Below are 72,089 nucleotides of genomic sequence, written 5' to 3' on the forward strand. Positions count from 1 at the left end.
TGTCAGGAATGGTCAAATTCATTTTTGAAAGGTATTCTTTCATTGGAAAGTTTGAGTTGAATGGGGTGCTAAATGAACGTACGTTAAGGCTTAAATCGCCTAAAAGTGCAAAAGAACTAATGCAGTTTGGCTTTATTTGTTAATCTGCCTGTGATTATAAAGCCCATGGCAAGAGTTTGAAAGTTAAATCAGGTTCTTTCGAACTGTTGCTTGTCGGGCAAATCAGACAGCATTCCTTTGTGGGGCAAAGCACTGTATACAGCCATATAGGTTAGAAAAAAATGTTAAGAAAACATTGAAAGAACTATATTCCCAAGTATCCTTTCAGCCCTAAAACACAGCCATGCCATCAAAAACTGTCTACATTGTATGGGAATAAAACCCTAACCCTAGCTTCGGGTTTTGCTAGTTAGGGTTACGGTTCACATATTTCTCAAAGACACTTTTCTCAATATTCCACTCATTTGACTGGAAGTTTGGCTTCTCTGAATCAAGATATCAGTCTGAAAAGACAATACAGCACTGCCAAAACCAAAAGAGTGTGTCAGGAATGGTCAAATTCATTTTTGAAAGGTATTCTTTCATTGGAAAGTTTGAGTTGAATGGGGTGCTAAATGAATGTACGTTGAGGCTTAAATCGCCTAAAAGTGCAAAAGAACTAATGCTGTTTGGCTTTATTTGTTAATCTGCCTGTGATTGCAAAACCCATGGCAAGAGTTTGAAAGTTAAATCAGGTTCTTTCGAATTGTTGCTTGTCGGGCAATTCAGACACCATTCCTTTGTGGGGCAAAGCACTGTATAAAGCCATATAGGTCAGAATAAAATGTTTAGAAAACACTGAAAAAACTATATTCCCAAGTATCCTTTCAGCCCTAAAACACAGCCATGCCATCAAAAACTGTCTACATTGTATGGGAATAAAACCCTAACCCTAGCTTCAGGTTTTGCTAGTTAGGGTTACGGCTCACATATTTCTCAAAGACACTTATCTCAATAGTCCACTCATTTGACTGGAAGATTGGCTTCTCTGAATCAAGATATCAGTCTGAAAAGACAATACAGCACTGCCAAAACCAAAAGAGTGTGTCAGGAATGGTCAAATTCATTTTTTAAAGCTATTCTTTCATTGGAAAGTTTAGGTTGAATGGGGTGCTAAATGAATGTACGTTAAGGCTTAAATCGCCTAAAAGTGCAAAAGAACTAATGCAGTTTGGCTTTATTTGTTAATCTGCCTGTGATTATAAAGCCCATGGCAAGAGTTTGAAAGTTAAATCAGGTTCTTTCGAACTGTTGCTTGTCGGGCAATTCAGACAGCATTCCTTTGTGGGGCAAAGCACTGTATACAGCGATATAGGTTAGAAAAAAATGTTTAGAAAACATTGAAAGAACTATATTCCCAAGTATCCTTTCAGCCCTAAAACAAAGCCATGCCATCAAAAACTGTCTACATTGTATGGGAATAAAACCCTAACCCTAGCTTCAGGTTTTGCTAGTTAGGGTTACGTTTCACATATTTCTAGAAGTCAATTTTCTCAATATTCCACTCATTTGACTGGAAGACTTGCTTCTCTGAATCAAGATATCAGTCTGAAAAGACAATACAACAGTGCCAAAACCAAAAGAGTGTGTCAGGAATGGTCAAATTAATTTTTGAAAGGTATTCTTTCATTGGAAAGTTTGAGTTGAATGGGGTGCTAAATGAATGTACGTTAAGGCTTAAATCGCCTAAAAGTGCAAAAGAACTAATGCAGTTTGGCTTTATTTGTTAATCTGCCTGTGATTATCAAGCCCATGGCAAGAGTTTGAAAGTTAAATCAGGTTCTTTCGAACTGTTGCTTGTCGGGCAATTCAGACAGCATTCCTTTGTGGGGCAAAGCACTGTATACAGCCATATAGGTTAGAAAAAAATGTTTAGAAAACATTGAAAGAACTATATTCCCAAGTATCCTTTCAGCCCTAAAACACAGCCATGCCATCAAAAACTGTCTACATTGTATGGGAATAAAACCCTAACCCTAGCTTCGGGTTTTGCTAGTTAGGGTTACGGTTCACATATTTCTAGAAGTCAATTTTCTCAATATACCACTCATTTGACTGGAAGATTTGCTTCTCTGAATCAAGATATCAGTCTGAAAAGACAATACAACACTGCCAAAACCAAAAGAGTGTGTCAGGAATGGTCAAATTCATTTTTGAAAGGTATTCTTTCATTGGAAAGTTTGAGTTGAATGGGGTGCTAAATGAATGTACGTTAAGGCTTAAATCGCCTAAAAGTGCAAAAGAACTAATGCAGTTTGGCTTTATTTGTTAATCTGCCTGTGATTATAAAGCCCATGGCAAGAGTTTGAAAGTTAAATCAGGTTCTTTCGAACTGTTGCTTGTCGGGCAATTCAGACAGCATTCCTTTGTGGGGCAAAGCACTGTATACAGCCATATAGGTTAGAAAAAAATGTTTAGAAAACATTGAAAGAACTATATTCCCAAGTATCCTTTCAGCCCTAAAACAAAGCCATGCCATCAAAAACTGTCTACATTGTATGGGAATAAAACCCTAACCCTAGCTTCAGGTTTTGCTAGTTAGGGTTACGTTTCACATATTTCTAGAAGTCAATTTTCTCAATATTCCACTCATTTGACTGGAAGACTTGCTTCTCTGAATCAAGATATCAGTCTGAAAAGACAATACAACAGTGCCAAAACCAAAAGAGTGTGTCAGGAATGGTCAAATTAATTTTTGAAAGGTATTCTTTCATTGGAAAGTTTGAGTTGAATGGGGTGCTAAATGAATGTACGTTAAGGCTTAAATCGCCTTAAAGTGCAAAAGAACTAATGCAGTTTGGCTTTATTTGTTAATCTGCCTGTGATTATCAAGCCCATGGCAAGAGTTTGAAAGTTAAATCAGGTTCTTTCGAACTGTTGCTTGTCGGGCAATTCAGACAGCATTCCTTTGTGGGGCAAAGCACTGTATACAGCCATATAGGTTAGAAAAAAATGTTTAGAAAACATTGAAAGAACTATATTCCCAAGTATCCTTTCAGCCCTAAAACACAGCCATGCCATCAAAAACTGTCTACATTGTATGGGAATAAAACCCTAACCCTAGCTTCGGGTTTTGCTAGTTAGGGTTACGGTTCACATATTTCTCAAAGACACTTTTCTCAATATTCCACTCATTTGACTGGAAGATTGGCTTCTCTGAATCAAGATATCAGTCTGAAAAGACAATACAGCACTGCCAAAACCAAAAGAGTGTGTCAGGAATGGTCAAATTAATTTTTGAAAGGCATTCTTTCATTGGAAAGTTTGAGTTGAATGGGGTGCTAAATGAATGTACGTTAAGGCTTAAATCGCCTAAAAGTGCAAAAGAACTAATGCAGTTTGGCTTTATTTGTTAATCTGCCTGTGATTATAAAGCCCATGGCAAGAGTTTGAAAGTTAAATCAGGTTCTTTCGAACTGTTGCTTGTCGGGCAAATCAGACAGCATTCCTTTGTGGGGCAAAGCACTGTATACAGCCATATAGGTTAGAAAAAAATGTTAAGAAAACATTGAAAGAACTATATTCCCAAGTATCCTTTCAGCCCTAAAAGACAGGCATGCCATCAAAAACTGTCTACATTGTATGGGAATAAAACCCTAACCCTAGCTTCGGGTTTTGCTACTTAGGGTTACGGTTCACATATTTCTCAAAGACACTTTTCTCAATATTTCACTCATTTGACTGGAAGATTGGCTTCTCTGAATCAAGATATCAGTCTGAAAAGACAATACAGCACTGCCAAAACCAAAAGAGTGTGTCAGGAATGGTCAAATTCATTTTTGAAAGGTATTCTTTCATTGGAAAGTTTGAGTTGAATGGGGTGCTAAATGAATGTACGTTAAGGCTTAAATCGCCTAAAAGTGCAAAACAACTAATGCAGTTTGGCTTTATTTGTTAATCTGCCTGTGATTATAAAGCCCATGGCAAGAGTTTGAAAGTTAAATCAGGTTCTTTCGAACTGTTGCTTGTCGGGCAATTCAGACAGCATTCCTTTGTGGGGCAAAGCACTGTACTGTATACAGCCATATAGGTCAGAAAAAAATGTTCAGAAAACATTGAAAGAACTATATTCCCAAGTATCCTTTCAGCCCGAAAACAAAGCCATGCCATCAAAAACTGTCTACATTGTATGGGAATAAAACCCTAACCCTAGCTTCGGGTTTTGCTAGTTAGGGTTACGGTTCACATATTTCTCAAAGACACTTTTCTCAATATTCCACTCATTTGACTGGAAGATTGGCTTCTCTGAATCAAGATATCAGTCTGAAAAGACAATACAGCACTGCCAAAACCAAAAGAGTGTGTCAGGAATGGTCAAATTCATTTTTGAAAGGTATTCTTTCATTGGAAAGTTTGAGTTGAATGGGGTGCTAAATGAATGTACGTTAAGGCTTAAATCGCCTAAAAGTGCAAAAGAACTAATGCTGTTTGGCTTTATTTGTTAATCTGCCTGTGATTGCAAAGCCCATGGCAAGAGTTCGAAAGTTAAATCAGGTTCTTTCGAATTGTTGCCTGTCGGGCAATTCAGACAGCATTCCTTTGTGGGGCAAAGCACTGTATACAGCCATATAGGTCAGAAAAAAATGTTTAGAAAACATTGAAAGAACTATATTCCCAAGTATCCTTTCAGCCCTAAAACACAGCCATGCCATCAAAAACTGTCTACATTTTATGGGAATAAAACCCTAACCCTAGCTTCAGGTATTGCTAGTTAGGGTTATGGTTCACATATTTCTCAAAGACACTTTTCTCAATATTCCACTCATTTGACTGGAAGATTGGCTTCTCTGAATCAAGATATCAGTCTAAAAAGACAATACAGCACTGCCAAAACCAAAAGAGTGTGTCAGGAATGGTCAAATTCATTTTTGAAAGGTATTCTTTCATTGGAAAGTTTGAGTTGAATGGGGTGCTAAATGAATGTACGTTAAGGCTTAAATCGCCTAAAAGTGCAAAAGAACTAATGCTGTTTGGCTTTATTTGTTAATCTGCCTGTGATTGCAAAGCCCATGGCAAGAGTTTGAAAGTTAAATCAGGTTCTTTCGAATTGTTGCTTGTCGGGCAATTCAGACAGCATTCCTTTGTGGGGCAAAGCACTGTATACAGCCATATAGGTCAGAAAAAAATGTTTAGAAAACATTGAAAGAACTATATTCCCAAGTATCCTTTCAGCCCTAAAACACAGCCATGCCATCAAAAACTGTCTACATTGTATGGTAATAAAACCCTAACCCTAGCTTCAGGTTTTGCTAGTTAGGGTTACGGCTCACATATTTCTCAAAGACACTTTTCTCAATATTCCACTCATTTGACTGGAAGATTGGCTTCTCTGAATCAAGATATCAGTCTGAAAAGACAATATAGCACTGCCAAAACCAAAAGAGTGTGTCAGGAATGGTCAAATTCATTTTTTAAAGGTATTCTTTCATTGGAAAGTTTAGGTTGAATGGGGTGCTAAATGAATGTACGTTAAGGCTTAAATCGCCTAAAAGTGCAAAAGAACTAATGCAGTTTGGCTTTATTTGTTAATCTGCCTGTGATTATAAAGCCCATGGCAAGAGTTTGAAAGTTAAATCAGGTTCTTTCGAACTGTTGCTTGTCGGGCAATTCAGACAGCATTCCTTTGTGGGGCAAAGCACTGTATACAGCCATATAGGTTAGAAAAAAATGTTTAGAAAACATTGAAAGAACTATATTCCCAAGTATCCTTTCAGCCCTAAAAGACAGCCATGCCATCAAAAACTGTCTACATTGTATGGGAATAAAACCCTAACCCTAGCTTCGGGTTTTGCTAGTTAGGGTTACGGTTCACATATTTCTCAAAGACACTTTTCTCAATATTCCACTCATTTGACTGGAAGATTGGCTTCTCTGAATCAAGATATCAGTCTGAAAAGACAATACAGCACTGCCAAAACCAAAAGAGTGTGTCAGGAATGGTCAAATTCATTTTTGAAAGGTATTCTTTCATTGGAAAGTTTGAGTTGAATGGGGTGCTAAATGAATGTACGTTAAGGCTTAAATCGCCTAAAAGTGCAAAAGAACTAATGCTGTTTGGCTTTATTTGTTAATCTGCCTGTGATTGCAAAGCCCATGGCAAGAGTTTGAAAGTTAAATCATTTTCTTTCGAATTGTTGCTTGTCGGGCAATTCAGACAGCATTCCTTTGTGGGGCAAAGCACTGTATACAGCCATATAGGTCAGAAAAAAATGTTTAGAAAACATTGAAAGAACTATATTCCCAAGTATCCTTTCAGCCCTAAAACACAGCCATGCCATCAAAAACTGTCTACATTGTATGGTAATAAAACCCTAACCCTAGCTTCAGGTTTTGCTAGTTAGGGTTACGGCTCACATATTTCTCAAAGACACTTTTCTCAATATTCCACTCATTTGACTGGAAGATTGGCTTCTCTGAATCAAGATATCAGTCTGAAAAGACAATATAGCACTGCCAAAACCAAAAGAGTGTGTCAGGAATGGTCAAATTCATTTTTTAAAGGTATTCTTTCATTGGAAAGTTTAGGTTGAATGGGGTGCTAAATGAATGTACGTTAAGGCTTAAATCGCCTAAAAGTGCAAAAGAACTAATGCAGTTTGGCTTTATTTGTTAATCTGCCTGTGATTATAAAGCCCATGGCAAGAGTTTGAAAGTTAAATCAGGTTCTTTCGAACTGTTGCTTGTCGGGCAATTCAGACAGCATTCCTTTGTGGGGCAAAGCACTGTACTGTATACAGCCATATAGGTCAGAAAAAAATGTTTAGAAAACATTGAAAGAACTATATTCCCAAGTATCCTTTCAGCCCGAAAACAAAGCCATGCCATCAAAAACTGTCTACATTGTATGGGAATAAAACCCTAACCCTAGCTTCGGGTTTTGCTAGTTAGGGTTACGGTTCACATATTTCTCCAAGACACTTTTCTCAATATTCCACTCATTTGACTGGAAGATTGGCTTCTCTGAATCAAGATATCAGTCTGAAAAGACAATACAGCACTGCCAAAACCAAAAGAGTGTGTCAGGAATGGTCAAATTCATTTTTGAAAGGTATTCTTTCATTGGAAAGTTTGAGTTGAATGGGGTGCTAAATGAATGTACGTTAAGGCTTAAATCGCCTAAAAGTGCAAAAGAACTAATGCTGTTTGGCTTTATTTGTTAATCTGCCTGTGATTATAAAGCCCATGGCAAGAGTTTGAAAGTTAAATCAGGTTCTTTCGAACTGTTGCTTGTCGGGCAATTCAGACAGCATTCCTTTGTGGGGCAAAGCACTGTATACAGCCATATAGGTCAGAAAAAAATGTTTAGAAAACATTGAAAGAACTATATTCCCAAGTATCCTTTCAGCCCTAAAACAAAGCCATGCCATCAAACACTGTCTACATTGTATGGGAATAAAACTCTAACCCTAGCTTCGGGTTTTGCTAGTTAGGGTTACGGTTCACATATTTCTCAAAGACACTTTTCTCAATATTCCACTCATTTGACTGGAAGATTGGCTTCTCTGAATCAAGATATCAGTCTGAAAAGACAATACAGCACTGCCAAAACCAAAAGAGTGTGTCAGGAATGGTCAAATTCATTTTTGAAAGGTATTCTTTCATTGGAAAGTTTGAGTTGAATGGGGTGCTAAATGAATGTACGTTAAGGCTTAAATCGCCTAAAAGTGCAAAAGAACTAATGCAGTTTGGCTTTATTTGTTAATCTGCCTGTGATTATAAAGCCCATGGCAAGAGTTTGAAAGTTAAATCAGGTTCTTTCGAACTGTTGCTTGTCGGGCAATTCAGACAGCATTCCTTTGTGGAGCAAAGCACTGTATACAGCCATATAGGTTAGAAAAAAATGTTAAGAAAACATTGAAAGAACTATATTCCCAAGTATCCTTTCAGCCCTAAAACACAGCCATGCCATCAAAAACTGTCTACATTGTATGGGAATAAAACCCTAACCCTAGCTTCAGGTTTTGCTAGTTAGGGTTACGGCTCACATATTTCTCAAAGACACTTATCTCAATATTCCACTCATTTGACTGGAAGATTGGCTTCTCTGAATCAAGATATCAGTCTGAAAAGACAATACAGCACTGCCAAAACCAAAAGAGTGTGTCAGGAATGGTCAAATTCATTTTTTAAAGGTATTCTTTCATTGGAAAGTTTAGGTTGAATGGGGTGCTAAATGAATGTACGTTAAGGCTTAAATCGCCTAAAAGTGCAAAAGAACTAATGCAGTTTGGCTTTATTTGTTAATCTGCCTGTGATTATAAAGCCCATGGCAAGAGTTTGAAAGTTAAATCAGGTTCTTTCGAACTGTTGCTTATCGGGCAATTCAGACAGCATTCCTTTGTGGGGCAAAGCACTGTATACAGCCATATAGGTCAGAAAAAAATGTTTAGAAAACATTGAAAGAACTATATTCCCAAGTATCCTTTCAGCCCTAAAACACAGCCATGCCATCAAAAACTGTCTACATTGTATAGGAATAAAACCCTAACCCTAGCTTCGGGTTTTGCTAGTTAGGGTTACGGTTCACATATTTCTAGAAGTCAATTTTCTCAATATTCCACTCATTTGACTGGAAGACTTGCTTCTCTGAATCAAGATATCAGTCTGAAAAGACAATACAACAGTGCCAAAACCAAAAGAGTGTGTCAGGAATGGTCAAATTCATTTTTGAAAGGTATTCTTTCATTGGAAAGTTTGAGTTGAATGGGGTGCTAAATGAATGTACGTTAAGGCTTAAATCGCCTAAAAGTGCAAAAGAACTAATGCAGTTTGGCTTTATTTGTTAATCTGCCTGTGATTATAAAGCCCATGGCAAGAGTTTGAATGTTAAATCAGGTTCTTTCGAACTGTTGCTTGTCGGGCAATTCAGACAGCATTCCTTTGTGGGGCAAAGCACTGTATACAGCCATATAGGTCAGAAAAAAATGTTTAGAAAACATTGAAAGAACTATATTCCCAAGTATCCTTTCAGCCCTAAAACACAGCCATGCCATCAAAAACTGTCTACATTGTATGGGAATAAAACCCTAACCCTAGCTTTGGGTTTTGCTAGTTAGGGTTACGGTTCACATATTTCTCAAAGACACTTTTCTCAATATTCCACTCATTTGACTGGAAGTTTGGCTTCTCTGAATCAAGATATCAGTATGAAAAGACAATACAGCACTGCCAAAACCAAAAGAGTGTGTCAGGAATGGTCAAATTCATTTTTGAAAGGTATTCTTTCATTGGAAAGTTTGAGTTGAATGGGGTGCTAAATGAATGTACGTTGAGGCTTAAATCGCCTAAAAGTGCAAAAGAACTAATGCTGTTTGGCTTTATTTGTTAATCTGCCTGTGATTGCAAAACCCATGGCAAGAGTTTGAAAGTTAAATCAGGTTCTTTCGAATTGTTGCTTGTCGGGCAATTCAGACACCATTCCTTTGTGGGGCAAAGCACTGTATAAAGCCATATAGGTCAGAAAAAAATGTTTAGAAAGCACTGAAAAAACTATATTCCCAAGTATCCTTTCAGCCCTAAAACACAGCCATGCCATCAAAAACTGTCTACATTGTATGGGAATAAAACCCTAACCCTAGCTTCAGGTTTTGCTAGTTAGGGTTACGGCTCACATATTTCTCAAAGACACTTATCTCAATATTCCACTCATTTGACTGGAAGATTGGCTTCTCTGAATCAAGATATCAGTCTGAAAAGACAATACAGCACTGCCAAAACCAAAAGAGTGTGTCAGGAATGGTCAAATTCATTTTTTAAAGGTATTCTTTCATTGGAAAGTTTAGGTTGAATGGGGTGCTAAATGAATGTACGTTAAGGCTTAAATCGCCTAAAAGTGCAAAAGAACTAATGCAGTTTGGCTTTATTTGTTAATCTGCCTGTGATTATAAAGCCCATGGCAAGAGTTTGAAAGTTAAATCAGGTTCTTTCGAACTGTTGCTTATCGGGCAATTCAGACAGCATTCCTTTGTGGGGCAAAGCACTGTATACAGCCATATAGGTCAGAAAAAAATGTTTAGAAAACATTGAAAGAACTATATTCCCAAGTATCCTTTCAGCCCTAAAACACAGCCATGCCATCAAAAACTGTCTACATTGTATAGGAATAAAACCCTAACCCTAGCTTCGGGTTTTGCTAGTTAGGGTTACGGTTCACATATTTCTAGAAGTCAATTTTCTCAATATTCCACTCATTTGACTGGAAGACTTGCTTCTCTGAATCAAGATATCAGTCTGAAAAGACAATATAGCACTGCCAAAACCAAAAGAGTGTGTCAGGAATGGTCAAATTAATTTTTGAAAGGTATTCTTTCATTGGAAAGTTTGAGTTGAATGGGGTGCTAAATGAATGTACGTTGAGGCTTAAATCGCCTAAAAGTGCAAAAGAACTAATGCAGTTTGGCTTTATTTGTTAATCTGCCTGTGATTATAAAGCCCATGGCAAGAGTTTGAAAGTTAAATCAGGTTCTTTCGAACTGTTGCTTGTCGGGCAATTCAGACAGCATTCCTTTGTGGGGCAAAGCACTGTATACAGCCATATAGGTTAGAAAAAAATGTTAAGAAAACATTGAAAGAACTATATTCCCAAGTATCCTTTCAGCCCTAAAACACAGCCATGCCATCAAAAACTGTCTACATTGTATGGGAATAAAACCCTAACCCTAGCTTCGGGTTTTGCTAGTTAGGGTTACGGTTCACATATTTCTCAAAGACACTTTTCTCAATATTCAACTCATTTGACTGGAAGTTTGGCTTCTCTGAATCAAGATATCAGTCTGAAAAGACAATACAGCACTGCCAAAACCAAAAGAGTGTGTCAGGAATGGTCAAATTCATTTTTGAAAGGTATTCTTTCATTGGAAAGTTTAGGTTGAATGGGGTGCTAAATGAATGTACGTTAAGGCTTAAATCGCCTAAAAGTGCAAAAGAACTAATGCAGTTTGGCTTTATTTGTTAATCTGCCTGTGATTATAAAGCCCATGGCAAGAGTTTGAAAGTTAAATCAGGTTCTTTCGAACTGTTGCTTATCGGGCAATTCAGACAGCATTCCTTTGTGGGGCAAAGCACTGTATACAGCCATATAGGTCAGAAAAAAATGTTTAGAAAACATTGAAAGAACTATATTCCCAAGTATCCTTTCAGCCCTAAAACACAGCCATGCCATCAAAAACTGTCTACATTGTATAGGAATAAAACCCTAACCCTAGCTTCGGGTTTTGCTAGTTAGGGTTACGGTTCACATATTTCTAGAAGTCAATTTTCTCAATATTCCACTCATTTGACTGGAAGACTTGCTTCTCTGAATCAAGATATCAGTCTGAAAAGACAATATAGCACTGCCAAAACCAAAAGAGTGTGTCAGGAATGGTCAAATTCATTTTTGAAAGGTATTCTTTCATTGGAAAGTTTGAGTTGAATGGGGTGCTAAATGAATGTACGTTAAGGCTTAAATCGCCTAAAAGTGCAAAAGAACTAATGCAGTTTGGCTTTATTTGTTAATCTGCCTGTGATTATAAAGCCCATGGCAAGAGTTTGAATGTTAAATCAGGTTCTTTCGAACTGTTGCTTGTCGGGCAATTCAGACAGCATTCCTTTGTGGGGCAAAGCACTGTATACAGCCATATAGGTCAGAAAAAAATGTTTAGAAAACATTGAAAGAACTATATTCCCAAGTATCCTTTCAGCCCTAAAACACAGCCATGCCATCAAAAACTGTCTACATTGTATGGGAATAAAACCCTAACCCTAGCTTTGGGTTTTGCTAGTTAGGGTTACGGTTCACATATTTCTCAAAGACACTTTTCTCAATATTCCACTCATTTGACTGGAAGTTTGGCTTCTCTGAATCAAGATATCAGTATGAAAAGACAATACAGCACTGCCAAAACCAAAAGAGTGTGTCAGGAATGGTCAAATTCATTTTTGAAAGGTATTCTTTCATTGGAAAGTTTGAGTTGAATGGGGTGCTAAATGAATGTACGTTGAGGCTTAAATCGCCTAAAAGTGCAAAAGAACTAATGCTGTTTGGCTTTATTTGTTAATCTGCCTGTGATTGCAAAACCCATGGCAAGAGTTTGAAAGTTAAATCAGGTTCTTTCGAATTGTTGCTTGTCGGGCAATTCAGACACCATTCCTTTGTGGGGCAAAGCACTGTATAAAGCCATATAGGTCAGAAAAAAATGTTTAGAAAGCACTGAAAAAACTATATTCCCAAGTATCCTTTCAGCCCTAAAACACAGCCATGCCATCAAAAACTGTCTACATTGTATGGGAATAAAACCCTAACCCTAGCTTCAGGTTTTGCTAGTTAGGGTTACGGCTCACATATTTCTCAAAGACACTTATCTCAATATTCCACTCATTTGACTGGAAGATTGGCTTCTCTGAATCAAGATATCAGTCTGAAAAGACAATACAGCACTGCCAAAACCAAAAGAGTGTGTCAGGAATGGTCAAATTCATTTTTTAAAGGTATTCTTTCATTGGAAAGTTTAGGTTGAATGGGGTGCTAAATGAATGTACGTTAAGGCTTAAATCGCCTAAAAGTGCAAAAGAACTAATGCAGTTTGGCTTTATTTGTTAATCTGCCTGTGATTATAAAGCCCATGGCAAGAGTTTGAAAGTTAAATCAGGTTCTTTCGAACTGTTGCTTATCGGGCAATTCAGACAGCATTCCTTTGTGGGGCAAAGCACTGTATACAGCCATATAGGTCAGAAAAAAATGTTTAGAAAACATTGAAAGAACTATATTCCCAAGTATCCTTTCAGCCCTAAAACACAGCCATGCCATCAAAAACTGTCTACATTGTATAGGAATAAAACCCTAACCCTAGCTTCGGGTTTTGCTAGTTAGGGTTACGGTTCACATATTTCTAGAAGTCAATTTTCTCAATATTCCACTCATTTGACTGGAAGACTTGCTTCTCTGAATCAAGATATCAGTCTGAAAAGACAATACAACAGTGCCAAAACCAAAAGAGTGTGTCAGGAATGGTCAAATTAATTTTTGAAAGGTATTCTTTCATTGGAAAGTTTGAGTTGAATGGGTTCTAAATGAATGTACGTTAAGGCTTAAATCGCCTAAAAGTGCAAAAGAACTAATGCAGTTTGGCTTTATTTGTTAATCTGCCTGTGATTATCAAGCCCATGGCAAGAGTTTGAAAGTTAAATCAGGTTCTTTCGAACTGTTGCTTGTCGGGCAATTCAGACAGCATTCCTTTGTGGGGCAAAGCACTGTATACAGCCATATAGGTTAGAAAAAAATGTTTAGAAAACATTGAAAGAACTATATTCCCAAGTATCCTTTCAGCCCTAAAACACAGCCATGCCATCAAAAACTGTCTACATTGTATGGGAATAAAACCCTAACCCTAGCTTCGGGTTTTGCTAGTTAGGGTTACGGTTCACATATTTCTCAAAGACACTTTTCTCAATATTCCACTCATTTGACTGGAAGATTGGCTTCTCTGAATCAAGATATCAGTCTGAAAAGACAATAAAGCACTGCCAAAACCAAAAGAGTGTGTCAGGAATGGTCAAATTCATTTTTGAAAGGTATTCTTTCATTGGAAAGTTTGAGTTGAATGGGGTGCTAAATGAATGTACGTTAAGGCTTAAATCGCCTAAAAGTGCAAAAGAACTAATGCAGTTTGGCTTTATTTGTTAATCTGCCTGTGATTATAAAGCCCATGGCAAGAGTTTGAAAGTTAAATCAGGTTCTTTCGAACTGTTGCTTGTCGGGCAAATCAGACAGCATTCCTTTGTGGGGCAAAGCACTGTATACAGCCATATAGGTTAGAAAAAAATGTTAAGAAAACATTGAAAGAACTATATTCCCAAGTATCCTTTCAGCCCTAAAACACAGCCATGCCATCAAAAACTGTCTACATTGTATGGGAATAAAACCCTAACCCTAGCTTCGGGTTTTGCTAGTTAGGGTTACGGTTCACATATTTCTCAAAGACACTTTTCTCAATATTCCACTTATTTGACTGGAAGTTTGGCTTCTCTGAATCAAGATATCAGTCTGAAAAGACAATACAACAGTGCCAAAACCAAAAGAGTGTGTCAGGAATGGTCAAATTAATTTTTGAAAGGTATTCTTTCATTGGAAAGTTTGAGTTGAATGGGGTGCTAAATGAATGTACGTTAAGGCTTAAATCGCCTAAAAGTGCAAAAGAACTAATGCTGTTTGGCTTTATTTGTTAATCTGCCTGTGATTGCAAAGCCCATGGCAAGAGTTCGAAAGTTAAATCAGGTTCTTTCGAATTGTTGCTTGTCGGGCAATTCAGACAGCATTCCTTTGTTGGGCAAAGCACTGTATACAGCCATATAGGTCAGAAAAAAATGTTTAGAAAACATTGAAAGAACTATATTCCCAAGTATCCTTTCAGCCCTAAAACACAGCCATGCCATCAAAAACTGTCTACATTGTATGGGAATAAAACCCTAACCCTAGCTTCAGGTTTTGCAAGTTAGGGTTACGGTTCACATATTTCTCAAAGACACTTTTCTCAATATTCCACTCATTGGACTGGAAGATTGGCTTCTCTGAATCAAGATATCAGTCTAAAAAGACAATACAGCACTGCCAAAACCAAAAGAGTGTGTCAGGAATGGTCAAATTCATTTTTGAAAGGTATTCTTTCATTGGAAAGTTTGAGTTGAATGGGGTGCTAAATGAATGTACGTTAAGGCTTAAATCGCCTAAAAGTGCAAAAGAACTAATGCAGTTTGGCTTTATTTGTTAATCTGCCTGTGATTATAAAGCCCATGGCAAGAGTTTGAAAGTTAAATCAGGTTCTTTCGAACTGTTGCTTGTCGGGCAATTCAGACAGCATTCCTTTGTGGGGCAAAGCACTGTATACAGCCATATAGGTTAGAAAAAAATGTTAAGAAAACATTGAAAGAACTATATTCCCAAGTATCCTTTCAGCCCTAAAACACAGCCATGCCATCAAAAACTGTCTACATTGTATGGGAATAAAACCCTAACCCTAGCTTCGGGTTTTGCTAGTTAGGGTTACGGTTCACATATTTCTCAAAGACACTTTTCTCAATATTCAACTCATTTGACTGGAAGTTTGGCTTCTCTGAATCAAGATATCAGTCTGAAAAGACAATACAGCACTGCCAAAACCAAAAGAGTGTGTCAGGAATGGTCAAATTCATTTTTTAAAGGTATTCTTTAATTGGAAAGTTTGAGTTGAATGGGGTGCTAAATGAATGTTCGTTAAGGCTTAAATCGCCTAAAAGTGCAAAAGAACTAATGCTGTTTGGCTTTATTTGTTAATCTGCCTGTGATTGCAAAGCCCATGGCAAGAGTTTGAAAGTTAAATCAGGTTCTTTCGAATTGTTGCTTGTCGGGCAATTCAGACAGCATTCCTTTGTGGGGCAAAGCACTGTATACAGCCATATAGGTCAGAAAAAAATATTTAGAAAACACTGAAAAAACTATATTCCCAAGTATCCTTTCAGCCCTAAAACACAGCCATGCCATCAAAAACTGTATACATTGTATGGGAATAAAACCCTAACCCTAGCTTTGGGTTTTGCTAGTTAGGGTTACGGTTCACATATTTCTCAAAGACACTTTTCTCAATATTCCACTCATTTGACTGGAAGTTTGGCTTCTCTGAATCAAGATATCAGTATGAAAAGACAATACAGCACTGCCAAAACCAAAAGAGTGTGTCAGGAATGGTCAAATTCATTTTTGAAAGGTATTCTTTCATTGGAAAGTTTGAGTTGAATGGGGTGCTAAATGAATGTACGTTGAGGCTTAAATCGCCTAAAAGTGCAAAAGAACTAATGCTGTTTGGCTTTATTTGTTAATCTGCCTGTGATTGCAAAACCCATGGCAAGAGTTTGAAAGTTAAATCAGGTTCTTTCGAATTGTTGCTTGTCGGGCAATTCAGACACCATTCCTTTGTGGGGCAAAGCACTGTATAAAGCCATATAGGTCAGAAAAAAATGTTTAGAAAGCACTGAAAAAACTATATTCCCAAGTATCCTTTCAGCCCTAAAACACAGCCATGCCATCAAAAACTGTCTACATTGTATGGGAATAAAACCCTAACCCTAGCTTCAGGTTTTGCTAGTTAGGGTTACGGCTCACATATTTCTCAAAGACACTTATCTCAATATTCCACTCATTTGACTGGAAGATTGGCTTCTCTGAATCAAGATATCAGTCTGAAAAGACAATACAGCACTGCCAAAACCAAAAGAGTGTGTCAGGAATGGTCAAATTCATTTTTTAAAGGTATTCTTTCATTGGAAAGTTTAGGTTGAATGGGGTGCTAAATGAATGTACGTTAAGGCTTAAATCGCCTAAAAGTGCAAAAGAACTAATGCAGTTTGGCTTTATTTGTTAATCTGCCTGTGATTATAAAGCCCATGGCAAGAGTTTGAAAGTTAAATCAGGTTCTTTCGAACTGTTGCTTATCGGGCAATTCAGACAGCATTCCTTTGTGGGGCAAAGCACTGTATACAGCCATATAGGTCAGAAAAAAATGTTTAGAAAACATTGAAAGAACTATATTCCCAAGTATCCTTTCAGCCCTAAAACACAGCCATGCCATCAAAAACTGTCTACATTGTATAGGAATAAAACCCTAACCCTAGCTTCGGGTTTTGCTAGTTAGGGTTACGGTTCACATATTTCTAGAAGTCAATTTTCTCAATATTCCACTCATTTGACTGGAAGACTTGCTTCTCTGAATCAAGATATCAGTCTGAAAAGACAATACAACAGTGCCAAAACCAAAAGAGTGTGTCAGGAATGGTCAAATTAATTTTTGAAAGGTATTCTTTCATTGGAAAGTTTGAGTTGAATGTGGTTCTAAATGAATGTACGTTAAGGCTTAAATCGCCTAAAAGTGCAAAAGAACTAATGCAGTTTGGCTTTATTTGTTAATCTGCCTGTGATTATCAAGCCCATGGCAAGAGTTTGAAAGTTAAATCAGGTTCTTTCGAACTGTTGCTTGTCGGGCAATTCAGACAGCATTCCTTTGTGGGGCAAAGCACTGTATACAGCCATATAGGTTAGAAAAAAATGTTTAGAAAACATTGAAAGAACTATATTCCCAAGTATCCTTTCAGCCCTAAAACACAGCCATGCCATCAAAAACTGTCTACATTGTATGGGAATAAAACCCTAACCCTAGCTTCGGGTTTTGCTAGTTAGGGTTACGGTTCACATATTTCTCAAAGACACTTTTCTCAATATTCCACTCATTTGACTGGAAGATTGGCTTCTCTGAATCAAGATATCAGTCTGAAAAGACAATACAGCACTGCCAAAACCAAAAGAGTGTGTCAGGAATGGTCAAATTCATTTTTGAAAGGTATTCTTTCATTGGAAAGTTTGAGTTGAATGGGGTGCTAAATGAATGTACGTTAAGGCTTAAATCGCCTAAAAGTGCAAAAGAACTAATGCAGTTTGGCTTTATTTGTTAATCTGCCTGTGATTATAAAGCCCATGGCAAGAGTTTGAAAGTTAAATCAGGTTCTTTCGAACTGTTGCTTGTCGGGCAAATCAGACAGCATTCCTTTGTGGGGCAAAGCACTGTATACAGCCATATAGGTTAGAAATAAATGTTAAGAAAACATTGAAAGAACTATATTCCCAAGTATCCTTTCAGCCCTAAAACACAGCCATGCCATCAAAAACTGTCTACATTGTATGGGAATAAAACCCTAACCCTAGCTTCGGGTTTTGCTAGTTAGGGTTACGGTTCACATATTTCTCAAAGACACTTTTCTCAATATTCCACTCATTTGACTGGAAGTTTGGCTTCTCTGAATCAAGATATCAGTCTGAAAAGACAATACAACAGTGCCAAAACCAAAAGAGTGTGTCAGGAATGGTCAAATTAATTTTTGAAAGGTATTCTTTCATTGGAAAGTTTGAGTTGAATGGGGTGCTAAATGAATGTACGTTAAGGCTTAAATCGCCTAAAAGTGCAAAAGAACTAATGCTGTTTGGCTTTATTTGTTAATCTGCCTGTGATTGCAAAGCCCATGGCAAGAGTTCGAAAGTTAAATCAGGTTCTTTCGAATTGTTGCTTGTCGGGCAATTCAGACAGCATTCCTTTGTTGGGCAAAGCACTGTATACAGCCATATAGGTCAGAAAAAAATGTTTAGAAAACATTGAAAGAACTATATTCCCAAGTATCCTTTCAGCCCTAAAACACAGCCATGCCATCAAAAACTGTCTACATTGTATGGGAATAAAACCCTAACCCTAGCTTCAGGTTTTGCAAGTTAGGGTTACGGTTCACATATTTCTCAAAGACACTTTTCTCAATATTCCACTCATTGGACTGGAAGATTGGCTTCTCTGAATCAAGATATCAGTCTAAAAAGACAATACAGCACTGCCAAAACCAAAAGAGTGTGTCAGGAATGGTCAAATTCATTTTTGAAAGGTATTCTTTCATTGGAAAGTTTGAGTTGAATGGGGTGCTAAATGAATGTACGTTAAGGCTTAAATCGCCTAAAAGTGCAAAAGAACTAATGCAGTTTGGCTTTATTTGTTAATCTGCCTGTGATTATAAAGCCCATGGCAAGAGTTTGAAAGTTAAATCAGGTTCTTTCGAACTGTTGCTTGTCGGGCAATTCAGACAGCATTCCTTTGTGGGGCAAAGCACTGTATACAGCCATATAGGTTAGAAAAAAATGTTAAGAAAACATTGAAAGAACTATATTCCCAAGTATCCTTTCAGCCCTAAAACACAGCCATGCCATCAAAAACTGTCTACATTGTATGGGAATAAAACCCTAACCCTAGCTTCGGGTTTTGCTAGTTAGGGTTACGGTTCACATATTTCTCAAAGACACTTTTCTCAATATTCCACTCATTTGACTGGAAGTTTGGCTTCTCTGAATCAAGATATCAGTCTGAAAAGACAATACAGCACTGCCAAAACCAAAAGAGTGTGTCAGGAATGGTCAAATTCATTTTTTAAAGGTATTCTTTCATTGGAAAGTTTGAGTTGAATGGGGTGCTAAATGAATGTTCGTTAAGGCTTAAATAGCCTAAAAGTGCAAAAGAACTAATGCTGTTTGGCTTTATTTGTTAATCTGCCTGTGATTGCAAAGCCCATGGCAAGAGTTTGAAAGTTAAATCAGGTTCTTTCGAATTGTTGCTTGTCGGGCAATTCAGACAGCATTCCTTTGTGGGGCAAAGCACTGTATACAGCCATATAGGTCAGAAAAAAATGTTTAGAAAACACTGAAAAAACTATATTCCCAAGTATCCTTTCAGCCCTAAAACACAGCCATGCCATCAAAAACTGTCTACATTGTATGGGAATAAAACCCTAACCCTAGCTTCAGGTTTTGCTAGTTAGGGTTACGGTTCACATATTTCTCAAAGACACTTTTCTCAATATTCCACTCATTTGACTGGAAGATTTGCTTCTCTGAATCAAGATATCAGTCTGAAAAGACAATACAACACTGCCAAAACCAAAAGAGTGTGTCAGGAATGGTCAAATTCATTTTTGAAAGGTATTCTTTCATTGGAAAGTTTGAGTTGAATGGGGTGCTAAATGAATGTACGTTAAGGCTTAAATCGCCTAAAAGTGCAAAAGAACTAATGCAGTTTGGCTTTATTTGTTAATCTGCCTGTGATTATAAAGCCCATGGCAAGAGTTTGAATGTTAAATCAGGTTCTTTCGAACTGTTGCTTGTCGGGCAATTCAGACAGCATTCCTTTGTGGGGCAAAGCACTGTATACAGCCATATAGGTCAGAAAAAAATGTTTAGAAAACATTGAAAGAACTATATTCCCAAGTATCCTTTCAGCCCTAAAACACAGCCATGCCATCAAAAACTGTCTACATTGTATGGGAATAAAACCCTAACCCTAGCTTTGGGTTTTGCTAGTTAGGGTTACGGTTCACATATTTCTCAAAGACACTTTTCTCAATATTCCACTCATTTGACTGGAAGTTTGGCTTCTCTGAATCAAGATATCAGTCTGAAAAGACAATACAGCACTGCCAAAACCAAAAGAGTGTGTCAGGAATGGTCAAATTCATTTTTGAAAGGTATTCTTTCATTGGAAAGTTTGAGTTGAATGGGGTGCTAAATGAATGTACGTTGAGGCTTAAATCGCCTAAAAGTGCAAAAGAACTAATGCTGTTTGGCTTTATTTGTTAATCTGCCTGTGATTGCAAAACCCATGGCAAGAGTTTGAAAGTTAAATCAGGTTCTTTCGAATTGTTGCTTGTCGGGCAATTCAGACACCATTCCTTTGTGGGGCAAAGCACTGTATAAAGCCATATAGGTCAGAAAAAAATGTTTAGAAAGCACTGAAAAAACTATATTCCCAAGTATCCTTTCAGCCCTAAAACACAGCCATGCCATCAAAAACTGTCTACATTGTATGGGAATAAAACCCTAACCCTAGCTTCAGGTTTTGCTAGTTAGGGTTACGGCTCACATATTTCTCAAAGACACTTATCTCAATATTCCACTCATTTGACTGGAAGATTGGCTTCTCTGAATCAAGATATCAGTCTGAAAAGACAATACAGCACTGCCAAAACCAAAAGAGTGTGTCAAGAATGGTCAAATTCATTTTTTAAAGGTATTCTTTCATTGGAAAGTTTAGGTTGAATGGGGTGCTAAATGAATGTACGTTAAGGCTTAAATCGCCTAAAAGTGCAAAAGAACTAATGCAGTTTGGCTTTATTTGTTAATCTGCCTGTGATTATAAAGCCCATGGCAAGAGTTTGAAAGTTAAATCAGGTTCTTTCGAACTGTTGCTTATCGGGCAATTCAGACAGCATTCCTTTGTGGGGCAAAGCACTGTATACAGCCATATAGGTCAGAAAAAAATGTTTAGAAAACATTGAAAGAACTATATTCCCAAGTATCCTTTCAGCCCTAAAACACAGCCATGCCATCAAAAACTGTCTACATTGTATAGGAATAAAACCCTAACCCTAGCTTCGGGTTTTGCTAGTTAGGGTTACGGTTCACATATTTCTAGAAGTCAATTTTCTCAATATTCCACTCATTTGACTGGAAGACTTGCTTCTCTGAATCAAGATATCAGTCTGAAAAGACAATACAACAGTGCCAAAACCAAAAGAGTGTGTCAGGAATGGTCAAATTAATTTTTGAAAGGTATTCTTTCATTGGAAAGTTTGAGTTGAATGGGGTTCTAAATGAATGTACGTTAAGGCTTAAATCGCCTAAAAGTGCAAAAGAACTAATGCAGTTTGGCTTTATTTGTTAATCTGCCTGTGATTATCAAGCCCATGGCAAGAGTTTGAAAGTTAAATCAGGTTCTTTCGAACTGTTGCTTGTCGGGCAATTCAGACAGCATTCCTTTGTGGGGCAAAGCACTGTATACAGCCATATAGGTTAGAAAAAAATGTTTAGAAAACATTGAAAGAACTATATTCCCAAGTATCCTTTCAGCCCTAAAACACAGCTATGCCATCAAAAACTGTCTACATTGTATGGGAATAAAACCCTAACCCTAGCTTCGGGTTTTGCTAGTTAGGGTTACGGTTCACATATTTCTCAAAGACACTTTTCTCAATATTCCACTCATTTGACTGGAAGATTGGCTTCTCTGAATCAAGATATCAGTCTGAAAAGACAATACAGCACTGCCAAAACCAAAAGAGTGTGTCAGGAATGGTCAAATTCATTTTTGAAAGGTATTCTTTCATTGGAAAGTTTGAGTTGAATGGGGTGCTAAATGAATGTACGTTAAGGCTTAAATCGCCTAAAAGTGCAAAAGAACTAATGCAGTTTGGCTTTATTTGTTAATCTGCCTGTGATTATAAAGCCCATGGCAAGAGTTTGAAAGTTAAATCAGGTTCTTTCGAACTGTTGCTTGTCGGGCAAATCAGACAGCATTCCTTTGTGGGGCAAAGCACTGTATACAGCCATATAGGTTAGAAAAAAATGTTAAGAAAACATTGAAAGAACTATATTCCCAAGTATCCTTTCAGCCCTAAAACACAGCCATGCCATCAAAAACTGTCTACATTGTATGGGAATAAAACCCTAACCCTAGCTTCGGGTTTTGCTAGTTAGGGTTACGGTTCACATATTTCTCAAAGACACTTTTCTCAATATTCCACTCATTTGACTGGAAGTTTGGCTTCTCTGAATCAAGATATCAGTCTGAAAAGACAATACAACAGTGCCAAAACCAAAAGAGTGTGTCAGGAATGGTCAAATTAATTTTTGAAAGGTATTCTTTCATTGGAAAGTTTGAGTTGAATGGGGTGCTAAATGAATGTACGTTAAGGCTTAAATCGCCTAAAAGTGCAAAAGAACTAATGCTGTTTGGCTTTATTTGTTAATCTGCCTGTGATTGCAAAGCCCATGGCAAGAGTTCGAAAGTTAAATCAGGTTCTTTCGAATTGTTGCTTGTCGGGCAATTCAGACAGCATTCCTTTGTTGGGCAAAGCACTGTATACAGCCATATAGGTCAGAAAAAAATGTTTAGAAAACATTGAAAGAACTATATTCCCAAGTATCCTTTCAGCCCTAAAACACAGCCATGCCATCAAAAACTGTCTACATTGTATGGGAATAAAACCCTAACCCTAGCTTCAGGTTTTGCAAGTTAGGGTTACGGTTCACATATTTCTCAAAGACACTTTTCTCAATATTCCACTCATTGGACTGGAAGATTGGCTTCTCTGAATCAAGATATCAGTCTAAAAAGACAATACAGCACTGCCAAAACCAAAAGAGTGTGTCAGGAATGGTCAAATTCATTTTTGAAAGGTATTCTTTCATTGGAAAGTTTGAGTTGAATGGGGTGCTAAATGAATGTACGTTAAGGCTTAAATCGCCTAAAAGTGCAAAAGAACTAATGCAGTTTGGCTTTATTTGTTAATCTGCCTGTGATTATAAAGCCCATGGCAAGAGTTTGAAAGTTAAATCAGGTTCTTTCGAACTGTTGCTTGTCGGGCAATTCAGACAGCATTCCTTTGTGGGGCAAAGCACTGTATACAGCCATATAGGTCAGAAAAAAATGTTAAGAAAACATTGAAAGAACTATATTCCCAAGTATCCTTTCAGCCCTAAAACACAGCCATGCCATCAAAAACTGTCTACATTGTATGGGAATAAAACCCTAACCCTAGCTTCGGGTTTTGCTAGTTAGGGTTACGGTTCACATATTTCTCAAAGACACTTTTCTCAATATTCCACTCATTTGACTGGAAGTTTGGCTTCTCTGAATCAAGATATCAGTCTGAAAAGACAATACAGCACTGCCAAAACCAAAAGAGTGTGTCAGGAATGGTCAAATTCATTTTTTAAAGGTATTCTTTCATTGGAAAGTTTGAGTTGAATGGGGTGCTAAATGAATGTTCGTTAAGGCTTAAATAGCCTAAAAGTGCAAAAGAACTAATGCTGTTTGGCTTTATTTGTTAATCTGCCTGTGATTGCAAAGCCCATGGCAAGAGTTTGAAAGTTAAATCAGGTTCTTTCGAATTGTTGCTTGTCGGGCAATTCAGACAGCATTCCTTTGTGGGGCAAAGCACTGTATAAAGCCATATAGGTCAGAAAAAAATGTTTAGAAAGCACTGAAAAAACTATATTCCCAAGTATCCTTTCAGCCCTAAAACACAGCCATGCCATCAAAAACTGTCTACATTGTATGGGAATAAAACCCTAACCCTAGCTTCAGGTTTTGCTAGTTAGGGTTACGGCTCACATATTTCTCAAAGACACTTATCTCAATATTCCACTCATTTGACTGGAAGATTGGCTTCTCTGAATCAAGATATCAGTCTGAAAAGACAATACAGCACTGCCAAAACCAAAAGAGTGTGTCAGGAATGGTCAAATTCATTTTTTAAAGGTATTCTTTCATTGGAAAGTTTAGGTTGAATGGGGTGCTAAATGAATGTACGTTAAGGCTTAAATCGCCTAAAAGTGCAAAAGAACTAATGCAGTTTGGCTTTATTTGTTAATCTGCCTGTGATTATAAAGCCCATGGCAAGAGTTTGAAAGTTAAATCAGGTTCTTTCGAACTGTTGCTTATCAGGCAATTCAGACAGCATTCCTTTGTGGGGCAAAGCACTGTATACAGCCATATAGGTCAGAAAAAAATGTTTAGAAAACATTGAAAGAACTATATTCCCAAGTATCCTTTCAGCCCTAAAACACAGCCATGCCATCAAAAACTGTCTACATTGTATAGGAATAAAACCCTAACCCTAGCTTCGGGTTTTGCTAGTTAGGGTTACGGTTCACATATTTCTAGAAGTCAATTTTCTCAATATTCCACTCATTTGACTGGAAGACTTGCTTCTCTGAATCAAGATATCAGTCTGAAAAGACAATACAACAGTGCCAAAACCAAAAGAGTGTGTCAGGAATGGTCAAATTAATTTTTGAAAGGTATTCTTTCATTGGAAAGTTTGAGTTGAATGGGGTTCTAAATGAATGTACGTTAAGGCTTAAATCGCCTAAAAGTGCAAAAGAACTAATGCAGTTTGGCTTCATTTGTTAATCTGCCTGTGATTATCAAGCCCATGGCAAGAGTTTGAAAGTTAAATCAGGTTCTTTCGAACTGTTGCTTGTCGGGCAATTCAGACAGCATTCCTTTGTGGGGCAAAGCACTGTATACAGCCATATAGGTTAGAAAAAAATGTTTAGAAAACATTGAAAGAACTATATTCCCAAGTATCCTTTCAGCCCTAAAACACAGCCATGCCATCAAAAACTGTCTACATTGTATGGGAATAAAACCCTAACCCTAGCTTCGGGTTTTGCTAGTTAGGGTTACGGTTCACATATTTCTCAAAGACACTTTTCTCAATATTCCACTCATTTGACTGGAAGATTGGCTTCTCTGAATCAAGATATCAGTCTGAAAAGACAATACAACAGTGCCAAAACCAAAAGAGTGTGTCAGGAATGGTCAAATTCATTTTTGAAAGGTATTCTTTCATTGGAAAGTTTGAGTTGAATGGGGTGCTAAATGAATGTACGTTAAGGCTTAAATCGCCTAAAAGTGCAAAAGAACTAATGCTGTTTGGCTTTATTTGTTAATCTGCCTGTGATTGCAAAGCCCATGGCAAGAGTTCGAAAGTTAAATCAGGTTCTTTCGAATTGTTGCTTGTCGGGCAATTCAGACAGCATTCCTTTGTTGGGCAAAGCACTGTATACAGCCATATAGGTCAGAAAAAAATGTTTAGAAAACATTGAAAGAACTATATTCCCAAGTATCCTTTCAGCCCTAAAACACAGCCATGCCATCAAAAACTGTCTACATTGTATGGGAATAAAACCCTAACCCTAGCTTCAGGTTTTGCAAGTTAGGGTTACGGTTCACATATTTCTCAAAGACACTTTTCTCAATATTCCACTCATTGGACTGGAAGATTGGCTTCTCTGAATCAAGATATCAGTCTAAAAAGACAATACAGCACTGCCAAAACCAAAAGAGTGTGTCAGGAATGGTCAAATTCATTTTTGAAAGGTATTCTTTCATTGGAAAGTTTGAGTTGAATGGGGTGCTAAATGAATGTACGTTAAGGCTTAAATCGCCTAAAAGTGCAAAAGAACTAATGCAGTTTGGCTTTATTTGTTAATCTGCCTGTGATTATAAAGCCCATGGCAAGAGTTTGAAAGTTAAATCAGGTTCTTTCGAACTGTTGCTTGTCGGGCAATTCAGACAGCATTCCTTTGTGGGGCAAAGCACTGTATACAGCCATATAGGTTAGAAAAAAATGTTAAGAAAACATTGAAAGAACTATATTCCCAAGTATCCTTTCAGCCCTAAAACACAGCCATGCCATCAAAAACTGTCTACATTGTATGGGAATAAAACCCTAACCCTAGCTTCGGGTTTTGCTAGTTAGGGTTACGGTTCACATATTTCTCAAAGACACTTTTCTCAATATTCAACTCATTTGACTGGAAGTTTGGCTTCTCTGAATCAAGATATCAATCTGAAAAGACAATACAGCACTGCCAAAACCAAAAGAGTGTGTCAGGAATGGTCAAATTCATTTTTGAAAGGTATTCTTTCATTGGAAAGTTTGATTTGAATGGGGTGCTAAATGAATGTACATTAAGGCTTAAATCGCCTAAAAGTGCAAAAGAACTAATGCTGTTTGGCTTTATTTGTTAATCTGCCTGTGATTGCAAAGCCCATGGCAAGAGTTTGAAAGTTAAATCAGGTTCTTTCGAATTGTTGCTTGTCGGGCAATTCAGACAGCATTCCTTTGTGGGGCAAAGCACTGTATACAGCCATATAGGTCAGAAAAAAATGTTTAGAAAACATTGAAAGAACTATATTCCCAAGTATCTTTTCAGCCCTAAAACACAGCCATGCCATCAAAAACTGTCTACATTGTATGGGAATAAAACCCTAACCCTAGCTTCAGGTTTTGCTAGCTAGGGTTACGGCTCACATATTTCTCAAAGACACTTTTCTCAATATTCCACTCATTTGACTGGAAGATTGGCTTCTCTGAATCAAGATATCAGTCTGAAAAGACAATATAGCACTGCCAAAACCAAAAGAGTGTGTCAGGAATGGTCAAATTCATTTTTTAAAGGTATTCTTTCATTGGAAAGTTTAGGTTGAATGGGGTGCTAAATGAATGTACGTTAAGGCTTAAATCGCCTAAAAGTGCAAAAGAACTAATGCAGTTTGGCTTTATTTGTTAATCTGCCTGTGATTATAAAGCCCATGGCAAGAGTTTGAAAGTTAAATCAGGTTCTTTCGAACTGGTGCTTGTCGGGCAATTCAGACAGCATTCCTTTGTGGGGCAAAGCACTGTATACAGCCATATAGGTTAGAAAAAAATGTTAAGAAAACATTGAAAGAACTATATTCCCAAGTATCCTTTCAGCCCTAAAACACAGCCATGCCAACAAAAACTGTCTACATTGTATGGGAATAAAACCCTAACCCTAGCTTCGGGTTTTGCTAGTTAGGGTTACGGTTCACATATTTCTCAAAGACACTTTTCTCAATATTCCACTCATTTGACTGGAAGTTTGGCTTCTCTGAATCAAGATATCAGTCTGAAAAGACAATACAACAGTGCCAAAACCAAAAGAGTGTGTCAGGAATGGTCAAATTAATTTTTGAAAGGTATTCTTTCATTGGAAAGTTTGAGTTGAATGGGGTGCTAAATGAATGTACGTTAAGGCTTAAATCGCCTAAAAGTGCAAAAGAACTAATGCTGTTTGGCTTTATTTGTTAATCTGCCTGTGATTGCAAAGCCCATGGCAAGAGTTCGAAAGTTAAATCAGGTTCTTTCGAATTGTTGCTTGTCGGGCAATTCAGACAGCATTCCTTTGTGGGGCAAAGCACTGTATACAGCCATATAGGTCAGAAAAAAATGTTTAGAAAACATTGAAAGAACTATATTCCCAAGTATCCTTTCAGCCCTAAAACACAGCCATGCCATCAAAAACTGTCTACATTGTATGGGAATAAAACCCTAACCCTAGCTTCAGGTTTTGCAAGTTAGGGTTACGGTTCACATATTTCTCAAAGACACTTTTCTCAATATTCCACTCATTTGACTGGAAGATTGGCTTCTCTGAATCAAGATATCAGTCTAAAAAGACAATACAGCACTGCCAAAACCAAAAGAGTGTGTCAGGAATGGTCAAATTCATTTTTGAAAGGTATTCTTTCATTGGAAAGTTTGAGTTGAATGGGGTGCTACATAAATGTACGTTAAGGCTTAAATCGCCTAAAAGTGCAAAAGAACTAATGCAGTTTGGCTTTATTTGTTAATCTGCCTGTGATTATAAAGCCCATGGCAAGAGTTTGAAAGTTAAATCAGGTTCTTTCAAACTGTTGCTTGTCGGGCAATTCAGACAGCATTCCTTTGTGGGGCAAAGCACTGTATACAGCCATATAGGTTAGAAAAAAATGTTAAGAAAACATTGAAAGAACTATATTCCCAAGTATCCTTTCAGCCCTAAAACACAGCCATGCCATCAAAAACTGTCTACATTGTATGGGAATAAAACCCTAACCCTAGCTTCGGGTTTTGCTAGTTAGGGTTACGGTTCACATATTTCTCAAAGACACTTTTCTCAATATTCAACTCATTTGACTGGAAGTTTGGCTTCTCTGAATCAAGATATCAGTCTGAAAAGACAATACAGCACTGCCAAAACCAAAAGAGTGTGTCAGGAATGGTCAAATTCATTTTTGAAAGGTATTCTTTCATTGGAAAGTTTGAGTTGAATGGGGTGCTAAATGAATGTACGTTAAGGCTTAAATCGCCTAAAAGTGCAAAAGAACTAATGCAGTTTGGCTTTATTTGTTAATCTGCCTGTGATTATAAAGCCCATGGCAAGAGTTTGAAAGTTAAATCAGGTTCTTTCGAACTGGTGCTTGTCGGGCAATTCAGACAGCATTCCTTTGTGGGGCAAAGCACTGTATACAGCCATATAGGTTAGAAAAAAATGTTAAGACAACATTGAAAGAACTATATTCCCAAGTATCCTTTCAGCCCTAAAACACAGCCATGCCATCAAAAACTGTCTACATTGTATGGGAATAAAACCCTAACCCTAGCTTCGGGTTTTGCTAGTTAGGGTTACGGTTCACATATTTCTCAAAGACACTTTTCTCAATATTCAACTCATTTGACTGGAAGTTTGGCTTCTCTGAATCAAGATATCAGTCTGAAAAGACAATACAGCACTGCCAAAACCAAAAGAGTGTGTCAGGAATGGTCAAATTCATTTTTGAAAGGTATTCTTTCATTGGAAAGTTTGAGTTGAATGGGGTGCTAAATGAATGTTCGTTAAGGCTTAAATCGCCTAAAAGTGCAAAAGAACTAATGCTGTTTGGCTTTATTTGTTAATCTGCCTGTGATTGCAAAGCCCATGGCAAGAGTTTGAAAGTTAAATCAGGTTCTTTCGAATTGTTGCTTGTCGGGCAAATCAGACAGCATTCCTTTGTGGGGCAAAGCACTGTATACAGCCATATAGGTCAGAAAAAAATGTTTAGAAAACACTGAAAAAACTATATTCCCAAGTATCCTTTCAGCCCTAAAACACAGCCATGCCATCAAAAACTGTCTACATTGTATGGGAATAAAACCCTAACCCTAGCTTCAGGTTTTGCTAGTTAGGGTTACGGTTCACATATTTCTCAAAGACACTTTTCTCAATATTCCACTCATTTGACTGGAAGATTTGCTTCTCTGAATCAAGATATCAGTCTGAAAAGACAATACAACACTGCCAAAACCAAAAGAGTGTGTCAGGAATGGTCAAATTCATTTTTGAAAGGTATTCTTTCATTGGAAAGTTTGAGTTGAATGGGGTGCTAAATGAATGTACGTTAAGGCTTAAATCGCCTAAAAGTGCAAAAGAACTAATGCAGTTTGGCTTTATTTGTTAATCTGCCTGTGATTATAAAGCCCATGGCAAGAGTTTGAATGTTAAATCAGGTTCTTTCGAACTGTTGCTTGTCGGGCAATTCAGACAGCATTCCTTTGTGGGGCAAAGCACTGTATACAGCCATATAGGTCAGAAAAAAATGTTTAGAAAACATTGAAAGAACTATATTCCCAAGTATCCTTTCAGCCCTAAAACACAGCCATGCCATCAAAAACTGTCTACATTGTATGGGAATAAAACCTAACCCTAGCTTCAGGTTTTGCTAGTTACGGTTACGGCTCACATATTTCTCAAAGACACTTATCTCAATATTCCACTCATTTGACTGGAAGATTGGCTTCTCTGAATCAAGATATCAGTCTGAAAAGACAATACAGCACTGCCAAAACCAAAAGAGTGTGTCAGGAATGGTCAAATTCATTTTTTAAAAGTATTCTTTCATTGGAAAGTTTAGGTTGAATGGGGTGCTAAATGAATGTACGTTAAGGCTTAAATCGCCTAAAAGTGCAAAAGAACTAATGCAGTTTGGCTTTATTTGTTAATCTGCCTGTGATTATAAAGCCCATGGCAAGAGTTTGAAAGTTAAATCAGGTTCTTTCGAACTGTTGCTTATCGGGCAATTCAGACAGCATTCCTTTGTGGGGCAAAGCACTGTATACAGCCATATAGGTCAGAAAAAAATGTTTAGAAAACATTGAAAGAACTATATTCCCAAGTATCCTTTCAGCCCTAAAACACAGCCATGCCATCAAAAACTGTCTACATTGTATAGGAATAAAACCCTAACCCTAGCTTCGGGTTTTGCTAGTTAGGGTTACGGTTCACATATTTCTAGAAGTCAATTTTCTCAATATTCCACTCATTTGACTGGAAGACTTGCTTCTCTGAATCAAGATATCAGTCTGAAAAGACAATACAACAGTGCCAAAACCAAAAGAGTGTGTCAGGAATGGTCAAATTAATTTTTGAAAGGTATTCTTTCATTGGAAAGTTTGAGTTGAATGGGGTGCTAAATGAATGTACGTTAAGGCTTAAATCGCCTAAAAGTGCAAAAGAACTAATGCAGTTTGGCTTTATTTGTTAATCTGCCTGTGATTATCAAGCCCATGGCAAGAGTTTGAAAGTTAAATCAGGTTCTTTCGAACTGTTGCTTGTCGGGCAATTCAGACAGAATTCCTTTGTGGGGCAAAGCACTGTATACAGCCATATAGGTTAGAAAAAAATGTTTAGAAAACATTGAAAGAACTATATTCCCAAGTATCCTTTCAGCCCTAAAACACAGCCATGCCATCAAAAACTGTCTACATTGTATGGGAATAAAACCCTAACCCTAGCTTCGGGTTTTGCTAGTTAGGGTTACGGTTCACATATTTCTCAAAGACACTTTTCTCAATATTCCACTCATTTGACTGGAAGATTGGCTTCTCTGAATCAAGATATCAGTCTGAAAAGACAATACAGCACTGCCAAAACCAAAAGAGTGTGTCAGGAATGGTCAAATTCATTTTTGAAAGGTATTCTTTCATTGGAAAGTTTGAGTTGAATGGGGTGCTAAATGAATGTACGTTAAGGCTTAAATCGCCTAAAAGTGCAAAAGAACTAATGCAGTTTGGCTTTATTTGTTAATCTGCCTGTGATTATAAAGCCCATGGCAAGAGTTTGAAAGTTAAATCAGGTTCTTTCGAACTGTTGCTTGTCGGGCAAATCAGACAGCATTCCTTTGTGGGGCAAAGCACTGTATACAGCCATATAGGTTAGAAAAAAATGTTAAGAAAACATTGAAAGAACTATATTCCCAAGTATCCTTTCAGCCCTAAAACACAGCCATGCCATCAAAAACTGTCTACATTGTATGGGAATAAAACCCTAACCCTAGCTTCGGGTTTTGCTAGTTAGGGTTACGGTTCACATATTTCTCAAAGACACTTTTCTCAATATTCCACTCATTTGACTGGAAGTTTGGCTTCTCTGAATCAAGATATCAGTCTGAAAAGACAATACAACACTGCCAAAACCAAAAGAGTGTGTCAGGAATGGTCAAATTCATTTTTGAAAGGTATTCTTTCATTGGAAAGTTTGAGTTGAATGGGGTGCTAAATGAATGTACGTTAAGGCTTAAATCGCCTAAAAGTGCAAATGAACTAATGCAGTTTGGCTTTATTTGTTAATCTGCCTGTGATTATAAAGCCCATGGCAAGAGTTTGAAAGTTAAATCAGGTTCTTTCGAACTGTTGCTTGTCGGGCAATTCAGACAGCATTCCTTTGTGGGGCAAAGCACTGTATACAGCGATATAGGTCAGAAAAAAATGTTTAGAAAACATTGAAAGAACTATATTCCCAAGTATCCTTTCAGCCCTAAAAGACAGCCATGCCATCAAAAACTGTCTACATTGTATGGGAATAAAACCCTAACCCTAGCTTCGGGTTTTGCTACTTAGGGTTACGGTTCACATATTTCTCAAAGACACTTTTCTCAATATTCCACTCATTTGACTGGAAGATTGGCTTCTCTGAATCAAGATATCAGTCTGAAAAGACAATACAGCACTGCCAAAACCAAAAGAGTGTGTCAGGAATGGTCAAATTAATTTTTGAAAGGTATTCTTTCATTGGAAAGTTTGAGTTGAATGGGGTGCTAAATGAATGTACGTTAAGGCTTAAATCGCCTAAAAGTGCAAAACAACTAATGCAGTTTGGCTTTATTTGTTAATCTGCCTGTGATTATAAAGCCCATGGCAAGAGTTTGAAAGTTAAATCAGGTTCTTTCGAACTGTTGCTTGTCGGGCAATTCAGACAGCATTCCTTTGTGGGGCAAAGCACTGTACTGTATACAGCCATATAGGTCAGAAAAAAATGTTTAGAAAACATTGAAAGAACTATATTCCCAAGTATCCTTTCAGCCCGAAAACAAAGCCATGCCATCAAAAACTGTCTACATTGTATGGGAATAAAACCCTAACCCTAGCTTCGGGTTTTGCTAGTTAGGGTTACGGTTCACATATTTCTCAACGACACTTTTCTCAATATTCCACTCATTTGACTGGAAGATTGGCTTCTCTGAATCAAGATATCAGTCTGAAAAGACAATACAGCACTGCCAAAACCAAAAGAGTGTGTCAGGAATGGTCAAATTCATTTTTGAAAGGTATTCTTTCATTGGAAAGTTTGAGTTGAATGGGGTGCTAAATGAATGTACGTTAAGGCTTAAATCGCCTAAAAGTGCAAAAGAACTAATGCTGTTTGGCTTTATTTGTTAATCTGCCTGTGATTATAAAGCCCATGGCAAGAGTTTGAAAGTTAAATCAGGTTCTTTCGAACTGTTGCTTGTCGGGCAATTCAGACAGCATTCCTTTGTGGGGCAAAGCACTGTATACAGCCATATAGGTCAGAAAAAAATGTTTAGAAAACATTGAAAGAACTATATTCCCAAGTATCCTTTCAGCCCTAAAACAAAGCCATGCCATCAAAAACTGTCTACATTGTATGGGAATAAAACCCTAACCCTAGCTTCGGGTTTTGCTTGTTAGAGTTACGGTTCACATATTTCTCAAAGACACTTTTCTCAATATTCCACTCATTTGACTGGAAGATTGGCTTCTCTGAATCAAGATATCAGTCTGAAAAGACAATACAGCACTGCCAAAACCAAAAGAGTGTGTCAGGAATGGTCAAATTCATTTTTTAAAGGTATTCTTTCATTGGAAAGTTTAGGTTGAATGGGGTGCTAAATGAATGTACGTTAAGGCTTAAATCGCCTAAAAGTGCAAAAGAACTAATGCAGTTTGGCTTTATTTGTTAATCTGCCTGTGATTATAAAGCCCATGGCAAGAGTTTGAAAGTTAAATCAGGTTCTTTCGAACTGTTGCTTGTCGGGCAATTCAGACAGCATTCCTTTGTGGGGCAAAGCACTGTATACAGCCATATAGGTTAGAAAAAAATGTTAAGAAAACATTGAAAGAACTATATTCCCAAGTATACTTTCAGCCCTAAAACACAGCCATGCCAACAAAAACTGTCTACATTGTATGGGAATAAAACCCTAACCCTAGCTTCGGGTTTTGCTAGTTAGGGTTAAGGTTCACATATTTCTCAAAGACACTTTTCTCAATATTCCACTCATTTGACTGGAAGATTGGCTTCTCTGAATCAAGATATCAGTCTGAAAAGATAATACAGCACTGCCAAAACCAAAAGAGTGTGTCAGGAATGGTCAAATTCATTTTTGAAAGGTATTCTTTCATTGGAAAGTTTGAGTTGAATGGGGTGCTAAATGAATGTACGTTAAGGCTTAAATCGCCTAAAAGTGCAAAACAACTAATGCAGTTTGGCTTTATTTGTTAATCTGCCTGTGATTATAAAGCCCATGGCAAGAGTTTGAAAGTTAAATCAGGTTCTTTCGAACTGTTGCTTGTCGGGCAATTCAGACAGCATTCCTTTGTGGGGCAAAGCACTGTACTGTATACAGCCATATAGGTCAGAAAAAAATGTTTAGAAAACATTGAAAGAACTATATTCCCAAGTATCCTTTCAGCCCTAAAACACAGCCATGCCATCAAAAACTGTCTACATTGTATGGGAATAAAACCCTAACCCTAGCTTCGGGTTTTGCTAGTTAGGGTTACGGTTCACATATTTCTCAAAGACACTTTTCTCAATATTCCACTCATTTGACTGGAAGATTGGCTTCTCTGAATCAAGATATCAGTCTGAAAAGACAATACAGCACTGCCAAAACCAAAAGAGTGTGTCAGGAATGGTCAAATTCATTTTTGAAAGGTATTCTTTCATTGGAAAGTTTGAGTTGAATGGGGTGCTAAATGAATGTACGTTAAGGCTTAAATCGCCTAAAAGTGCAAAAGAACTAATGCTGTTTGGCTTTATTTGTTAATCTGCCTGTGATTGCAAAGCCCATGGCAAGAGTTTGAAAGTTAAATCAGGTTCTTTCGAATTGTTGCTTGTCGGGCAATTCAGACAGCATTCCTTTGTGGGGCAAAGCACTGTATACAGCCATATAGGTCAGAAAAAAATGTTTAGAAAACACTGAAAAAACAATATTCCCAAGTATCCTTTCAGCCCTAAAACACAGCCATGCCATCAAAAACTGTCTACATTGTATGGGAATAAAACCCTAACCCTAGCTTCAGGTTTTGCTAGTTAGGGTTACGGTTCACATATTTCTCAAAGACACTTTTCTCAATATTCCACTCATTTGACTGGAAGATTTGCTTCTCTGAATCAAGATATCAGTCTGAAAAGACAATACAACACTGCCAAAACCAAAAGAGTGTGTCAGGAATGGTCAAATTCATTTTTGAAAGGTATTCTTTCATTGGAAAGTTTGAGTTGAATGGGGTGCTAAATGAATGTACGTTAAGGCTTAAATCGCCTAAAAGTGCAAAAGAACTAATGCAGTTTGGCTTTATTTGTTAATCTGCCTGTGATTATAAAGCCCATGGCAAGAGTTTGAATGTTAAATCAGGTTCTTTCGAACTGTTGCTTGTCGGGCAATTCAGACAGCATTCCTTTGTGGGGCAAAGCACTGTATACAGCCATATAGGTCAGAAAAAAATGTTTAGAAAACATTGAAAGAACTATATTCCCAAGTATCCTTTCAGCCCTAAAACACAGCCATGCCATCAAAAACTGTCTACATTGTATGGGAATAAAACCTAACCCTAGCTTCAGGTTTTGCTAGTTACGGTTACGGCTCACATATTTCTCAAAGACACTTATCTCAATATTCCACTCATTTGACTGGAAGATTGGCTTCTCTGAATCAAGATATCAGTCTGAAAAGACAATACAGCACTGCCAAAACCAAAAGAGTGTGTCAGGAATGGTCAAATTCATTTTTTAAAAGTATTCTTTCATTGGAAAGTTTAGGTTGAATGGGGTGCTAAATGAATGTACGTTAAGGCTTAAATCGCCTAAAAGTGCAAAAGAACTAATGCAGTTTGGCTTTATTTGTTAATCTGCCTGTGATTATAAAGCCCATGGCAAGAGTTTGAAAGTTAAATCAGGTTCTTTCGAACTGTTGCTTATCGGGCAATTCAGACAGCATTCCTTTGTGGGGCAAAGCACTGTATACAGCCATATAGGTCAGAAAAAAATGTTTAGAAAACATTGAAAGAACTATATTCCCAAGTATCCTTTCAGCCCTAAAACACAGCCATGCCATCAAAAACTGTCTACATTGTATAGGAATAAAACCCTAACCCTAGCTTCGGGTTTTGCTAGTTAGGGTTACGGTTCACATATTTCTAGAAGTCAATTTTCTCAATATTCCACTCATTTGACTGGAAGACTTGCTTCTCTGAATCAAGATATCAGTCTGAAAAGACAATACAACAGTGCCAAAACCAAAAGAGTGTGTCAGGAATGGTCAAATTAATTTTTGAAAGGTATTCTTTCATTGGAAAGTTTGAGTTGAATGGGGTGCTAAATGAATGTACGTTAAGGCTTAAATCGCCTAAAAGTGCAAAAGAACTAATGCAGTTTGGCTTTATTTGTTAATCTGCCTGTGATTATCAAGCCCATGGCAAGAGTTTGAAAGTTAAATCAGGTTCTTTCGAACTGTTGCTTGTCGGGCAATTCAGACAGAATTCCTTTGTGGGGCAAAGCACTGTATACAGCCATATAGGTTAGAAAAAAATGTTTAGAAAACATTGAAAGAACTATATTCCCAAGTATCCTTTCAGCCCTAAAACACAGCCATGCCATCAAAAACTGTCTACATTGTATGGGAATAAAACCCTAACCCTAGCTTCGGGTTTTGCTAGTTAGGGTTACGGTTCACATATTTCTCAAAGACACTTTTCTCAATATTCCACTCATTTGACTGGAAGATTGGCTTCTCTGAATCAAGATATCAGTCTGAAAAGACAATACAGCACTGCCAAAACCAAAAGAGTGTGTCAGGAATGGTCAAATTCATTTTTGAAAGGTATTCTTTCATTGGAAAGTTTGAGTTGAATGGGGTGCTAAATGAATGTACGTTAAGGCTTAAATCGCCTAAAAGTGCAAAAGAACTAATGCAGTTTGGCTTTATTTGTTAATCTGCCTGTGATTATAAAGCCCATGGCAAGAGTTTGAAAGTTAAATCAGGTTCTTTCGAACTGTTGCTTGTCGGGCAAATCAGACAGCATTCCTTTGTGGGGCAAAGCACTGTATACAGCCATATAGGTTAGAAAAAAATGTTAAGAAAACATTGAAAGAACTATATTCCCAAGTATCCTTTCAGCCCTAAAACACAGCCATGCCATCAAAAACTGTCTACATTGTATGGGAATAAAACCCTAACCCTAGCTTCGGGTTTTGCTAGTTAGGGTTACGGTTCACATATTTCTCAAAGACACTTTTCTCAATATTCCACTCATTTGACTGGAAGTTTGGCTTCTCTGAATCAAGATATCAGTCTGAAAAGACAATACAACACTGCCAAAACCAAAAGAGTGTGTCAGGAATGGTCAAATTCATTTTTGAAAGGTATTCTTTCATTGGAAAGTTTGAGTTGAATGGGGTGCTAAATGAATGTACGTTAAGGCTTAAATCGCCTAAAAGTGCAAATGAACTAATGCAGTTTGGCTTTATTTGTTAATCTGCCTGTGATTATAAAGCCCATGGCAAGAGTTTGAAAGTTAAATCAGGTTCTTTCGAACTGTTGCTTGTCGGGCAATTCAGACAGCATTCCTTTGTGGGGCAAAGCACTGTATACAGCGATATAGGTCAGAAAAAAATGTTTAGAAAACATTGAAAGAACTATATTCCCAAGTATCCTTTCAGCCCTAAAAGACAGCCATGCCATCAAAAACTGTCTACATTGTATGGGAATAAAACCCTAACCCTAGCTTCGGGTTTTGCTACTTAGGGTTACGGTTCACATATTTCTCAAAGACACTTTTCTCAATATTCCACTCATTTGACTGGAAGATTGGCTTCTCTGAATCAAGATATCAGTCTGAAAAGACAATACAGCACTGCCAAAACCAAAAGAGTGTGTCAGGAATGGTCAAATTAATTTTTGAAAGGTATTCTTTCATTGGAAAGTTTGAGTTGAATGGGGTGCTAAATGAATGTACGTTAAGGCTTAAATCGCCTAAAAGTGCAAAACAACTAATGCAGTTTGGCTTTATTTGTTAATCTGCCTGTGATTATAAAGCCCATGGCAAGAGTTTGAAAGTTAAATCAGGTTCTTTCGAACTGTTGCTTGTCGGGCAATTCAGACAGCATTCCTTTGTGGGGCAAAGCACTGTACTGTATACAGCCATATAGGTCAGAAAAAAATGTTTAGAAAACATTGAAAGAACTATATTCCCAAGTATCCTTTCAGCCCGAAAACAAAGCCATGCCATCAAAAACTGTCTACATTGTATGGGAATAAAACCCTAACCCTAGCTTCGGGTTTTGCTAGTTAGGGTTACGGTTCACATATTTCTCAACGACACTTTTCTCAATATTCCACTCATTTGACTGGAAGATTGGCTTCTCTGAATCAAGATATCAGTCTGAAAAGACAATACAGCACTGCCAAAACCAAAAGAGTGTGTCAGGAATGGTCAAATTCATTTTTGAAAGGTATTCTTTCATTGGAAAGTTTGAGTTGAATGGGGTGCTAAATGAATGTACGTTAAGGCTTAAATCGCCTAAAAGTGCAAAAGAACTAATGCTGTTTGGCTTTATTTGTTAATCTGCCTGTGATTATAAAGCCCATGGCAAGAGTTTGAAAGTTAAATCAGGTTCTTTCGAACTGTTGCTTGTCGGGCAATTCAGACAGCATTCCTTTGTGGGGCAAAGCACTGTATACAGCCATATAGGTCAGAAAAAAATGTTTAGAAAACATTGAAAGAACTATATTCCCAAGTATCCTTTCAGCCCTAAAACAAAGCCATGCCATCAAAAACTGTCTACATTGTATGGGAATAAAACCCTAACCCTAGCTTCGGGTTTTGCTTGTTAGAGTTACGGTTCACATATTTCTCAAAGACACTTTTCTCAATATTCCACTCATTTGACTGGAAGATTGGCTTCTCTGAATCAAGATATCAGTCTGAAAAGACAATACAGCACTGCCAAAACCAAAAGAGTGTGTCAGGAATGGTCAAATTCATTTTTTAAAGGTATTCTTTCATTGGAAAGTTTAGGTTGAATGGGGTGCTAAATGAATGTACGTTAAGGCTTAAATCGCCTAAAAGTGCAAAAGAACTAATGCAGTTTGGCTTTATTTGTTAATCTGCCTGTGATTATAAAGCCCATGGCAAGAGTTTGAAAGTTAAATCAGGTTCTTTCGAACTGTTGCTTGTCGGGCAATTCAGACAGCATTCCTTTGTGGGGCAAAGCACTGTATACAGCCATATAGGTTAGAAAAAAATGTTAAGAAAACATTGAAAGAACTATATTCCCAAGTATACTTTCAGCCCTAAAACACAGCCATGCCAACAAAAACTGTCTACATTGTATGGGAATAAAACCCTAACCCTAGCTTCGGGTTTTGCTAGTTAGGGTTAAGGTTCACATATTTCTCAAAGACACTTTTCTCAATATTCCACTCATTTGACTGGAAGATTGGCTTCTCTGAATCAAGATATCAGTCTGAAAAGATAATACAGCACTGCCAAAACCAAAAGAGTGTGTCAGGAATGGTCAAATTCATTTTTGAAAGGTATTCTTTCATTGGAAAGTTTGAGTTGAATGGGGTGCTAAATGAATGTACGTTAAGGCTTAAATCGCCTAAAAGTGCAAAACAACTAATGCAGTTTGGCTTTATTTGTTAATCTGCCTGTGATTATAAAGCCCATGGCAAGAGTTTGAAAGTTAAATCAGGTTCTTTCGAACTGTTGCTTGTCGGGCAATTCAGACAGCATTCCTTTGTGGGGCAAAGCACTGTACTGTATACAGCCATATAGGTCAGAAAAAAATGTTTAGAAAACATTGAAAGAACTATATTCCCAAGTATCCTTTCAGCCCTAAAACACAGCCATGCCATCAAAAACTGTCTACATTGTATGGGAATAAAACCCTAACCCTAGCTTCGGGTTTTGCTAGTTAGGGTTACGGTTCACATATTTCTCAAAGACACTTTTCTCAATATTCCACTCATTTGACTGGAAGATTGGCTTCTCTGAATCAAGATATCAGTCTGAAAAGACAATACAGCACTGCCAAAACCAAAAGAGTGTGTCAGGAATGGTCAAATTCATTTTTGAAAGGTATTCTTTCATTGGAAAGTTTGAGTTGAATGGGGTGCTAAATGAATGTACGTTAAGGCTTAAATCGCCTAAAAGTGCAAAAGAACTAATGCTGTTTGGCTTTATTTGTTAATCTGCCTGTGATTGCAAAGCCCATGGCAAGAGTTTGAAAGTTAAATCAGGTTCTTTCGAATTGTTGCTTGTCGGGCAATTCAGACAGCATTCCTTTGTGGGGCAAAGCACTGTATACAGCCATATAGGTCAGAAAAAAATGTTTAGAAAACATTGAAAGAACTATATTCCCAAGTATCCTTTCAGCCCTAAAACACAGCCATGCCATCAAAAACTGTGTACATTGTATGGGAATAAAACCCTAACCCTAGCTTCGGGTTTTGCTAGTTAGGGTTACGGTTCACATATTTCTCAAACACAATTTTCTCAATATTCCACTCATTTGACTGGAAGACTGGCTTCTCTGAATCAAGATATCAGTCTAAAAAGACAATACAGCACTGCCAAAACCAAAAGAGTGTGTCAGGAATGGTCAAATTCATTTTTGAAAGGTATTCTTTGATTGGAAAGTTTGAGTTGAATGGGGTGCTAAATGAATGTACGTTAAGGCTTAAATCGCCTAAAAGTGCAAAAGAACTAATGCTGTTTGGCTTTATTTGTTAATCTGCCTGTGATTATAAAGCCCATGGCAAGAGTTTGAAAGTTAAATCAGGTTCTTTCGAACTGGTGCTTGTCGGGCAATTCAGACAGCATTCCTTTGTGGGGCAAAGCACTGTATACAGCCATATAGGTTAGAAAAAAATGTTAAGAAAACATTGAAAGAACTATATTCCCAAGTATCCTTTCAGCCCTAAAACACAGCCATGCCAACAAAAACTGTCTACATTGTATGGGAATAAAACCCTAACCCTAGTTTCGGGTTTTGCTAGTTAGGGTTACGGTTCACATATTTCTAGAAGTCAATTTTCTCAATATTCCACTCATTTGACTGGAAGACGTGCTTCTCTGAATCAAGATATCAGTCTGAAAAGACAATACAACACTGCCAAAACCAAAAGAGTGTGTCAGGAATGGTCAAATTAATTTTTGAAAGGTATTCTTTCATTGGAAAGTTTGAGTTGAATGGGGTGCTAAATGAATGTACGTTAAGGCTTAAATTGCCTAAAAGTGCAAAAGAACTAATGCAGTTTGGCTTTATTTGTTAATCTGCCTGTGATTATAAAGCCCATGGCAAGAGTTTGAAAGTTAAATCAGGTTCTTTCGAACTGTTGCTTGTCGGGCAATTCAGACAGCATTCCTTTGTGGGGCAAAGCACTGTATACAGCCATATAGGTCAGAAAAAAATGTTAAGAAAACATTGAAAGAACTATATTCCCAAATATCCTTTCAGCCCTAAAAGACAGCCATGCCATCAAAAACTGTCTACATTGTATGGGAATAAAACCCTAACCCTAGCTTCGGGTTTTGCTACTTAGGGTTACGGTTCACATATTTCTAGAAGTCAATTTTCTCAATATTCCACTCATTTGACTGGAAGATTGGCTTCTCTGAATCAAGATATCAGTCTGAAAAGACAATACAGCACTGCCAAAACCAAAAGAGTGTGTCAGGAATGGTCAAATTAATTTTTGAAAGGTATTCTTTCATTGGAAAGTTTGAGTTGAATGGGGTGCTAAATGAATGTACGTTAAGGCTTAAATCACCTAAAAGTGCTAAAGAACTAATGCAGTTTGGCTTTATTTGTTAATCTGCCTGTGATTATAAAGCCCATGGCAAGAGTTTGAAAGTTAAATCAGGTTCTTTCGAACTGTTGCTTGTCGGGCAATTCAGACAGCATTCCTTTGTGGGGCAAAGCACTGTACTGTATACAGCAATATAGGTCAGAAAAAAATGTTTAGAAAACATTGAAAGAACTATATTCCCAAGTATCCTTTCAGCCCGAAAACAAAGCCATGCCATCAAAAACTGTGTACATTGTATGGGAATAAAACCCTAACCCTAGCTTCGGGTTTTGCTAGTTAGGGTTACGGTTCACATATTTCTCAAACACAATTTTCTCAATATTCCACTCATTTGACTGGAAGATTGGCTTCTCTGAATCAAGATATCAGTCTGAAAAGACAATACAGCACTGCGAAAACCAAAAGAGTGTGTCAGGAATGGTCAAATTCATTTTTGAAAGGTATTCTTTCATTGGAAAGTTTGAGTTGAATGGGGTGCTAAATGAATGTACGTTAAGGCTTAAATCGCCTAAAAGTGCAAAAGAACTAATGCTGTTTGGCTTTATTTGTTAATCTGCCTGTGATTGCAAAGCCCATGGCAAGAGTTTGAAAGTTAAATCAGGTTCTTTCGAACTGTTGCTTGTCGGGCAATTCAGACAGCATTCCTTTGTGGGGCAAAGCACTGTATACAGCCATATAGGTCAGAAAAAAATGTTTAGAAAACATTGAAAGAACTATATTCCCAAGTATCCTTTCAGCCCTAAAACAAAGCCATGCCATCAAAAACTGTCTACATTGTATGGGAATAAATCCCTAACCCTAGCTTCGGGTTTTGCTAGTTAGGGTTACGGTTCACATATTTCTCAAAGACACTTTTCTCAATATTCCACTCATTTGACTGGAAGATTGGCTTCTCTGAATCAAGATATCAGTCTGAAAAGACAATACAGCACTGCCAAAACCAAAAGAGTGTGTCAGGAATGGTCAAATTCATTTTTGAAAGGTATTCTTTCATTGGAAAGTTTGAGTTGAATGGGGTGCTAAATGAACGTACGTTAAGGCTTAAATCGCCTAAAAGTGCAAAAGAACTAATGCTGTTTGGCTTTATTTGTTAATCTGCCTGTGATTGCAAAGCCCATGGCAAGAGTTCGAAAGTTAAATCAGGTTCTTTCGAATTGTTGCTTGTCGGGCAATTCAGACAGCATTCCTTTGTGGGGCAAAGCACTGTGTACAGCCATATAGGTCAGAAAAAAATGTTTAGAAAACATTGAAAGAACTATATTCCCAAGTATCCTTTCAGCCCTAAAACACAGCCATGCCATCAAAAACTGTCTACATTGTATGGGAATAAAACCCTAACCCTAGCTTCAGGTTTTGCTAGTTAGGGTTACGGTTCACATATTTCTCAAAGACACTTTTCTCAATATTCCACTCATTTGACTGGAAGATTGGCTTCTCTGAATCAAGATATCAGTCTAAAAAGACAATACAGCACTGCCAAAACCAAAAGAGTGTGTCAGGAATGGTCAAATTCATTTTTGAAAGGTATTCTTTCATTGGAAAGTTTGAGTTGAATGGGGTGCTAAATGAATGTACGTTAAGGCTTAAATCGCCTAAAAGTTCAAAAGAACTAATGCTGTTTGGCTTTATTTGTTAATCTGCCTGTGATTGCAAAGCCCATGGCAAGAGTTTGAAAGTTAAATCAGGTTCTTTCAAATTGTTGCTTGTCGGGCAATTCAGACAGCATTCCTTTGTGGGGCAAAGCACTGTATACAGCCATATAGGTCAGAAAAAAATGTTTAGAAAACATTGAAAGAACTATATTCCCAAGTATCCTTTCAGCCCTAAAACACAGCCATGCCATCAAAAACTGTCTACATTGTATGGGAATAAAACCCTAACCCTAGCTTCAGGTTTTGCTAGTTAGGGTTACGGCTCACATATTTCTCAAAGACACTTTTCTCAATATTCCACTCATTTGACTGGAAGATTGGCTTCTCTGAATCAAGATATCAGTCTGAAAAGACAATACAACAGTGCCAAAACCAAAAGAGTGTGTCAGGAATGGTCAAATTAATTTTTGAAAGGTATTCTTTCATTGGAAAGTTTGAGTTGAATGGGGTGCTAAATGAATGTACGTTAAGGCTTAAATCGCCTAAAAGTGCAAAACAACTAATGCAGTTTGGCTTTATTTGTTAATCTGCCTGTGATTATAAAGCCCATGGCAAGAGTTTGAAAGTTAAATCAGGTTCTTTCGAACTGTTGCTTGTCGGGCAATTCAGACAGCATTCCTTTGTGGGGCAAAGCACTGTACTGTATACAGCCATATAGGTCAGAAAAAAATGTTTAGAAAACATTGAAAGAACTATATTCCCAAGTATCCTTTCAGCCCTAAAACACAGCCATGCCATCAAAAACTGTCTACATTGTATGGGAATAAAACCCTAACCCTAGCTTCGGGTTTTGCTAGTTAGGGTTACGGTTCACATATTTCTCAAAGACACTTTTCTCAATATTCCACTCATTTGACTGGAAGATTGGCTTCTCTGAATCAAGATATCAGTCTGAAAAGACAATACAGCACTGCCAAAACCAAAAGAGTGTGTCAGGAATGGTCAAATTCATTTTTGAAAGGTATTCTTTCATTGGAAAGTTTGAGTTGAATGGGGTGCTAAATGAATGTACGTTAAGGCTTAAATCGCCTAAAAGTGCAAAAGAACTAATGCTGTTTGGCTTTATTTGTTAATCTGCCTGTGATTGCAAAGCCCATGGCAAGAGTTTGAAAGTTAAATCAGGTTCTTTCGAATTGTTGCTTGTCGGGCAATTCAGACAGCATTCCTTTGTGGGGCAAAGCACTGTATACAGCCATATAGGTCAGAAAAAAATGTTTAGAAAACATTGAAAGAACTATATTCCCAAGTATCCTTTCAGCCCTAAAACACAGCCATGCCATCAAAAACTGTGTACATTGTATGGGAATAAAACCCTAACCCTAGCTTCAGGTTTTGCTAGTTAGGGTTACGGTTCACATATTTCTCAAACACACTTTTCTCAATATTCCACTCATTTGACTGGAAGATTGGCTTCTCTGAATCAAGATATCAGTCTGAAAAGACAATACAGCACTGCCAAAACCAAAAGAGTGTGTCAGGAATGGTCAAATTCATTTTTGAAAGGTATTCTTTCATTGGAAAGTTTGAGTTGAATGGGGTGCTAAATGAATGTACGTTAAGGCTTAAATCGCCTAAAAGTGCAAAAGAACTAATGCTGTTTGGCTTTATTTGTTAATCTGCCTGTGATTGCAAAGCCCATGGCAAGAGTTTGAAAGTTAAATCAGGTTCTTTCGAATTGTTGCTTGTCGGGCAATTCAGACAGCATTCCTTTGTGGGGCAAAGCACTGTATACAGCCATATAGGTCAGAAAACAATGTTTAGAAAACATTGAAAGAACTATATTCCCAAGTATCCTTTCAGCCCTAAAACACAGCCATGCCATCAAAAACTGTTTACATTGTATGGGAATAAAACCCTAACCCTAGCTTCGGGTTTTGCTACTTAGGGTTACGGTTCACATATTTCTCAAAGACACTTTTCTCAATATTCCACTCATTTGACTGGAAGATTGGCTTCTCTGAATCAGGATATCAGTCTGAAAAGACAATACAACACTGCCAAAACCAAAAGAGTGTGTCAGGAATGGTCAAATTCATTTTTGAAAGGTATTCTTTCATTGGAAAGTTTGAGTTGAATGGGGTGCTAAATGAATGTACGTTAAGGCTTAAATCGCCTAAAAGTGCAAAACAACTAATGCAGTTTGGCTTTATTTGTTAATCTGCCTGTGATTATAAAGCCCATGGCAAGAGTTTGAAAGTTAAATCAGGTTCTTTCGAACTGTTGCTTGTCGGGCAATTCAGACAGCATTCCTTTGTGGGGCAAAGCACTGTACTGTATACAGCCATATAGGTCAGAAAAAAATGTTTAGAAAACATTGAAAGAACTATATTCCCAAGTATCCTTTCAGCCCGAAAACAAAGCCATGCCATCAAAAACTGTCTACATTGTATGGGAATAAAACCCTAAACCTAGCTTCGGGTTTTGCTAGATAGGGTTACGGTTCACATATTTCTCAAAGACACTTTTCTCAATATTCCACTCATTTGACTGAAAGATTGGCTTCTCTGAATCAAGATATCAGTCTAAAAAGACAATACAGTACTGCCAAAACCAAAAGAGTGTGTCAGGAATGGTCAAATTCATTTTTGAAAGGTATTCTTTCATTGGTAAGTTTGAGTTGAATGGGGTGCTAAATGAATGTACGTTAAGGCTTAAATCGCCTAAAAGTGCAAAAGAACTAATGCTGTTTGGCTTTATTTGTTAATCTGCCTGTAATTGCAAAGCCCATGGCAAGAGTTTGAAAGTTAAATCAGGTTCTTTCGAACTGTTGCTTGTCGGGCAATTCAGACAGCATTCCTTTGTGGGGCAAAGCACTGTATACAGCCATATAGGTCAGAAAAAAATGTTTAGAAAACATTGAAAGAACTATATTCCCAAGTATCCTTTCAGCCCTAAAACAAAGCCATGCCATCAAAAACTGTCTACATTGTATGGGAATAAAACCCTAACCCTAGCTTCGGGTTTTGCTAGTTAGGGTTACGGTTCACATATTTCTCAAAGACACTTTTCTCAATATTCCACTCATTTGACTGGAAGACTGGCTTCTCTGAATCAAGATATCAGTCTAAAAAGACAATACAGCACTGCCAAAACCAAAAGAGTGTGTCAGGAATGGTCAAATTCATTTTTGAAAGGTATTCTTTCATTGGAAAGTTTGAGTTGAATGGGGTGCTAAATGAATGTACGTTAAGGCTTAAATCGCCTAAAAGTGCAGAAGAACTAATGCAGTTTGGCTTTATTTGTTAATCTGCCTGTGATTATAAAGCCCATGGCAAGAGTTTGAAAGTTAAATCAGGTTCTTTCGAACTGTTGCTTGTCGGGCAATTCAGACAGCATTCCTTTGTGGGGCAAAGCACTGTATACAGCCATATAGGTTAGAAAAAAATGTTAAGAAAACATTGAAAGAACTACATTCCCACGTATCCTTTCAGCCCTAAAACACAGCCATGCCATCAAAAACTGTCTACATTGTATGGGAATAAAACCCTAACCCTAGCTTCAGGTTTTGCTAGTTAGGGTTACGGTTCACATATTTCTCAAAGACACTTTTCTCAATATTCCACTCATTTGACTGGAAGATTGGCTTCTCTGAATCAAGATATCAGTCTGAAAAGACAATACAGCACTGCCAAAACCAAAAGAGTGTGTCAGGAATGGTCAAATTCATTTTTGAAAGGTATTCTTTCATTGGAAAGTTTAGGTTGAATGGGGTGCTAAATGAATGTACGTTAAGGCTTAAATCGCCTAAAAGTGCAAAAGAACTAATGCAGTTTGGCTTTATTTGTTAATCTGCCTGTGATTATCAAGCCCATGGAAAGAGTTTGAAAGTTAAATCAGGTTCTTTCGAACTGTTGCTTGTCGGGCAATTCAGACAGCATTCCTTTGTGGGGCAAAGCACTGTATACAGCCATATAGGTTAGAAAAAAATGTTAAGAAAACATTGAAAGAACTATATTCCCAAGTATCCTTTCAGCCCTAAAACACAGCCATGCCATCAAAAACTGTCTACATTGTATGGGAATAAAACCCTAACCCTAGCTTCAGGTTTTGCTAGTTAGGGTTACGGTTCACATATTTCTCAAAGACACTTTTCTCAATATTCCACTCATTTGACTGGAAGATTGGCTTCTCTGAATCAAGATATCAGTCTAAAAAGACAATACAGCACTGCCAAAACCAAAAGAGTGTGTCAGGAATGGTCAAATTAATTTTTGAAAGGTATTCTTTCATTGGAAAGTTTAGGTTGAATGGGGTGCTAAATGAATGTACGTTAAGGCTTAAATCGCCTAAAAGTGCAAAAGAACTAATGCAGTTTGGCTTTATTTGTTAATCTGCCTGTGATTGCAAAGCCCATGGCAAGAGTTTGAAAGTTAAATCAGGTTCTTTCGAATTGTTGCTTGTCGGGCAATTCAGACAGCATTCCTTTGTGGGGCAAAGCACTGTATACAGCCATATAGGTCAGAAAAAAATGTTTAGAAAACATTGAAAGAACTATATTCCCAAGTATCCTTTCAGCCCTAAAACACAGCCATGCCATCAAAAACTGTCTACATTGTATGGGAATAAAACCCTAACCCTAGCTTCAGGTTTTGCTAGTTAGGGTTACGGTTCACATATTTCTCAAAGACACTTTTCTCAATATTCCACTCATTTGACTGGAAGATTGGCTTCTCTGAATCAAGATATCAGTCTAAAAAGACAATACAGCACTGCCAAAACCAAAAGAGTGTGTCAGGAATGGTCAAATTCATTTTTGAAAGGTATTCTTTCATTGGAAAGTTTGAGTTGAATGGGGTGCTAAATGAATGTACGTTAAGGCTTAAATCGCCTAAAAGTGCAGAAGAACTAATGCAGTTTGGCTTTATTTGTTAATCTGCCTGTGATTATAAAGCCCATGGCAAGAGTTTGAAAGTTAAATCAGGTTCTTTCGAACTGTTGCTTGTCGGGCAATTCAGACAGCATTCCTTTGTGGGGCAAAGCAGTGTATACAGCCATATAGGTTAGAAAAAAATGTTAAGAAAACATTGAAAGAACTATATTCCCAAGTATCCTTTCAGCCGTAAACACAGCCATGCCAACAAAAACTGTCTACATTGTATGGGAATAAAACCCTAACCCTAGCTTCGGGTTTTGCTAGTTAGGGTTACGGTTCACATATTTCTAGAAGTCAATTTTCTCAATATTCCACTCATTTGACTGGAAGATGTGCTTCTCTGAATCAAGATATCAGTCTGAAAAGACAATACAACACTGCCAAAACCAAAAGAGTGTGTCAGGAATGGTCAAATTAATTTTTGAAAGGTATTCTTTCATTGGAAAGTTTGAGTTGAATGGGGTGCTAAATGAATGTACGTTAAGGCTTAAATTGCCTAAAAGTGCAAAAGAACTAATGCAGTTTGGCTTTATTTGTTAATCTGCCTGTGATTATAAAGCCCATGGCAAGAGTTTGAAAGTTAAATCAGGTTCTTTCGAACTGTTGCTTGTCGGGCAATTCAGACAGCATTCCTTTGTGGGGCAAAGCACTGTATACAGCCATATAGGTCAGAAAAAAATGTTTAGAAAACATTGAAAGAACTATATTCCCAAGTATCCTTTCAGCCCTAAAACACAGCCATGCCATCAAAAACTGTCTACATTGTATAGGAATAAAACCCTAACCCTAGCTTCGGGTTTTGCTAGTTAGGGTTACGGTTCACATATTTCTAGAAGTCAATGTTCTCAATATTCCACTCATTTGACTGGAAGATTTGCTTCTCTGAATCAAGATATCAGTCTGAAAAGACAATACAACACTGCCAAAACCAAAAGAGTGTGTCAGGAATGGTCAAATTCATTTTTGAAAGGTATTCTTTCATTGGAAAGTTTGAGTTGAATGGGGTGCTAAATGAATGTACGTTAAGGCTTAAATCGCCTAAAAGTGCAAAAGAACTAATGCAGTTTGGCTTTATTTGTTAATCTGCCTGTGATTATAAAGCCCATGGCAAGAGTTTGAAAGTTAAATCAGGTTCTTTCGAACTGTTGCTTGTCGGGCAATTCAGACAGCATTCCTTTGTGGGGCAAAGCACTGTATACAGCCATATAGGTCAGAAAAAAATGTTTAGAAAACACTGAAAAAACTATATTCCCAAGTATCCTTTCAGCCCTAAAACACAGCCATGCCATCAAAAACTGTCTACATTGTATGGGAATAAAACCCTAACCCTAGCTTCGGGTTTTGCTACTTAGGGTTACGGTTCACATATTTCTAGAAGTCAATTTTCTCAATATTCCACTCATTTGACTGGAAGATTGGCTTCTCTGAATCAAGATATCAGTCTGAAAAGACAATACAGCACTGCCAAAACCAAAAGAGTGTGTCAGGAATGGTCAAATTCATTTTTGAAAGGTATTCTTTCATTGGAAAGTTTGAGTTGAATGGGGTGCTAAATGAATGTACGTTAAGGCTTAAATCGCCTAAAAGTGCAAAAGAACTAATGCAGTTTGGCTTTATTTGTTAATCTGCCTGTGATTATAAAGCCCATGGCAAGAGTTTGAAAGTTAAATCAGGTTCTTTCGAACTGTTGCTTGTCAGGCAATTCAGACAGCATTCCTTTGTGGGGCAAAGCACTGTATACAGCCATATAGGTTAGAAAAAAATGTTAAGAAAACATTGAAAGAACTATATTCCCAAGTATCCTTTCAGCCCTAAAACACAGCCATGCCATCAAAAACTGTCTACAGTGTATGGGAATAAAACCCTAACCCTAGCTTCGGGTTTTGCTAGTTAGGGTTACGGTTCACATATTTCTCAAAGACACTTTTCTCAATATTCCACTCATTTGACTGGAAGTTTGGCTTCTCTGAATCAAGATATCAGTCTGAAAAGACAATACAGCACTGCCAAAACCAAAAGAGTGTGTCAGGAATGGTCAAATTCATTTTTGAAAGGTATTCTTTCATTGGAAAGTTTGAGTTGAATGGGGTGCTAAATGAATGTACGTTAAGGCTTAAATCGCCTAAAAGTGCAAAAGAACTAATGCTGTTTGGCTTTATTTGTTAATCTGCCTGTGATTGCAAAGCCCATGGCAAGAGTTTGAAAGTTAAATCAGTTTCTTTCGAATTGTTGCTTGTCGGGCAATTCAGACACCATTCCTTTGTGGGGCAAAGCACTGTATACAGCCATATAGGTCAGAAAAAAATGTTTAGAAAACATTGAAAGAACTATATTCCCAAGTATCCTTTCAGCCCTAAAACACAGCCATGCCATCAAAAACTGTCTACATTGTATGGGAATAAAACCCTAACCCTAGCTTCAGGTTTTGCTAGTTAGGGTTACGGTTCACATATTTCTCAAAGACACTTTTCTCAATATTCCACTCATTTGACTGGAAGATTGGCTTCTCTGAATCAAGATATCAGTCTAAAAAGACAATACAGCACTGCCAAAACCAAAAGAGTGTGTCAGGAATGGTCAAATTCATTTTTGAAAGGTATTCTTTCATTGGAAAGTTTGAGTTGAATGGGGTGCTAAATGAATGTACGTTAAGGCTTAAATCGCCTAAAAGTGCAGACGAACTAATGCAGTTTGGCTTTATTTGTTAATCTGCCTGTGATTATAAAGCCCATGGCAAGAGTTTGAAAGTTAAATCAGGTTCTTTCGAACTGTTGCTTGTCGGGCAATTCAGACAGCATTCCTTTGTGGGGCAAAGCAGTGTATACAGCCATATAGGTTAGAAAAAAATGTTAAGAAAACATTGAAAGAACTATATTCCCAAGTATCCTTTCAGCCCTAAACACAGCCATGCCAACAAAAACTGTCTACATTGTATGGGAATAAAACCCTAACCCTAGCTTCGGGTTTTGCTAGTTAGGGTTACGGTTCACATATTTCTAGAAGTCAATTTTCTCAATATTCCACTCATTTGACTGGAAGATGTGCTTCTCTGAATCAAGATATCAGTCTGAAAAGACAATACAACACTGCCAAAACCAAAAGAGTGTGTCAGGAATGGTCAAATTAATTTTTGAAAGGTATTCTTTCATTGGAAAGTTTGAGTTGAATGGGGTGCTAAATGAATGTACGTTAAGGCTTAAATTGCCTAAAAGTGCAAAAGAACTAATGCAGTTTGGCTTTATTTGTTAATCTGCCTGTGATTATAAAGCCCATGGCAAGAGTTTGAAAGTTAAATCAGGTTCTTTCGAACTGTTGCTTGTCGGGCAATTCAGACAGCATTCCTTTGTGGGGCAAAGCACTGTATACAGCCATATAGGTCAGAAAAAAATGTTAAGAAAACATTGAAAGAACTATATTCCCAAGTATCCTTTCAGCCCTAAAACACAGCCATGCCATCAAAAACTGTCTACATTGTATGGGAATAAAACCCTAACCCTAGCTTCAGGTTTTGCTAGTTAGGGTTACGGTTCACATATTTCTCAAAGACACTTTTCTCAATATTCCACTCATTTGACTGGAAGATTGGCTTCTCTGAATCAAGATATCAGTCTGAAAAGACAATACAGCACTGCCAAAACCAAAAGAGTGTGTCAGGAATGGTCAAATTCATTTTTGAAAGGTATTCTTTCATTGGAAAGTTTAGGTTGAATGGGGTGCTAAATGAATGTACGTTAAGGCTTAAATCGCCTAAAAGTGCAAAAGAACTAATGCAGTTTGGCTTTATTTGTTAATCTGCCTGTGATTATAAAGCCCATGGCAGGAGTTTGAAAGTTAAATCAGGTTCTTTCGAACTGTTGCTTGTCGGGCAATTCAGACAGCATTCCTTTGTGGGGCAAAGCACTGTATACAGCCATATAGGTTAGAAAAAAATGTTAAGAAAACATTGAAAGAACTATATTCCCAAGTATCCTTTCAGCCCTAAAACACAGCCATGCCAACAAAAACTGTCTACATTGTATGGGAATAAAACCCTAACCCTAGCTTCGGGTTTTGCTAGTTAGGGTTACGGTTCACATATTTCTAGAAGTCAATGTTCTCAATATTCCACTCATTTGACTGGAAGATTTGCTTCTCTGAATCAAGATATCAGTCTGAAAAGACAATACAACACTGCCAAAACCAAAAGAGTGTGTCAGGAATGGTCAAATTCATTTTTGAAAGGTATTCTTTCATTGGAAAGTTTGAGTTGAATGGGGTGCTAAATGAATGTACGTTAAGGCTTAAATCGCCTAAAAGTGCAAAAGAACTAATGCAGTTTGGCTTTATTTGTTAATCTGCCTGTGATTATAAAGCCCATGGCAAGAGTTTGAAAGTTAAATCAGGTTCTTTCGAACTGTTGCTTGTCGGGCAATTCAGACAGCATTCCTTTGTGGGGCAAAGCACTGTATACAGCCATATAGGTCAGAAAAAAATGTTTAGAAAACACTGAAAAAACTATATTCCCAAGTATCCTTTCAGCCCTAAAACACAGCCATGCCATCAAAAACTGTCTACATTGTATGGGAATAAAACCCTAACCCTAGCTTCGGGTTTTGCTACTTAGGGTTACGGTTCACATATTTCTAGAAGTCAATTTTCTCAATATTCCACTCATTTGACTGGAAGATTGGCTTCTCTGAATCAAGATATCAGTCTGAAAAGACAATACAGCACTGCCAAAACCAAAAGAGTGTGTCAGGAATGGTCAAATTCATTTTTGAAAGGTATTCTTTCATTGGAAAGTTTGAGTTGAATGGGGTGCTAAATGAATGTACGTTAAGGCTTAAATCGCCTAAAAGTGCAAAAGAACTAATGCAGTTTGGCTTTATTTGTTAATCTGCCTGTGATTATAAAGCCCATGGCAAGAGTTTGAAAGTTAAATCAGGTTCTTTCGAACTGTTGCTTGTCAGGCAATTCAGACAGCATTCCTTTGTGGGGCAAAGCACTGTATACAGCCATATAGGTTAGAAAAAAATGTTAAGAAAACATTGAAAGAACTATATTCCCAAGTATCCTTTCAGCCCTAAAACACAGCCATGCCATCAAAAACTGTCTACAGTGTATGGGAATAAAACCCTAACCCTAGCTTCGGGTTTTGCTAGTTAGGGTTACGGTTCACATATTTCTCAAAGACACTTTTCTCAATATTCCACTCATTTGACTGGAAGTTTGGCTTCTCTGAATCAAGATATCAGTCTGAAAAGACAATACAGCACTGCCAAAACCAAAAGAGTGTGTCAGGAATGGTCAAATTCATTTTTGAAAGGTATTCTTTCATTGGAAAGTTTGAGTTGAATGGGGTGCTAAATGAATGTACGTTAAGGCTTAAATCGCCTAAAAGTGCAAAAGAACTAATGCTGTTTGGCTTTATTTGTTAATCTGCCTGTGATTGCAAAGCCCATGGCAAGAGTTTGAAAGTTAAATCAGTTTCTTTCGAATTGTTGCTTGTCGGGCAATTCAGACACCATTCCTTTGTGGGGCAAAGCACTGTATACAGCCATATAGGTCAGAAAAAAATGTTTAGAAAACACTGAAAAAACTATATTCCCAAGTATCCTTTCAGCCCTAAAAGACAGCCATGCCATCAAAAACTGTCTACATTGTATGGGAATAAAACCCTAACCCTAGCTTCGGGTTTTGCTACTTAGGGTTACGGTTCACATATTTCTAGAAGTCAATTTTCTCAATATTCCACTCATTTGACTGGAAGATTGGCTTCTCTGAATCAAGATATCAGTCTGAAAAGACAATACAGCACTGCCAAAACCAAAAGAGTGTGTCAGGAATGGTCAAATTAATTTTTGAAAGGTATTCTTTCATTGGAAAGTTTGAGTTGAATGGGGTGCTAAATGAATGTACGTTAAGGCTTAAATCGCCTAAAAGTGCAAAACAACTAATGCAGTTTGGCTTTATTTGTTAATCTGCCTGTGATTATAAAGCCCATGGCAAGAGTTTGAAAGTTAAATCAGGTTCTTTCGAACTGTTGCTTGTCGGGCAATTCAGACAGCATTCCTTTCTGGGGCAAAGCACTGTATACAGCCATATAGGTTAGAAAAAAATGTTAAGAAAACATTGAAAGAACTATATTCCCAAGTATCCTTTCAGCCCTAAAACACAGCCATGCCAACAAAAACTGTCTACATTGTATGGGAATAAAACCCTAACCCTAGCTTCGGGTTTTGCTAGTTAGGGTTACGGTTCACATATTTCTAGAAGTCAATTTTCTCAATATTCCACTCATTTGACTGGATGATGTGCTTCTCTGAATCAAGATATCAGTCTGAAAAGACAATACAACACTGCCAAAACCAAAAGAGTGTGTCAGGAATGGTCAAATTCATTTTTGAAAGGTATTCTTTCATTGGAAAGTTTGAGTTGAATGGGGTGCTAAATGAATGTACGTTAAGGCTTAAATTGCCTAAAAGTGCAAAAGAACTAATGCAGTTTGGCTTTATTTGTTAATCTGCCTGTGATTATAAAGCCCATGGCAAGAGTTTGAAAGTTAAATCAGGTTCTTTCGAACTGTTGCTTGTCGGGCAATTCAGACAGCATTCCTTTGTGGGGCAAAGCACTGTATACAGCCATATAGGTCAGAAAAAAATGTTTAGAAAACATTGAAAGAACTATATTCCCAAGTATCCTTTCAGCCCTAAAAGACAGCCATGCCATCAAAAACTTTCTACATTGTATGGGAATAAAACCCTAACCCTAGCTTCGGGTTTTGCTACTTAGGGTTACGGTTCACATATTTCTAGAAGTCAATTTTCTCAATATTCCACTCATTTGACTGGAAAATTGGCTTCTCTGAATCAAGATATCAGTCTGAAAAGACAATACAGCACTGCCAAAACCAAAAGAGTGTGTCAGGAATGGTCAAATTCATTTTTGAAAGGTATTCTTTCATTGGAAAGTTTGAGTTGAATGGGGTGCTTAATGAATGTACGTTAAGGCTTAAATCGCCTAAAAGTGCAAAAGAACTAATGCAGTTTGGCTTTATTTGTTAATCTGCCTGTGATTATAAAGCCCATGGCAAGAGTTTGAAAGTTAAATCAGGTTCTTTCGAACTGTTGCTTGTCGGGCAATTCAGACAGCATTCCTTTGTGGGGCAAAGCACTGTATACAGCCATATCGGTCAGAAAAAAATGTTTAGAAAACATTGAAAGAACTATATTCCCAAGTATCCTTTCAGCCCTAAAACACAGCCATGCCATCAAAAACTGTCTACATTGTATAGGAATAAAACCCTAACCCTAGCTTCGGGTTTTGCTAGTTAGGGTTACGGTTCACATATTTCTAGAAGTCAATTTTCTCAATATTCCACTCATTTGACTGGAAGATTTGCTTCTCTGAATCAAGATATCAGTCTGAAAAGACAATACAACACTGCCAAAACCAAAAGAGTGTGTCAGGAATGGTCAAATTCATTTTTGAAAGGTATTCTTTCATTGGAAAGTTTGAGTTGAATGGGGTGCTAAATGAATGTACGTTAAGGCTTAAATCGCCTAAAAGTGCAAAAGAACTAATGCTGTTTGGCTTTATTTGTTAATCTGCCTGTGTTTGTAAAGCCCATGGCAAGAGTTTGAAAGTTAAATCAGGTTCTTTCGAACTGTTGCTTGTCGGGCAATTCAGACAGCATTCCTTTGTGGGGCAAAGCACTGTATACAGCCATATAGGTCAGAAAAAAATGTTTAGAAAACACTGAAAAAACTATATTCCCAAGTATCCTTTCAGCCCTAAAACACAGCCATGCCATCAAAAACTGTCTACATTGTATGGGAATAAAACCCTAACCCTAGCTTCGGGTTTTGCTACTTAGGGTTACGGTTCACATATTTCTCAAAGACACTTTTCTCAATATTCCACTCATTTGACTGGAAGATTGGCTTCTCTGAATCAAGATATCAGTCTGAAAAGACAATACAGCACTGCCAAAACCAAAAGAGTGTGTCAGGAATGGTCAAATTCATTTTTTAAAGGTATTCTTTCATTGGAAAGTTTAGGTTGAATGGGGTGCTAAATGAATGTACGTTAAGGCTTAAATCGCCTAAAAGTGCAAAAGAACTAATGCAGTTTGGCTTTATTTGTTAATCTGCCTGTGATTATAAAGCCCATGGCAAGAGTTTGAAAGTTAAATCAGGTTCTTTCGAACTGTTGCTTGTCGGGCAATTCAGACAGCATTCCTTTGTGGGGCAAAGCACTGTATACAGCCATATAGGTCAGAAAAAAATGTTTAGAAAACATTGAAAGAACTATATTCCCAAGTATCCTTTCAGCCCTAAAAGACAGCCATGCCATCAAAAACTGTCTACATTGTATGGGAATAAAACCCTAACCCTAGCTTCGGGTTTTGCTAGTTAGGGTTACGTTTCACATATTTCTAGAAGTCAATTTTCTCAATATTCCACTCATTTGACTGGAAGATTTGCTTCTCTGAATCAAGATATCAGTCTGAAAAGACAATACAACAGTGCCAAGACCAAAAGAGTGTGTCAGGAATGGTCAAATTAATTTTTGAAAGGTATTCTTTCATTGGAAAGTTTGAGTTGAATGGGGTGCTAAATGAATGAACGTTAAGGCTTAAATCGCCTAAAAGTGCAAAAGAACTAATGCAGTTTGGCTTTATTTGTTAATCTGTCTGTGATTATAAAGCCCATGGCAAGAGTTTGAAAGTTAAATCAGGTTCTTTCGAACTGTTGCTTGTCGGGCAATTCAGACAGCATTCCTTTGTGGGGCAAAGCACTGTATACAGCCATATAGGTTAGAAAAAAATGTTTAGAAAACATTGAAAGAACTATATTCCCAAGTATCCTTTCAGCCCTAAAACACAGCCATGCCATCAAAAACTGTCTACATTGTATGGGAATAAAACCCTAACCCTAGCTTCAGGTTTCGCTAGTTAGGGTTACGGTTCACATATTTCTCAAAGACACTTTTCTCAATATTCCACTCATTTGACTGGAAGATTGGCTTCTCTGAATCAAGATATCAGTCTGAAAAGACAATACAACACTGCCAAAACCAAAAGAGTGTGTCAGGAATGGTCAAATTAATATTTGAAAGGTATTCTTTCATTGGAAAGTTTGAGTTGAATGGGGTGCTAAATGAATGTACGTTAAGGCTTAAATCGCCTAAAAGTGCAAAAGAACTAATGCAGTTTGGCTTTATTTGTTAATCTGCCTGTGAATATAAAGCCCATGGCAAGAGTTTGAAAGTCAAATCAGGTTCTTTCGAACTGTTGCTTGTCGGGCAATTCAGACAGCATTCCTTTGTGGGGCAAAGCACTGTATACAGCCATATAGGTCAGAAAAAAATGTTTAGAAAACACTGAAAGAACTATATTCCCAAGTATCCTTTCAGCCCTAAAACACAGCCATGCCATCAAAAACTGTCTACATTGTATGGGAATAAAACCCTAACCCTAGCTTCAGGTTTTGCTAGTTAGGGTTACGGTTCAAATATTTCTCAAAGACACTTTTCTCAATATTCCACTCATTTGACTGGAAGATTGGCTTCTCTGAATCAAGATATCAGTCTGAAAAGACAATACAGCACTGCCAAAACCAAAAGAGTGTGTCAGGAATGGTCAAATTCATTTTTGAAAGGTATTCTTTCATTGGAAAGTTTGAGTTGAATGGGGTGCTAAATGAATGTACGTTAAGGCTTAAATCGCCTAAAAGTGCAAAAGAACTAATGCAGTTTGGCTTTATTAGTTAATCTGCCTGTGATTATAAAGCCCATGGCAAGAGTTTGAAAGTGAAATCAGGTTCTTTCGAACTGTTGCTTGTCGGGCAATTCAGACAGCATTCCTTTGTGGGGCAAAGCACTGTATACAGCCATATAGGTCAGAAAAAAATGTTTAGAAAACATTGAAAGAACTATATTCCCAAGTATCCTTTCAGCCCTAAAACACAGCCATGCCATCAAAAACTGTCTACATTGTTTGGGAATAAAACCCTAACCCTAGCTTCGGGTTTTGCTAGTTAGGGTTACGGTTCACATATTTCTAGAAGTCAATTTTCTCAATATTCCACTCATTTGACTGGAAGATTGGCTTCTCTGAATCAAGATATCAGTCTGAAAAGACAATACAGCACTGCCAAAACCAAAAGAGTGTGTCAGGAATGGTCCAATTCATTTTTGAAAGGTATTCTTTCATTGGAAAGTTTGAGTTGAATGGGGTGCTAAATGAATGTACGTTAAGGCTTAAATCGCCTAAAAGTGCAAAAGAACTAATGCAGTTTGGCTTTATTTGTTAATCTGCCTGTGATTATAAAGCCCATGGCAAGAGTTTGAAAGTTAAATCAGGTTCTTTCGAACTGTTGCTTGTCGGGCAATTCAGACAGCATTCCTTTGTGGGGCAAAGCACTGTATACAGCCATATAGGTCAGAAAAAAATGTTTAGAAAACATTGAAAGAACTATATTCCCAAGTATCCTTTCAGCCCTAAAACACAGCCATGCCAACAAAAACTGTCTACATTGTTTGGGAATAAAACCCTAACCCTAGCTTCGGGTTTTGCTAGTTAGGGTTACGGTTCACATATTTCTAGAAGTCAATTTTCTCAATATTCCACTCATTTGACTGGAAGATTGGCTTCTCTGAATCAAGATATCAGTCTGAAAAGACAATACAGCACTGCCAAAACCAAAAGAGTGTGTCAGGAATGGTCAAATTCATTTTTGTAAGGTATTCTTTCATTGGAAAGTTTGAGTTGAATGGGGTGCTAAATGAATGTACGTTAAGGCTTAAATCGCCTAAACGTGCAAAAGAACTAATGCAGTTTGGCTTTATTTGTTAATCTGCCTGTGAATATAAAGCCCATGGCAAGAGTTTGAAAGTCAAATCAGGTTCTTTCGAACTGTTGCTTGTCGGGCAATTCAGACAGCATTCCTTTGTGGGGCAAAGCACTGTATACAGCCATATAGGTCAGAAAAAAATGTTTAGAAAACATTGAAAGAACTATATTCCCAAGTATCCTTTCAGCCCTAAAACACAGCCATGGCATCAAGAACTGTCTACATTGTATGGGAATAAAACCCTAACCCTAGCTTCGGGTTTTGCTAGTTAGGGTTACGGTTCACATATTTCTCAAAGACACTTTTCTCAATATTCCACTCATTTGACTGGAAGATTGGCTTCTCTGAATCAAGATATCAGTCTGAAAAGACAATACAACACTGCCAAAACCAAAAGAGTGTGTCAGGAATGGTCAAATTAATTTTTGAAAGGTATTCTTTCATTGGAAAGTTTGAGTTGAATGGGGTGCTTAATGAATGTACGTTAAGGCTTAAACAGCCTAAAAGTGCAAAACAACTAATGTTGTTTGGCTGTATTTGTTAATCTGCCTGTGATTTTAAAGCCCATGGCAAGAGTTTGAAAGTTAAATCAGGTTCTTTCGAACTGTTGCTTGTCGGGCAATTCAGACAGCATTCCTTTGTGGGGCAAAGCACTGTATATAGCCATATAGGTTAGAAAAAAATGTTTAGAAAACATTGAAGGAACTATATTCCCAAGTATCCTTTCAGCCCTAAAACACAGCCATGCCATCAAAAACTGTCTACATTGTATGGGAATAAAACCCTAACCCTAGCTTCGGGTTTTGCTAGTTAGGGTTACGGTTCACATATTTCTAGAAGTCAATTTTCTCAATATTCCACTCATTTGACTGGAAGATTTGCTTCTCTGAATCAAGATATCAGTCTGAAAAGACAATACAACACTGCCAAAACCAAAAGAGTGTGTCAGGAATGGTCAAATTAATTTTTGAAAGGTATTCTTTCATTGGAAAGTTTGAGTTGAATGGGGTGCAAAATAAATGTACGTTAAGGCTTAAATCACCTAAAAGTGCAAAAGAACTAATGCAGTTTGGCTTTATTTGTTAATCTGCCTGTGATTAGAAAGCCCATGGCAAGAGTTTGAAAGTGAAATCAGGTTCTTTCGAACTGTTGCTAGTCGGGCAATTCAGACAGCATTCCTTTGTGGGGCAAAGCACTGTATACAGCCATATAGGTCAGAAAAAAATGTTTAGAAAACATTGAAAGAACTATATTCCCAAGTATCCTTTCAGCCCTAAAACACAGCCATGCCATCAAAAACTGTCTACATTGTTTGGGAATAAAACCCTAACCCTAGCTTCGGGTTTTGCTAGTTAGGGTTACGGTTCACATATTTCTAGAAGTCAATTTTCTCAATATTCCACTCATTTGACTGGAAGATTTGCTTCTCTGAATCAAGATATCAGTCTGAAAAGACAATACAGCACTGCCAAAACCAAAAGAGTGTGTCAGGAATGGTCCAATTCATTTTTGAAAGGTATTCTTTCATTGGAAAGTTTGAGTTGAATGGGGTGCTAAATGAATGTACGTTAAGGCTTAAATCGCCTAAAAGTGTAAAAGAACTAATGCAGTTTGGCTTTATTTGTTAATCTGCCTGTGATTATAAAGCCCATGGCAAGAGTTTGAAAGTTAAATCAGGTTCTTTCGAACTGTTGCTTGTCGGGCAATTCAGACAGCATTCCTTTGTGGGGCAAAGCACTGTATACAGCCATATAGGTCAGAAAAAAATGTTTAGAAAACATTGAAAGAACTATATTCCCAAGTATCCTTTCAGCCCTAAAACACAGCCATGCCATCAAAAACTGTCTACATTGTATGGGGAATAAAACCCTAACCCTAGCTTCGGGTTTTGCTAGTTAGGGTTACGGTTCACATATTTCTCATAGACACTTTTCTCAATATTCCACTCATTTGACTGGAAGATTGGCTTCTCTGAATCAAGATATCAGTCTGAAAAGACAATACAGCACTGCCAAAACCAAAAGAGTGTGTCAGGAATGGTCAAATTCATTTTTGAAAGGTATTCTTTCATTGGAAAGTTTGAGTTGAATGGGGTGCTAAATGAATGTACGTTAAGGCTTAAATCGCCTAAAAGTGCAAAAGAACTAATGCAGTTTGGCTTTATTTGTTAATCTGCCTGTGATTGCAAAGCCCATGGCAAGAGTTTGAAAGTTAAATCAGGTTCTTTCGAATTGTTGCTTGTCGGGCAATTCAGACAGCATTCCTTTGTGGGGCAAAGCACTGTATACAGCCATATAGGTCAGAAAAAAATGTTTAGAAAACACTGAAAAAACTATATTACCAAGTATCCTTTCAGCCCTAAAACACAGCCATGCCATCAAAAACTGTCTACATTGTATGGGAATAAAACCCTAACCCTAGCTTCAGGTTTTGCTAGTTAGGGTTACGGTTCACATATTTCTCAAAGACACTTTTTTCAATATTCCACTCATTTGACTGGAAGATTGGCTTCTCTGAATCAAGATATCAGTCTGAAAAGACAATACAGCACTGCCAAAACCAAAAGAGTGTGTCAGGAATGGTCAAATTCATTTTTGAAAGGTATTCTTTCATTGGAAAGTTTAGGTTGACTGGGGTGCTAAATGAATGTACGTTAAGGCTTAAATCGCCTAAAAGTGCAAAAGAACTAATGCAGTTTGGCTTTATTTGTTAATCTGCCTGTGATTATAAAGCCCATGGCAAGAGTTTGAAAGTTAAATCAGGTTCTTTCGAACTGTTGCTTGTCGGGCAATTCAGACAGCATTCCTTTGTGGGGCAAAGCACTGTATACAGCCATATAGGTCAGAAAAAAATGTTTAGAAAACATTGAAAGAACTATATTCCCAAGTATCCTTTCAGCCCTAAAAGACAGCCATGCCATCAAAAACTGTCTACATTGTATGGGAATAAAACCCTAACCCTAGCTTCGGGTTTTGCTAGTTAGGGTTACGGTTCACATATTTCTCAAAGACACTTTTCTCAATATTCCACTCATTTGACTGGAAGATTGGCTTCTCTGAATCAAGATATCAGTCTGAAAAGACAATACAACACTGCCAAAACCAAAAGAGTGTGTCAGGAATGGTCAAATTCATTTTTGAAAGGTATTCTTTCATTGGAAAGTTTGAGTTGAATGGGGTGCTAAATGAATGTACGTTAAGGCTTAAATCGCCTAAAAGTGCAAAAGAACTAATGCAGTTTGGCTTTATTTGTTAATCTGCCTGTGATTATAAAGCCCATGGCAAGAGTTTGAAAGTTAAATCAGGTTCTTTCGAACTGTTGCTTGTCGGGCAATTCAGACAGCATTCCTTTGTGGGGCAAAGCACTGTATACAGCCATATAGGTTAGAAAAAAATGTTAAGAAAACATAGAAAGAACTATATTCCCAAGTATCCTTTCAGCCCTAAAACACAGCCATGCCAACAAAAACTGTCTACATTGTATGGGAATAAAACCCTAACCCTAGCTTTGGGTTTTGCTAGTTAGGGTTACGGTTCACATATTTCTAGAAGTCAATTTTCTCAATATTCCACTAATTTGACTGGAAGATTGGCTTCTCTGAATCAAGATATCAGTCTGAAAAGACAATACAGCACTGCCAAAACCAGAAGAGTGTGTCAGGAATGGTCAAATTAATATTTGAAAGGTATTCTTTCATTGGAAAGTTTGAGTTGAATGGGGTGCTAAATGAATGTACGCTAAGGCTTAAATCGCCTAAAAGTGCAAAAGAACTAATGCAGTTTGGCTTTATAGGTTAATCTGCCTGTGAATATAAAGCCCATGGCAAGAGTTTGAAAGTCAAATCAGGTTCTTTCGAACTGTTGCTTGTCGGGCAATTCAGACAGCATTCCTTTGTGGGGCAAAGCACTGTATACAGCCATATAGGTCAGAAAAAAATGTTTAGAAAACATTGAAAGAACTATATTCCCAAGTATCCTTTCAGCCCTAAAACAAAGCCATGCCATCAAAAACTGTCTACATTGTATGGGAATAAAACCCTAACCCTAGCTTCAGGTTTTGCTAGTTAGGGTTACGGTTCACATATTTCTCAAACACACTTTTCTCAATATTCCACTCATTTGACTGGAAGATTGGCTTCTCTGAATCAAGATATCAGTCAGAAAAGACAATACAGCACTGCCAAAACCAAAAGAGTGTGTCAGGAATGGTCAAATTCATTTTTGAAAGGTATTCTTTCATTGGAAAGTTTGAGTTGAATGGGGTGCTAAATGAATGTACGTTAAGGCTTAAATCGCCTAAAAGTGCAAAAGAACTAATGCAGTTTGGCTTTATTAGTTAATCTGCCTGTGATTATAAAGCCCATGGCAAGAGTTTGAAAGTGAAATCAGGTTTTTTCGAACTGTTGCTTGTCGGGCAATTCAGACAGCATTCCTTTGTGGGGCAAAGCACTGTATACAGCCATATAGGTCAGAAAAAAATGTTTAGAAAACATTGAAAGAACTATATTCCCAAGTATCCTTTCAGCCCTAAAACACAGCCATGCCATCAAAAACTGTCTACATTGTTTGGGAATAAAACCCTAACCCTAGCTTCGGGTTTTGCTAGTTAGGGTTACGGTTCACATATTTCTAGAAGTCAATTTTCTCAATATTCCACTCATTTGACTGGAAGATTGGCTTCTCTGAATCAAGATATCAGTCTGAAAAGACAATACAGCACTGCCAAAACCAAAAGAGTGTGTCAGGAATGGTCCAATTCATTTTTGAAAGGTATTCTTTCATTGGAAAGTTTGAGTTGAATGGGGTGCTAAATGAATGTACGTTAAGGCTTAAATCGCCTAAAAGTGCAAAAGAACTAATGCAGTTTGGCTTTATTTGTTAATCTGCCTGTGATTATAAAGCCCATGGCAAGAGTTTGAAAGTTAAATCAGGTTCTTTCGAACTGTTGCTTGTCGGGCAATTCAGACAGCATTCCTTTGTGGGGCAAAGCACTGTATACAGCCATATAGGTCAGAAAAAAATGTTTAGAAAACATTGAAAGAACTATATTCCCAAGTATCCTTTCAGCCCTAAAACACAGCCATGCCAACAAAAACTGTCTACATTGTTTGGGAATAAAACCCTAACCCTAGCTTCGGGTTTTGCTAGTTAGGGTTACGGTTCACATATTTCTAGAAGTCAATTTTCTCAATATTCCACTCATTTGACTGGAAGATTGGCTTCTCTGAATCAAGATATCAGTCTGAAAAGACAATACAGCACTGCCAAAACCAAAAGAGTGTGTCAGGAATGGTCCAATTCATTTTTGAAAGGTATTCTTTCATTGGAAAGTTTGAGTTGAATGGGGTGCTAAATGAATGTACGTTAAGGCTTAAATCGCCTAAACGTGCAAAAGAACTAATGCAGTTTGGCTTTATTTGTTAATCTGCCTGTAAATATAAAGCCCATGGCAAGAGTTTGAAAGTCAAATCAGGTTCTTTCGAACTGTTGCTTGTCGGGCAATTCAGACAGCATTCCTTTGTGGGGCAAAGCACTGTATACAGCCATATAGGTCAGAAAAAAATGTTTAGAAAACATTGAAAGAACTATATTCCCAAGTATCCTTTCAGCCCTAAAACACAGCCATGGCATCAAGAACTGTCTACATTGTATGGGAATAAAACCCTAACCCTAGCTTCGGGTTTTGCTAGTTAGGGTTACGGTTCACATATTTCTCAAAGACACTTTTCTCAATATTCCACTCATTTGACTGGAAGATTGGCTTCTCTGAATCAAGATATCAGTCTGAAAAGACAATACAACACTGCCAAAACCAAAAGAGTGTGTCAGGAATGGTCCAATTCATTTTTGAAAGGTATTCTTTCATTGGAAAGTTTGAGTTGAATGGGGTGCTAAATGAATGTACGTTAAGGCTTAAATCGCCTAAACGTGCAAAAGAACTAATGCAGTTTGGCTTTATTTGTTAATCTGCCTGTGAATATAAAGCCCATGGCAAGAGTTTGAAAGTCAAATCAGGTTCTTTCGAACTGTTGCTTGTCGGGCAATTCAGACAGCATTCCTTTGTGGGGCAAAGCACTGTATACAGCCATATAGGTCAGAAAAAAATGTTTAGAAAACATTGAAAGAACTATATTCCCAAGTATCCTTTCAGCCCTAAAACACAGTCATGCCATCAAAAACTGTCTACATTGTATGGGAATAAAACCCTAACCCTAGCTTCAGGTTTTGCTAGTTAGGGTTACGGTTCAAATATTTCTCAAAGACACTTTTCTCAATATTCCACTCATTTGACTGGAAGATTGGCTTCTCTGAATCAAGATATCAGTCTGAAAAGACAATACAGCACTGCCAAAACCAAAAGAGTGTGTCAGGAATGGTCAAATTCATTTTTGAAAGGTATTCTTTCATTGGAATGTTTGAGTTGAATGGGGTGCTAAATGAATGTACGTTAAGGCTTAAATCGCCTAAAAGTGTAAAAGAACTAATGCAGTTTGGCTTTATTTGTTAATCTGCCTGTGATTATAAAGCCCATGGCAAGAGTTTGAAAGTTAAATCAGGTTCTTTCGAACTGTTGCTTGTCGGGCAATTCAGACAGCATTCCTTTGTGGGGCAAAGCACTGTATACAGCCATATAGGTCAGAAAAAATGTTTAGAAAACATTGAAAGAACTATATTCCCAAGTATCCTTTCAGCCCTAAAACAAAGCCATGCAATCAAAAACTGTCTACATTGTATGGGAATAAAACCCTACCCTAGCTTCGGGTTTTCCTAGTTAGGGTTACGGTTCACATATTTCTAGAAGTCAATTTTCTCAATATTCCACTCATTTGACTGGAAGATTGGCTTCTCTGAATCAAGATATCAGTCTGAAAAGACAATACAGCACTGCCAAAACCAAAAGAGTGTGTCAGGAATGGTCAAATTAATATTTGAAAGGTATTCTTTCATTGGAAAGTTTGAGTTGAATGGGGTGCTAAATGAATGTACGTTAAGGCTTAAATCGCCTAAAAGTGCAAAAGAACTAATGCAGTTTGGCTTTATTTGTTAATCTGCCTGTGATTATAAAGCCCATGGCAAGAGTTTGAAAGTTAAATCAGGTTCTTTCGAACTGTTGCTTGTCGGGCAATTCAGACAGCATTCCTTTGTGGGGCAAAGCACTGTATATAGCCATATAGGTTAGAAAAAAATGTTTAGAAAACATTGAAAGAACTATATTCCCAAGTATCCTTTCAGCCCTAAAACACAGCCATGCCATCAAAAACTGTCTACATTGTATGGGAATAAAACCCTAACCCTAGCTTCGGGTTTTGCTAGTTAGGGTTACGGTTCACATATTTCTAGAAGTCAATTTTCTCAATATTCCACTCATTTGACTGGAAGATTTGCTTCTCTGAATCAAGATATCAGTCTGAAAAGACAATACAACACTGCCAAAACCAAAAGAGTGTGTCAGGAATGGTCAAATTAATTTTTGAAAGGTATTCTTTCATTGGAAAGTTTGAGTTGAATGGGGTGCAAAATAAATGTACGTTAAGGCTTAAATCACCTAAAAGTGCAAAAGAACTAATGCAGTTTGGCTTTATTTGTTAATCTGCCTGTGATTATAAAGCCCATGGCAAGAGTTTGAAAGTTAAATCAGGTTCTTTCGAACTGTTGCTTGTCGGGCAATTCAGACAGCATTCCTTTGTGGGGCAAAGCACTGTATACAGCCATATAGGTTAGAAAAAAATGTTAAGAAAACATTGAAAGAACTATATTCCCAAGTATCCTTTCAGCCCTAAAACACAGCCATGCCAACAAAAACTGTCTACATTGTATGGGAATAAAACCCTAACCCTAGCTTTGGGTTTTGCTAGTTAGGGTTACGGTTCACATATTTCTAGAAGTCAATTTTCTCAATATTCCACTCATTTGACTGGAAGATTGGCTTCTCTGAATCAAGATATCAGTCTGAAAAGACAATACAGCACTGCCAAAACCAAAAGAGTGTGTCAGGAATGGTCAAATTAATATTTGAAAGGTATTCTTTCATTGGAAAGTTTGAGTTGAATGGGGTGCTAAATGAATGTACGTTAAGGCTTAAATCGCCTAAAAGTGCAAAAGAACTAATGCAGTTTGGCTTTATTTGTTAATCTGCCTGTGAATATAAAGCCCATGGCAAGAGTTTGAAAGTCAAATCAGGTTCTTTCGAACTGTTGCTTGTCGGGCAATTCAGACAGCATTCCTTTGTGGGGCAAAGCACTGTATACAGCCATATAGGTCAGAAAAAAATGTTTAGAAAACATTGAAAGAACTATATTCCCAAGTATCCTTTCAGCCCTAAAACACAGTCATGCCATCAAAAACTGTCTACATTGTATGGGAATAAAACCCTAACCCTAGCTTCAGGTTTTGCTAGTTAGGGTTACGGTTCAAATATTTCTCAAAGACACTTTTCTCAATATTCCACTCATTTGACTGGAAGATTGGCTTCTCTGAATCAAGATATCAGTCTGAAAAGACAATACAGCACTGCCAAAACCAAAAGAGTGTGTCAGGAATGGTCAAATTCATTTTTGAAAGGTATTCTTTCATTGGAATGTTTGAGTTGAATGGGGTGCTAAATGAATGTACGTTAAGGCTTAAATCGCCTAAAAGTGTAAAAGAACTAATGCAGTTTGGCTTTATTTGTTAATCTGCCTGTGATTATAAAGCCCATGGCAAGAGTTTGAAAGTTAAATCAGGTTCTTTCGAACTGTTGCTTGTCGGGCAATTCAGACAGCATTCCTTTGTGGGGCAAAGCACTGTATACAGCCATATAGGTCAGAAAAAATGTTTAGAAAACATTGAAAGAACTATATTCCCAAGTATCCTTTCAGCCCTAAAACAAAGCCATGCAATCAAAAACTGTCTACATTGTATGGGAATAAAACCCTACCCTAGCTTCGGGTTTTCCTAGTTAGGGTTACGGTTCACATATTTCTAGAAGTCAATTTTCTCAATATTCCACTCATTTGACTGGAAGATGTGCTTCTCTGAATCAAGATATCAGTCTGAAAAGACAATACAACACTGCCAAAACCAAAAGAGTGTGTCAGGAATGGTCAAATTAATTTTTGAAAGGTATTCTTTCATTGGAAAGTTTGAGTTGAATGGGGTGCTAAATGAATGTACGTTAAGGCTTAAATCGCCTAAAAGTGCAAAAGAACTAATGCAGTTTGGCTTTATTTGTTAATCTGCCTGTGATTATAAAGCCCATGGCAAGAGTTTGAAAGTTAAATCAGGTTCTTTCGAGCTGTTGCTTGTCGGGCAATTCAGACAGCATTCCTTTGTGGGGCAAAGCACTGTATACAGCCATATAGGTCAGAAAAAAATGTTTAGAAAACATTGAAAGAACTATATTCCCAAGTATCCTTTCAGCCCTAAAACAAAGCCATGCAATCAATAACTGTCTACATTGTATGGGAATAAAACCCTAACCCTAGCTTCGGGTTTTCCTAGTTAGGGTTACGGTTCACATATTTCTAGAAGTCAATTTTCTCAATATTCCACTCATTTGACTGGAAGATTGGCTTCTCTGAATCAAGATATCAGTCTGAAAAGACAATACAACACTGCCAAAACCAAAAGAGTGTGTCAGGAATGGTCAAATTAATTTTTGAAAGGTATTCTTTCATTGGAAAGTTTGAGTTGAATGGGGTGCTTAATGAATGTACGTTAAGGCTTAATCAGCTTAAAAGTGCAAAACAACTAATGTTGTTTGGCTTTATTTGTTAATCTGCCTGTGATTTTAAAGCCCATGGCAAGAGTTTGAAAGTTAAATCAGGTTCTTTCGAACTGTTGCTTGTCGGGCAATTCAGACAGCATTCCTTTGTGGGGCAAAGCACTGTATACAGCCATATAGGTTAGAAAAAAATGTTTAGAAAACATTGAAAGAACTATATTCCCAAGTATCCTTTCAGCCCTAAAACACAGCCATGCCATCAAAAACTGTCTACATTGTATGGGAATAAAACCCTAACACTAGCTTCGGGTTTTGCTAGTTAGGGTTACGGTTCACATATTTCTAGAAGTCAATTTTCTCAATATTCCACTCATTTGACTGGAAGATTTGCTTCTCTGAATCAAGATATCAGTCTGAAAAGACAATACAACAGTGCCAAAACCAAAAGAGTGTGTCAGGAATGGTCCAATTCATTTTTGAAAGGTATTCTTTCATTGGAAAGTTTGAGTTGAATGGGGTGCTAAATGAATGTACGTTAAGGCTTAAATCGCCTAAAAGTGCAAAAGAACTAATGCAGTTTGGCTTTATTTGTTAATCTGCCTGTGATTATAAAGCCCATGGCAAGAGTTTGAAAGTCAAATCAGGTTCTTTCGAACTGTTGCTTGTCGGGCAATTCAGACAGCATTCCTTTGTGGGGCAAAGCACTGTATACAGCCATATAGGTCAGAAAAAAATGTTTAGAAAACATTGAAAGAACTATATTCCCAAGTATCCTTTCAGCCCTAAAACACAGCCATGGCATCAAGAACTGTCTACATTGTATGGGAATAAAACCCTAACCCTAGCTTCGGGTTTTGCTAGTTAGGGTTACGGTTCACATATTTCTCAAAGACACTTTTCTCAATATTCCACTCATTTGACTGGAAGATTGGCTTCTCTGAATCAAGATATCAGTCTGAAAAGACAATACAACACTGCCAAAACCAAAAGAGTGTGTCAGGAATGGTCAAATTAATTTTTGAAAGGTATTCTTTCATTGGAAAGTTTGAGTTGAATGGGGTGCTTAATGAATGTACGTTAAGGCTTAAACAGCCTAAAAGTGCAAAACAACTAATGTTGTTTGGCTTTATTTGTTAATCTGCCTGTGATTTTAAAGCCCATGGCAAGAGTTTGAAAGTTAAATCAGGTTCTTTCGAACTGTTGCTTGTCGGGCAATTCAGACAGCATTCCTTTGTGGGGCAAAGCACTGTATATAGCCATATAGATTAGAAAAAAATGTTTAGAAAACATTGAAAGAACTATATTCCCAAGTATCCTTTCAGCCCTAAAACACAGCCATGCCATCAAAAACTGTCTACATTGTATGGGAATAAAACCCTAACCCTAGCTTCGGGTTTTGCTAGTTAGGGTTACGGTTCACATATTTCTAGAAGTCAATTTTCTCAATATTCCACTCATTTGACTGGAAGATTTGCTTCTCTGAATCAAGATATCAGTCTGAAAAGACAATACAACACTGCCAAAACCAAAAGAGTGTGTCAGGAATGGTCAAATTAATTTTTGAAAGGTATTCTTTCATTGGAAAGTTTGAGTTGAATGGGGTGCAAAATAAATGTACGTTAAGGCTTAAATCACCTAAAAGTGCAAAAGAACTAATGCAGTTTGGCTTTATTTGTTAATCTGCCTGTGATTATAAAGCCCATGGCAAGAGTTTGAAAGTTAAATCAGGTTCTTTCGAACTGTTGCTTGTCGGGCAATTCAGACAGCATTCCTTTGTGGGGTAAAGCACTGTATACAGCCATATAGGTCAGAAAAAAATGTTTAGAAAACATTGAAAGAACTATATTCCCAAGTATCCTTTCAGCCCTAAAACACAGCCATGCCATCAAAAACTGTCTACATTGTTTGGGAATAAAACCCTAACCCTAGCTTAGGGTTTTGCTAGTTAGGGTTACGGTTCACATATTTCTAGAAGTCAATTTTCTCAATATTCCACTCATTTGACTGGAAGATTTGCTTCTCTGAATCAAGATATCAGTCTGAAAAGACAATACAGCACTGCCAAAACCAAAAGAGTGTGTCAGGAATGGTCCAATTCATTTTTGAAAGGTATTCTTTCATTGGAAAGTTTGAGTTGAATGGGGTGCTAAATGAATGTACGTTAAGGCTTAAATCGCCTAAAAGTGCAAAAGAACTAATGCAGTTTGGCTTTATTTGTTAATCTGCCTGTGATTATAAAGCCCATGGCAAGAGTTTGAAAGTTAAATCAGGTTCTTTCGAACTGTTGCTTGTCGGGCAATTCAGACAGCATTCCTTTGTGGGGCAAAGCACTGTATACAGCCATATAGGTCAGAAAAAAATGTTTAGAAAACATTGAAAGAACTATATTCCCAAGTATCCTTTCAGCCCTAAAACACAGCCATGCCATCAAAAACTGTCTACATTGTTTGGGAATAAAACCCTAACCCTAGCTTCGGGTTTTGCTAGTTAGGGTTACGGTTCACATATTTCTAGAAGTCAATTTTCTCAATATTCCACTCATTTGACTGGAAGATTGGCTTCTCTGAATCAAGATATCAGCCTGAAAAGACAATACAGCACTGCCAAAACCAAAAGAGTGTGTCAGGAATGGTCCAATTCATTTTTGAAAGGTATTCTTTCATTGGAAAGTTTGAGTTGAATGGGGTGCTAAATGAATGTACGTTAAGGCTTAAATCGCCTAAAAGTGCAAAAGAACTAATGCAGTTTGGCTTTATTAGTTAATCTGCCTGTGATTATAAAGCCCATGGCAAGAGTTTGAAAGTGAAATCAGGTTCTTTCGAACTGTTGCTTGTCGGGCAATTCAGACAGCATTCCTTTGTGGGGCAAAGCACTGTATACAGCCATATAGGTCAGAAAAAAATGTTTAGAAAACATTGAAAGAACTATATTCCCAAGTATCCTTTCAGCCCTAAAACACAGCCATGCCATCAAAAACTGTCTACATTGTTTGGGAATAAAACCCTAACCCTAGCTTCGGGTTTTGCTAGTTAGGGTTACGGTTCACATATTTCTAGAAGTCAATTTTCTCAATATTCCACTCATTTGACTGGAAGATTGGCTTCTCTGAATCAAGATATCAGTCTGAAAAGACAATACAGCACTGCCAAAACCAAAAGAGTGTGTCAGGAATGGTCCAATTCATTTTTGAAAGGTATTCTTTCATTGGAAAGTTTGAGTTGAATGGGGTGCTAAATGAATGTACGTTAAGGCTTAAATCGCCTAAAAGTGCAAAAGAACTAATGCAGTTTGGCTTTATTTGTTAATCTGCCTGTGATTATAAAGCCCATGGCAAGAGTTTGAAAGTTAAATCAGGTTCTTTCGAACTGTTGCTTGTCGGGCAATTCAGACAGCATTCCTTTGTGGGGCAAAGCACTGTATACAGCCATATAGGTCAGAAAAAAATGTTTAGAAAACATTGAAAGAACTATATTCCCAAGTATCCTTTCAGCCCTAAAACACAGCCATGCCATCAAAAACTGTCTACATTGTTTGGGAATAAAACCCTAACCCTAGCTTCGGGTTTTGCTAGTTAGGGTTACGGTTCACATATTTCTAGAAGTCAATTTTCTCAATATTCCACTCATTTGACTGGAAGATTTGCTTCTCTGAATCAAGATATCAGTCTGAA

This window comes from Atractosteus spatula, chromosome 3, assembly GCF_055471065.1.
Source record: "Atractosteus spatula isolate fAtrSpa1 chromosome 3, fAtrSpa1.hap1, whole genome shotgun sequence".
NCBI classification, from domain to species: Eukaryota; Metazoa; Chordata; class Actinopteri; order Semionotiformes; family Lepisosteidae; genus Atractosteus; species Atractosteus spatula.